Below are 72,089 nucleotides of genomic sequence, written 5' to 3' on the forward strand. Positions count from 1 at the left end.
GTGAAGTATGCGAAAGTATGAGTCTGATGAGGGCAAATCCCAGGCCTAACCCAGACCTAACTTGCGTTATCCTCTAAAATAGTGATCGAAACCAGGGTTAATTGACTGTTTCAGTGTGGTTCTACATTACTACGTGATCCAATCCAGAAAAAGCCCAGGATCTAGCCATCAATTATGAGAAATATGCGAAAGAATGAGCCTGATGAGAGCAAATCCCAGACCTAACCTAGACCTAACATGTGTTATCCTCAAAAATATTCATCGAAACCAGGTTTAATGGACTGTTTCAGTGTGGTACTACATTACTCCGTGATGCAATCCAGAAATAGCCCAGGATCTAGCCATGAATTATGAGAAATATGCGAAAGTATGAGCCTGATGAGGGCAAATCCTAGACCTAACCCAGACCTAACATGCGTTATCCTCAAAAATATTGATCGAAACCAGGTTTAATGGACTGTTTCAGTGTGGTACCACATTACTACGTGATCCAAACCAGAAAAAACCCAGGATCTGTTCAAGAAGTATGTGAAAAACGCGAAAGTATGAGCCTGATGGGGGCGAATCCCAGACCTATCCCAGACCTAACTTGCGTTATCCTCTAAAATATTGATCGAAACCAGGTTTAATGGACTGTTTCAGTGTGGTACCACTTTACTACGTGTTCCAAAACCAGAAAAATCCCAGGATCTGTTAAACATGTATGTGAAAAACGCGAAAGTATGAGCCTGATGAGGGCAAATCCCAGACCTATCCCAGACCTAACATGCGTTATCCTCTAAAATATTGATCGTAACCAGGTTTAATTGACTGTTTCAGTGTGGTACCACGTTACTACGTGATCCAATCCAGAAATAGCCGCGGATCTAGCCATGAAGTATGAGAAATATGCGAAATAATGAGCCTGATGAGGGCGTATCCCAGACTTATCCCAGACCTAACTTGCGTTATCCTCTAAAATATTGATCGAAACCAGGTTTACTTTACTGTTTCAGTGTGGTAACACACTACTACGTGATCCGATCCAGAAATAGCCCAGGATCTAGCCATGAAGTATGAGAAATATGCGAAAGTATGAGCCTGATGGGGGCAAATCCTAGACCTAACCCAGACCTAACATGCGTTATCCACTAAAATATTTATCATGACCAGGTTTAATTGAACGTTTCAGTGTGGTACCACATTACTACGTGATCCAAACCAGAAATAGCCCAGGATCTAGCCATGAAGTATGAAAAATATGCGAAAGTATGAGCCTGATGAGGGCAAATCCTAGACATAACCCAGACCTATCATGCGTTATCCTCTAAAATATTTATCAAGACCAGGTTTAATTGAATGCTTCAGTGTGGTACTACATTACTACGTGATGCAATCCAGAAAAAGCCCAGGATCTAGCCATCAAGTATGAGAAATATGCGAAAGTATGATCCTGACGAGGGCAAATCCTAGACCTAACCTAGACATAACATGCCTTATCCTCTAAAATATTAATCGAAACCAGGTTTAATTGACTGTTTCAGTGTGGTACCACATTACTACGTGATCCAATCCAGAAATAGCCGAGGATCTAGCCATGAAGTATGAGAAATATGCGAAAGAATGTGCCTGATGAGGGCAAATCCTAGACCTTACCCTGACCTAACATGCGTTATCCTCTAAAATATTTATCAGGACCAGGTTTAATTGAATGTTTCAGTGTGGTACCACATTACTACGTGATCCAAACCAGTAAAAACACAGGATCCGTTCAACAAGTATGTGAAGAATGCGAAAGTATGAGTCTGATGAGGGCAAATCCCGGGCCTAACCTAGACCTAACATGCATTATCCTCTAAAATATTGATCGAAACCAGGTTTAATGGACTGTTTCAGTGTGGTACCACATTACTGTGTGATCCAAACCAGAAAAAACCCAGGAGCTGTTCAACAAGTACGTGAAGAATGCGAAAGTATGTGTCTGATGAGGTCAAATCCTAGACCTTACCCTGACCTAACATGCGTTATCCTCTAAAATATTTATCAAGACCAGGTGTAATTGACCGTTTTAGTGTGGTACCACATTACTACGTGATCCAAAGCAGAAATGCCCTTGATCAGGTCAACATGCATGTCAAAACTGCGAAAGTATGACCCTGATGAGGGCAAATCCCAGACCTATCCCAGACCTAACATGCGTTATCCCCAAAAATATTGATCGAAACCAGGTTTAATCGACTGTTTCAGTGTGGTACCACATTACTACGTGATCCAAACCAGAAGAAAACCCTGGAGCTGTTCAACAAGTACGTGAAGAATGCGAAAGTATGTGTCTGATGAGGCCAAATCCTAGACCTTACCCTGACCTAACATGCGTTATCCTCTAAAATATTTATCAAGACCAGGTTTAATTGAATGTTTCAGTGTGGTGCCACATTACTACGTGATCCAAACCAGTAAAAACACAGGATCCGTTCAACAAGTATATGAAGAATGCGAAGGTATGAGTCTGATGAGGGCAAATTCCAGGCCTAACCTAGACCTAACATGTGTTATGCTCATATATATTGATCGAAACCAGGTATAATCGACTGTTTCAGTGTGCTATTGAATTACTACGTTATCCAATCCACAAAAAGCCCAGAATCTGTCCATCAAGTATGAGAAATATGCGAAAGTACGAGCCAGATGAGAGCAAATCCCAGACCTAACCTAGACCTAACATGCGTTATGCTCAAAAATATTGATCGAAACCAGGTTTAATCGACTGTTTCAGTGTGGTACCACATTACTACGTGATCCAAACCGGAAAAAACCCAGGATCTGTTCAACAAGTATGTGAAGTATGCGAAAGTATGAGTCTGATGAGGGCAAATCCCAGGCCTAACCCAGACCTAACTTGCGTTATCCTCTAAAATAGTGATCGAAACCAGGGTTAATTGACTGTTTCAGTGTGGTTCTACATTACTACGTGATCCAATCCAGAAAAAGCCCAGGATCTAGCCATCAATTATGAGAAATATGCGAAAGAATGAGCCTGATGATAGCAAATCCCAGACCTAACCTAGACCTAACATGTGTTATCCTAAAAAATATTCATCGAAACCAGGTTTAATGGACTGTTTCAGTGTGGTACTACATTACTCCGTGATGCATTCCAGAAATAGCCCAGGATCTAGCCATGAATTATGTGAAATATGCGAAAGTATGAGCCTGCTGAGGGCAAATCCTAGACCTAACCCAGACCTAACATGCGTTATCCTCAAAAATATTGATCGAAACCAGGTTTAATGGACTGTTTCAGTGTGGTACCACATTACTACGTGATCCAAACCAGAAAAAACCCAGGATCTGTTCAACAAGTATGTGAAAAATGCGAAAGTATGATCCTGACGAGGGCAAATCCCAGACCTATCCCAGACCTAACTTGCGTTGTCCTCTAAAATATTGATGGAAACCAGGTTTAATTGACTGTTTCAGTGTGGTACTACATTACTACGTGATGCAATCCAGAAATAGCCCAGGATTTAGCCATGAATTATGAGAAATATGCGAAAGTATGACCCCGATGAGGGCAAATCCCAGGCCTAACCTAGACCTAACATGCATTATCCTCTAAAATATTGATCGAAACCAGGTTTAATGGACTGTTTCAGTGTGGTACCACTTTACTACGTGTTCCAAAACCAGAAAAATCCCAGGATCTGTTAAACATGTATGTGAAAAACGCGAAAGTATGAGCCTGATGAGGGCAAATCCCAGACCTATCTCAGACCTAACATGCGTTATCCTCTAAAATATTGATCGAAACCAGGTTTAACTGACTCTTTCAGTGTGGTACCACATTACTACGTGATCCAATCCAGAAATAGCCGCGGATCTAGCCATGAAGTATGAGAAATATGCGAAATAATGAGCCTGATGAGGGCGTATCCCAGACTTATCCCAGACCTAACTTGCGTTATCCTCTAAAATATTGATCGAAACCAGGTTTACTTTACTGTTTCAGTGTGGTAACACACTACTACGTGATCCAATCCAGAAATAGCCCAGGATCTAGCCATGAAGTATGAGAAATATGCGAAAGTATGAGCCTGATGAGGGCAAATCCCAGAACTATCCCATACCTAACATGCGTTATCCTCTAAAATAGTGATCGAAACCAGGGTTAATTGACTGTTTCAGTGTGGTTCTACATTACTACGTGATCCAATCCAGAAAAAGCCCAGGATCTAGCCATCAATTATGAGAAATATGCGAAAGAATGAGCCTGATGAGAGCAAATCCCAGACCTAACCTAGACCTAACATGTGTTATCCTCAAAAATATTCATCGAAACCAGGTTTAATGGACTGTTTCAGTGTGGTACTACATTACTCCGTGATGCAATCCAGAAATAGCCCAGGATCTAGCCATGAATTATGAGAAATATGCGAAAGTATGAGCCTGATGAGGGCAAATCCTAGACCTAACCCAGACCTAACATGCGTTATCCTCAAAAATATTGATCGAAACCAGGTTTAATGGACTGTTTCAGTGTGGTACCACATTACTACGTGATCCAAACCAGAAAAAACCCAGGATCTGTTCAACAAGTATGTGAAAAATGCGAAAGTATGATCCTGACGAGGGCAAATCCCAGACCTATCCCAGACCCAACTTGCGTTGTCCTCTAAAATATTGATGGAAACCAGGTTTAATTGACTGTTTCAGTGTGGTACTACATTACTACGTGATGCAATCCAGAAATAGCCCAGGATTTAGCCATGAATTATGAGAAATATGCGAAAGTATGACCCTGATGAGGTCAAATCCCAGGCCTAAACTAGACCTAACATGCATTATCCTCTAAAATATTGATCGAAACCAGGTTTAATGGACTGTTTCAGTGTGGTACCACATTGCTATGTGATCCAAACCAGAAAAAACCCAGGATCTGTTCAAGAAGTATGTGAAAAACGCGAAAGTATGAGCCTGATGGGGGCGAATCCCAGACCTATCCCAGACCTAACTTGCGTTATCCTCTAAAATATTGATCGAAACCAGGTTTAATGGACTGTTTCAGTGTGGTACCACTTTACTACGTGTTCCAAAACCAGAAAAATCCCAGGATCTGTTAAACATGTATGTGAAAAACGCGAAAGTATGAGCCTGATGAGGGCAAATCCCAGACCTATCCCAGACCTAACATGCGTTATCCTCTAAAATATTGATCGTATCCAGGTTTAATTGACTGTTTCAGTGTGGTACCACGTTACTACGTGATCCAATCCAGAAATAGCCGCGGATCTAGCCATGAAGTATGAGAAATATGCGAAATAATGAGCCTGATGAGGGCGTATCCCAGACTTATCCCAGACCTAACTTGCGTTATCCTCTAAAATATTGATCGAAACCAGGTTTACTTTACTGTTTCAGTGTGGTAACACACTACTACGTGATCCGATCCAGAAATAGCCCAGGATCTAGCCATGAAGTATGAGAAATATGCGAAAGTATGAGCCTGATGGGGGCAAATCCTAGACCTAACCCAGACCTAACATGCGTTATCCACTAAAATATTTATCATGACCAGGTTTAATTGAACGTTTCAGTGTGGTACCACATTACTACGTGATCCAAACCAGAAATAGCCCAGGATCTAGCCATGAAGTATGAAAAATATGCGAAAGTATGAGCCTGATGAGGGCAAATCCTAGACATAACCCAGACCTATCATGCGTTATCCTCTAAAATATTTATCAAGACCAGGTTTAATTGAATGCTTCAGTGTGGTACTACATTACTACGTGATGCAATCCAGAAAAAGCCCAGGATCTAGCCATCAAGTATGAGAAATATGCGAAAGTATGATCCTGACGAGGGCAAATCCTAGACCTAACCTAGACATAACATGCCTTATCCTCTAAAATATTAATCGAAACCAGGTTTAATGGAATGTTTCAGTCTGGTACCACATTACTACGTGATCCAAACCCAGAAAAATCGCAGGATCTGTTAAACATGTATGTGAAAAACGCGAAAGTATGAGTCTGATGAGTGTAAATCCCAGACCTATCCCAGACCTAACATGCGTTATCCTCTAAACTACTGATCGAAACCAGGTTTAATTGACTGTTTCAGTGTGGTACCACATTACTACGTGATCCAATCCAGAAATAGCCGAGGATCTAGCCATGAAGTATGAGAAATATGCGAAAGAATGTGCCTGATGAGGGCAAATCCTAGACCTTACCCTGACCTAACATGCGTTATCCTCTAAAATATTTATCAGGACCAGGTTTAATTGAATGTTTCAGTGTGGTACCACATTACTACGTGATCCAAACCAGTAAAAACACAGGATCCGTTCAACAAGTATGTGAAGAATGCGAAAGTATGAGTCTGATGAGGGCAAATCCCGGGCCTAACCTAGACCTAACATGCATTATCCTCTAAAATATTGATCGAAACCAGGTTTAATGGACTGTTTCAGTGTGGTACCACATTACTGTGTGATCCAAACCAGAAAAAACCCAGGAGCTGTTCAACAAGTACGTGAAGAATGCGAAAGTATGTGTCTGATGAGGTCAAATCCTAGACCTTACCCTGACCTAACATGCGTTATCCTCTAAAATATTTATCAAGACCAGGTGTAATTGACCGTTTTAGTGTGGTACCACATTACTACGTGATCCAAAGCAGAAATGCCCTTGATCAGGTCAACATGCATGTCAAAACTGCGAAAGTATGACCCTGATGAGGGCAAATCCCAGACCTATCCCAGACCTAACATGCGTTATCCCCAAAAATATTGATCGAATCCAGGTTTAATCGACTGTTTCAGTGTGGTACCACATTACTACGTGATCCAAACCAGAAGAAAACCCTGGAGCTGTTCAACAAGTACGTGAAGAATGCGAAAGTATGTGTCTGATGAGGCCAAATCCTAGACCTTACCCTGACCTAACATGCGTTATCCTCTAAAATATTTATCAAGACCAGGTTTAATTGAATGTTTCAGTGTGGTGCCACATTACTACGTGATCCAAACCAGTAAAAACACAGGATCCGTTCAACAAGTATATGAAGAATGCGAAGGTATGAGTCTGATGAGGGCAAATTCCAGGCCTAACCTAGACCTAACATGTGTTATGCTCATATATATTGATCGAAACCAGGTATAATCGACTGTTTCAGTGTGCTATTGAATTACTACGTTATCCAATCCACAAAAAGCCCAGAATCTGTCCATCAAGTATGAGAAATATGCGAAAGTACGAGCCAGATGAGAGCAAATCCCAGACCTAACCTAGACCTAACATGCGTTATGCTCAAAAATATTGATCGAAACCAGGTTTAATCGACTGTTTCAGTGTGGTACCACTTTACTACGTGTTCCAAAACCAGAAAAAGCCCAGGATCTAGCCATCAATTATGAGAAATATGCGAAAGAATGAGCCTGATGAGAGCAAATCCCAGACCTAACCTAGACCTAACATGTGTTATCCTAAAAAATATTCATCGAAACCAGGTTTAATGGACTGTTTCAGTGTGGTACTACATTACTCCGTGATGCATTCCAGAAATAGCCCAGGATCTAGCCATGAATTATGAGAAATATGCGAAAGTATGAGCCTGATGAGGGCAAATCCTAGACCTAACCCAGACCTAACATGCGTTATCCTCAAAAATATTTATCAAGACCAGGTTTAATTGAATGTTTCAGTGTGGTACCACATTACTACGTGATCCAAACCGGAAAAAACCCAGGATCTGTTCAACAAGTATGTGAAGTATGCGAAAGTATGAGTCTGATGAGGGCAAATCCCAGGCCTAACCCAGACCTAACTTGCGTTATCCTCTAAAATATTGATCGAAACCAGGTTTAATGGACTGTTTCAGTGTGGTACCACTTTACTACGTGTTCCAAAACCAGAAAAAGCCCAGGATCTAGCCATCAATTATGAGAAATATGCGAAAGAATGAGCCTGATGAGAGCAAATCCCAGACCTAACCTAGACCTAACATGTGTTATCCTAAAAAATATTCATCGAAACCAGGTTTAATGGACTGTTTCAGTGTGGTACTACATTACTCCGTGATGCATTCCAGAAATAGCCCAGGATCTAGCCATGAATTATGAGAAATATGCGAAAGTATGAGCCTGATGAGGGCAAATCCTAGACCTAACCCAGACCTAACATGCGTTATCCTCAAAAATATTGATCGAAACCAGGTTTAATGGACTGTTTCAGTGTGGTACCACATTACTACGTGATCCAAACCAGAAAAAACCCAGGATCTGTTCAACAAGTATGTGAAAAATGCGAAAGTATGATCCTGACGAGGGCAAATCCCAGACCTATCCCAGACCTAACTTGCGTTGTCCTCTAAAATATTGATGGAAACCAGGTTTAATTGACTGTTTCAGTGTGGTACTACATTACTACGTGATGCAATTCAGAAATAGCCCAGGATTTAGCCATGAATTATGAGAAATATGCGAAAGTATGACCCCGATGAGGGCAAATCCCAGGCCTAACCTAGACCTAACATGTGTTATGCTCATATATATTGATCGAAACCAGGTTTAATGGACTGTTTCAGTGTGGTACCACATTACTGTGTGATCCAAACCAGAAAAAACCCAGGAGCTGTTCAACAAGTACGTGAAGAATGCGAAAGTATGTGTCTGATGAGGTCAAATCCTAGACCTTACCCTGACCTAACATGCGTTATCCTCTAAAATATTTATCAAGACCAGGTTTAATCGACTGTTTCAGTGTGGTACCACATTACTGTGTGATCCAAACCAGAAAAAACCCAGGAGCTGTTCAACAAGTACGTGAAGAATGCGAAAGTATGTGTCTGATGAGGTCAAATCCTAGACCTTACCCTGACCTAACATGCGTTATCCTCTAAAATATTTATCAAGACCAGGTGTAATTGACCGTTTTAGTGTGGTACCACATTACTACGTGATCCAAAGCAGAAATGCCCTTGATCAGGTCAACATGCATGTCAAAACTGCGAAAGTATGACCCTGATGAGGGCAAATCCCAGACCTATCCCAGACCTAACATGCGTTATCCCCAAAAATATTGATCGAAACCAGGTTTAATCGACTGTTTCAGTGTGGTACCACATTACTACGTGATCCAAACCAGAAGAAAACCCTGGAGCTGTTCAACAAGTACGTGAAGAATGCGAAAGTATGTGTCTGATGAGGCCAAATCCTAGACCTTACCCTGACCTAACATGCGTTATCCTCTAAAATATTTATCAAGACCAGGTTTAATTGAATGTTTCAGTGTGGTGCCACATTACTACGTGATCCAAACCAGTAAAAACACAGGATCCGTTCAACAAGTATATGAAGAATGCGAAGGTATGAGTCTGATGAGGGCAAATTCCAGGCCTAACCTAGACCTAACATGTGTTATGCTCATATATATTGATCGAAACCAGGTATAATCGACTGTTTCAGTGTGCTATTGAATTACTACGTTATCCAATCCACAAAAAGCCCAGAATCTGTCCATCAAGTATGAGAAATATGCGAAAGTACGAGCCAGATGAGAGCAAATCCCAGACCTAACCTAGACCTAACATGCGTTATGCTCAAAAATATTGATCGAAACCAGGTTTAATCGACTGTTTCAGTGTGGTACCACTTTACTACGTGTTCCAAAACCAGAAAAAGCCCAGGATCTAGCCATCAATTATGAGAAATATGCGAAAGAATGAGCCTGATGAGAGCAAATCCCAGACCTAACCTAGACCTAACATGTGTTATCCTAAAAAATATTCATCGAAACCAGGTTTAATGGACTGTTTCAGTGTGGTACTACATTACTCCGTGATGCATTCCAGAAATAGCCCAGGATCTAGCCATGAATTATGAGAAATATGCGAAAGTATGAGCCTGATGAGGGCAAATCCTAGACCTAACCCAGACCTAACATGCGTTATCCTCAAAAATATTTATCAAGACCAGGTTTAATTGAATGTTTCAGTGTGGTACCACATTACTACGTGATCCAAACCGGAAAAAACCCAGGATCTGTTCAACAAGTATGTGAAGTATGCGAAAGTATGAGTCTGATGAGGGCAAATCCCAGGCCTAACCCAGACCTAACTTGCGTTATCCTCTAAAATATTGATCGAAACCAGGTTTAATGGACTGTTTCAGTGTGGTACCACTTTACTACGTGTTCCAAAACCAGAAAAAGCCCAGGATCTAGCCATCAATTATGAGAAATATGCGAAAGAATGAGCATGATGAGAGCAAATCCCAGACCTAACCTAGACCTAACATGTGTTATCCTAAAAAATATTCATCGAAACCAGGTTTAATGGACTGTTTCAGTGTGGTACTACATTACTCCGTGATGCATTCCAGAAATAGCCCAGGATCTAGCCATGAATTATGAGAAATATGCGAAAGTATGAGCCTGATGAGGGCAAATCCTAGACCTAACCCAGACCTAACATGCGTTATCCTCAAAAATATTGATCGAAACCAGGTTTAATGGACTGTTTCAGTGTGGTACCACATTACTACGTGATCCAAACCAGAAAAAACCCAGGATCTGTTCAACAAGTATGTGAAAAATGCGAAAGTATGATCCTGACGAGGGCAAATCCCAGACCTATCCCAGACCTAACTTGCGTTGTCCTCTAAAATATTGATGGAAACCAGGTTTAATTGACTGTTTCAGTGTGGTACTACATTACTACGTGATGCAATTCAGAAATAGCCCAGGATTTAGCCATGAATTATGAGAAATATGCGAAAGTATGACCCCGATGAGGGCAAATCCCAGGCCTAACCTAGACCTAACATGTGTTATGCTCATATATATTGATCGAAACCAGGTTTAATGGACTGTTTCAGTGTGGTACCACATTACTGTGTGATCCAAACCAGAAAAAACCCAGGAGCTGTTCAACAAGTACGTGAAGAATGCGAAAGTATGTGTCTGATGAGGTCAAATCCTAGACCTTACCCTGACCTAACATGCGTTATCCTCTAAAATATTTATCAAGACCAGGTTTAATCGACTGTTTCAGTGTGGTACCACATTACTACGTGATCCAAACCAGAAGAAAACCCTGGAGCTGTTCAACAAGTACGTGAAGAATGCGAAAGTATGTGTCTGATGAGGCCAAATCCTAGACCTTACCCTGACCTAACATGCGTTATCCACTAAAATATTTATCATGACCAGGTTTAATTGAACGTTTCAGTGTGGTACCACATTACTACGTGATCCAAACCAGAAATAGCCCCGGATCTAGCCATGAAGTATGAAAAATATGCGAAAGTATGAGCCTGATGAGGGCGTATCCCAGACTTATCCCAGACCTAACTTGCGTTATCCTCTAAAATATTGATCGAAACCAGGTTTACTTTACTGTTTCAGTGTGGTAACACACTACTACGTGATCCGATCCAGAAATAGCCCAGGATCTAGCCATGAAGTATGAGAAATATGCGAAAGTATGAGCCTGATGGGGGCAAATCCTAGACCTAACCTAGACATAACATGCCTTATCCTCTAAAATATTAATCGAAACCAGGTTTAATGGAATGTTTCAGTCTGGTACCACATTACTACGTGATCCAATCCAGAAATAGCCGAGGATCTAGCCATGAAGTATGAGAAATATGCGAAAGAATGTGCCTGATGAGGGCAAATCCTAGACCTTACCCTGACCTAACATGCGTTATCCTCTAAAATATTTATCAGGACCAGGTTTAATTGAATGTTTCAGTGTGGTACCACATTACTACGTGATCCAAACCAGTAAAAACACAGGATCCGTTCAACAAGTATGTGAAGAATGCGAAAGTATGAGTCTGATGAGGGCAAATCCCAGGCCTAACCTAGACCTAACATGCATTATCCTCTAAAATATTGATCGAAACCAGGTTTAATGGACTGTTTCAGTGTGGTACCACATTACTGTGTGATCCAAACCAGAAAAAACCCAGGAGCTGTTCAACAAGTACGTGAAGAATGCGAAAGTATGTGTCTGATGAGGTCAAATCCTAGACCTTACCCTGACCTAACATGCGTTATCCTCTAAAATATTTATCAAGACCAGGTGTAATTGACCGTTTTAGTGTGGTACCACATTACTACGTGATCCAAAGCAGAAATGCCCTTGATCAGGTCAACATGCATGTCAAAACTGCGAAAGTATGACCCTGATGAGGGCAAATCCCAGACCTATCCCAGACCTAACATGCGTTATCCTCTAAAATATTTATCAAGACCAGGTTTAATTGAATGTTTCAGTGTGGTGCCACATTACTACGTGATCCAAACCAGTAAAAACACAGGATCCGTTCAACAAGTATATGAAGAATGCGAAGGTATGAGTCTGATGAGGGCAAATTCCAGGCCTAACCTAGACCTAACAAATGTTATGCTCATATATATTGATCGAAACCAGGTATAATCGACTGTTTCAGTGTGCTATTGAATTACTACGTTATCCAATCCACAAAAAGCCCAGAATCTGTCCATCAAGTATGAGAAATATGCGAAAGTACGAGCCAGATGAGAGCAAATCCCAGACCTAACCTAGACCTAACATGCGTTATGCTCAAAAATATTGATCGAAACCAGGTTTAATCGACTGTTTCAGTGTGGTACCACATTACTACCTGATCCAAACCGGAAAAAACCCAGGATCTGTTCAACAAGTATGTGAAGTATGCGAAAGTATGAGTCTGATGAGGGCAAATCCCAGGCCTAACCCAGACCTAACTTGCGTTATCCTCTAAAATATTGATCGAAACCAGGTTTAATGGACTGTTTCAGTGTGGTACCACTTTACTACGTGTTCCAAAACCAGAAAAAGCCCAGGATCTAGCCATCAATTATGAGAAATATGCGAAAGAATGAGCCTGATGAGAGCAAATCCCAGACCTAACCTAGACCTAACATGTGTTATCCTAAAAAATATTCATCGAAACCAGGTTTAATGGACTGTTTCAGTGTGGTACTACATTACTCCGTGATGCATTCCAGAAATAGCCCAGGATCTAGCCATGAATTATGAGAAATATGCGAAAGTATGAGCCTGATGAGGGCAAATCCTAGAGCTAACCCAGACCTAACATGCGTTATCCTCAAAAATATTGATCGAAACCAGGTTTAATGGACTGTTTCAGTGTGGTACCACATTACTACGTGGTCCAAACCAGAAAAAACCCAGGATCTGTTCAACAAGTATGTGAAAAAGGCGAAAGTATGATCCTGACGAGGGCAAATCCCAGACCTATCCCAGACCTAACTTGCGTTGTCCTCTAAAATATTGATGGAAACCAGGTTTAATTGACTGTTTCAGTGTGGTACTACATTACTACGTGATGCAATTCAGAAATAGCCCAGGATTTAGCCATGAATTATGAGAAATATGCGAAAGTATGACCCCGATGAGGGCAAATCCCAGGCCTAACCTAGACCTAACATGCATTATCCTCTAAAATATTGATCGAAACCAGGTTTAATGGACTGTTTCAGTGTGGTACCACTTTACTACGTGTTCCAAAACCAGAAAAATCCCAGGATCTGTTAAACATGTATGTGAAAAACGCGAAAGTATGAGCCTGATGAGTGCAAATCCCAGACCTATCTCAGACCTAACATGCGTTATCCTCTAAAATATTGATCGAAACCAGGTTTAATTGACTGTTTCAGTGTGGTACCACATTACTACGTGATCCAATCCAGAAATAGCCGCGGATCTAGCCATGAAGTATGAGAAATATGCGAAATAATGAGCCTGATGAGGGCGTATCCCAGACTTATCCCAGACCTAACTTGCGTTATCCTCTAAAATATTGATCGAAACCAGGTTTACTTTACTGTTTCAGTGTGGTAACACACTACTACGTGATCCAATCCAGAAATAGCCCAGGATCTAGCCATGAAGTATGAGAAATATGCGAAAGTATGAGCCTGATGAGGGCAAATCCCAGAACTATCCCATACCTAACATGCGTTATCCTCTAAAATAGTGATCGAAACCAGGGTTAATTGACTGTTTCAGTATGGTTCTACATTACTACGTGATCCAATCCAGAAAAAGCCCAGGATCTAGCCATCAATTATGAGAAATATGCGAAAGAATGAGCCTGATGAGAGCAAATCCCAGACCTAACCTAGACCTAACATGTGTTATCCTCAAAAATATTCATCGAAACCAGGTTTAATGGACTGTTTCAGTGTGGTACTACATTACTCCGTGATGCAATCCAGAAATAGCCCAGGATCTAGCCATGAATTATGAGAAATATGCGAAAGTATGAGCCTGATGAGGGCAAATCCTAGACCTAACCCAGACCTAACATGCGTTATCCTCAAAAATATTGATCGAAACCAGGTTTAATGGACTGTTTCAGTGTGGTACCACATTACTACGTGATCCAAACCAGAAAAAACCCAGGATCTGTTCAACAAGTATGTGAAAAATGCGAAAGTATGATCCTGACGAGGGCAAATCCCAGACCTATCCCAGACCCAACTTGCGTTGTCCACTAAAATATTGATGGAAACCAGGTTTAATTGACTGTTTCAGTGTGGTACTACATTACTACGTGATGCAATCCAGAAATAGCCCAGGATTTAGCCATGAATTATGAGAAATATGCGAAAGTATGACCCTGATGAGGGCAAATCCCAGGCCTAACCTAGACCTAACATGCATTATCCTCTAAAATATTGATCAAAACCAGGTTTAATGGACTGTTTCAGTGTGGTACCACATTGCTATGTGATCCAAACCAGAAAAAAACCCAGGATCTGTTCAAGAAGTATGTGAAAAACGCGAAAGTATGAGTCTGATGAGGGCGAATCCCAGACCTATCCCAGACCTAACTTGCGTTATCCTCTAAAATATTGATCGAAACCAGGTTTAATGGACTGTTTCAGTGTGGTACCACTTTACTACGTGTTCCAAAACCAGAAAAATCCCAGGATCTGTTAAACATGTATGTGAAAAACGCGAAAGTATGAGCCTGATGAGGGCAAATCCCAGACCTATCCCAGACCTAACATGCGTTATCCTCTAAAATATTGATCGAAACCAGGTTTAATTGACTGTTTCAGTGTGGTACCACATTACTACGTGATCCAATCCGGAAATAGCCGCGGATCTAGCCATGAAGTATGAGAAATATGCGAAATAATGAGCCTGATGAGGGCGTATCCCAGACTTATCCCAGAACTAACTTGCGTTATCCTCTAAAATATTGATCGAAACCAGGTTTAATCGACTGTTTCAGTGTGGTACCACATTACTACGTGATCCAAACCAGTAAAAACACAGGATCCGTTCAACAAGTATATGAAGAATGCGAAAGTATGAGTCTGATGAGGGCAAATCCCAGGCCTAACCTAGACCTAACATGCGTTATGCTCATAAATATTGATCGAAACCAGGTTTAATCGACTGTTTCAGTGTGCTACTACATTACTACGTGATCCAATCCACAAAAAGCCCAGAATCTGCCCATCAAGTATAAGAAATATGCGAAAGTACGAGCCTGATGAGAGCAAATCCCAGACCTAACCTAGACCTAACTTGCGTTATGCCCAAAAATATTGATCGAAACCAGGTTTAATCGACTGTTTCAGTGTGGTACCACATTACTACGTGATCCAAACCGGAACAAAACCCAGGATCTGTTCAACAAGTATGTGAAGTATGCGAAAGTATGAGTCTGATGAGGGCAAATCCCAGGCCTAACCCAGACCTAACTTGCGTTGTCCTCTAAAATATTTATCAAGACCAGGTTTAATTGAATGCTTCAGTGTGGTACTACATTACTACGTGATGCAATCCAGAAAAAGCCCAGGATCTAGCCATCAAGTATGAGAAATATGCGAAAGTATGATCCTGACGAGGGCAAATCCTAGACCTAACCTAGACATAACATGCCTTATCCTCTAAAATATTAATCGAAACCAGGTTTAATGGAATGTTTCAGTCTGGTACCACATTTCTACGTGATCCAAACCCAGAAAAATCGCAGGATCTGTTAAACATGTATGTGAAAAACGCGAAAGTATGAGTCTGATGAGTGTAAATCCCAGACCTATCCCAGACCTAACATGCGTTATCCTCTAAAATACTGATCGAAACCAGGTTTAATTGACTGTTTCAGTGTGGTGCCACATTACTACGTGATCCAATCCAGAAATAGCCGTGGATCTAGCCATCAAGTATGAGAAATATGCGAAAGTATGATCCTGACGAGGGCAAATCCTAGACCTAACCTAGACATAACATGCGTTATCCTCTAAAATATTTATCAAGACCAGGTTTAATTGAATGTTTCAGTGTGGTACCACATTACTACGTGATCCAAACCAGTAAAAACACAGGATCCGTTCAACAAGTATGTGAAGAATGCGAAAGTATGTGTCTGATGAGTGAAAGTCCCAGGCCTAAACTAGACCTAACATGCGTTATCCTCAAAAATATAGATCGAAACCAGGTTTAATCGACTGTTTCAGTCTGGTGCCACTTTACTACGTGATCCAAAGCAGAAAAAACCCTCGATGAGGTCAACATGTATGTTAAAACTGCGAAAGTATGACCCTGATGAGGGCATATCCCAGGCTTAACCTAGACCTAACATGCGTTATCCTCTAAAATATTGATCGAAACCAGGGTTAATCGACTGTTTCAGTGTGGTACTACATTACTACGTGATCCAATCCAGAAGAAGCCCAGGATCTAGCCATCAAGTATGAGAAATATGCGAAAGAATGAGCCTGATTAGAGGAAATCCCAGTCCTAACCTAGACCTAACATGCGTTATCCTCTAAAATATTGATCGAAACCAGGTTTAATTGACTGTTTCAGTGTGGTACCACATTACTACGTGATCCAATCCAGAAAGAGGCCAGGATCTAGCCATGAAGTATTAGAAATATGCGAAAGTATGAGCCTGATGAGGGCAAATCCTAGACCTTACCCTGACCTAACATGCGTTATCCTCTAAAATATTGATCGAAACCAGGTTTAATTGAATGTTTCAGTGTGGTACCACATTACTACGTGATCCAAACCAGTAAAAACACAGGATTCGTTCAACAAGTATGTGAAGAATGCGAAAGTATGAGTCTGATGAGTGAAAATCCCAGGTCTAACCTAGACCTAATATGCGTTATCCTCAAAAATATAGATCGAACCCAGGTTTAATCGACTGTTTCAGTGTGGTACCACATTACTACGTGATCCAAACTAGAAAAAACCTAGGATCTGTTCAACAAGTATGTGAAAAACGCGAAAGTATGACCCTGATGAGGGCAAATCCCAGGCCTAACCTAGACCTAACATGCATTATCCTCTAAAATATTAATCGAAACCAGGTTTAATGGACTGTTTCAGTGTGGTACCACATTACTGTGTGATCCAAACCAGAAAAAACCCAGGATCTGTTCAAGAAGTATGTGAAAAACGCGAAAGTATGAGCCTGATGAGGGCGAATCCCAGACCTATCCCAGACCTAACTTGTGTTATCCTCTAAAATATTGATCGAAACCAGGTTTAATGGAATGTTTCAGTGTGGTACCACTTTACTACGTGATCCAAAGCAGAAGAAACCCTCGACCAGGTCAACATGTATGTTAAAACTGCGAAAGTATGACCCTGATGAGGGCAAATCGCAGGCCTAACCTAGACCTAACATGCATTATCCTCTAAAATATTGATCGAAACCAGGTTTAGTGGACTGTTTCAGTGTGGTACCACATTACTGTGTGATCCAAACCAGAAAAAACCCAGGATCTGTTCAAGAAGTATGTGAAAAACGCGAAAGTATGAGCCTGATGAGGGCGAATCCCAGACCTATCCCAGACCTAACTTGTGTTATCCTCTAAAATATTCATCGAAACCAGGTTTAATGGATTGTTTCAGTGTGGTAACACATTACTACGTGATCCAAGCCAGAAAGAGCCCAGGATCTAGCCATCATGTATGAGAAATATGCGAAAGTATGACCCTGATGAGGGCAAATCCCAGGCCTAACCTAGACCTAACATGCATTATCCTCTAAAATATTGATCGAAACCAGGTTTAGTGGACTGTTTCAGTGTGGTACCACATTACTGTGTGATCCAAACCAGAAAAAACCCAGGATCTGTTCAACAAGTATGTGAAAAACGCGAAAGTATGAGCCTGATGAGGGCGTATCCCAGACTTATGCCAGACCTAACTTGCGTTATCCTCTAAAATATTGATCGAAACCAGGTTTACTTTGCTGTTTCAGTGTGGTACCACATTACTACGTGATCCAATCCAGAAATAGCCGAGGATCTAGCCATGAAGTATGAGAAATATGCGAAAGAATGAGCCTGATGAGGGCAAATCCTAGACCTTACCCTGACCTAACATGCGTTATCCTCAAAAATATTTATCAAGACCAGGTTTAATTGAATGTTTCAGCGTGGTACCACATTACTACCTGATCCAAACCAGTAAAAACACAGGATCCGTTCAACAAGTATGTGAAGAATGCGAAAGTATGTGTCTGATGAGTGAAAGTCCCAGGCCTAAACTAGACCTAACATGCGTTATACTCAAAAATATAAATCGAAACCAGGTTTAATCGACTGTTTCAGTGTGGTGCCACTTTACTACCTGATCCAAAGCAGAAAAAACCCTCGATGAGGTCAACATGTATGTTAAAACTGCGAAAGTATGACCCTGATGAGGGCATATCCCAGGCTTAACCTAGACCTAACATGCGTTATCCTCTAAAATATTGATCGAAACCAGGGTTAATCGATTGTTTCAGTGTGGTACTACATTACTACGTGATCCAATCCAGAAAAAGCCCAGGATCTAGCCATCAAGTATGAGAAATATGCGAAAGAATGAGCCTGATGAGAGCAAATCCCAGTCCTAACCTAGACCTAACATGTGTTATCCTCAAAAATATTGATCGAAACCAGGTTTAATGGACTGTTTCAGTGTGGTACCACATTACTACGTGATCCAATCCAGAAAGAGCCCAGGATCTAGCCATGAAGTATTAGAAATATGCGAAAGTATGACCCTGATGAGGGCAAATCCCAGGCCTAACCTAGACCTAACATGCGTTATCCTCTAAAATATTCATCGAAACCAGGTTTAATGGATTGTTTCAGAGTGGTAACACATTACTACGTGATCCAAGCCAGAAAAATCCCAGGATCTGTTAAACATGTATGTGAAAAACGCGAAAGTATGAGCCTGATGAGTGCAAATCCCAGACCTATCCCAGACCTAACATGCGTTATCCTCTAAAATATTGATCGAAACCAGGTTTAATTGACTGTTTCAGTGTGGTACCGCATTACTACGTGATCCAATCCAGAAATAGCCGAGGATCTAGCCATGAAGTATGAGAAATATGCGAAAGAATGAGCCTGATGAGGGCAAATCCTAGACCATACCCTGACCTAACATGCGTTATCCTCTAAAATATTTATCAAGACCAGGTTTAATTGAATGTTTTAGTGTGGTACCACATTACTACGTGATCCAAAGCAGAAAAGCCCTTGATCAGGTCAACATGCATGTCAAAACTGCGAAAGTATGACCCTGATGAGGGCAAATCCCAGACCTATCCCAGACCTAACATGCGTTATCCTCAAAAATATTGATCGAAACCAGGTTTAATCGACTGTTTCAGTGTGGTACCACATTACTACGTGATCCAAACCAGAAAAAAACCCTGGAGCTGTTCAACAAGTACGTGAAGAATGCGAAAGTATGTGTCTGATGAGGCTAAATCCTAGACCTTACCCTGACCTAACATGCGTTATCCTCTAAAATATTTATCAAGACCGGGTTTAATTGAATGTTTCAGTGTGGTACCACATTACTACGTGATCCAATCCAGAAATAGCCGAGGATCTAGCCATGAAGTATGAGAAATATGAGAAAGTATGAGCCTGATGAGGGCAAATCCTAGACCTAACCCAGACATAACTTGCGTTATCCTCTAAAATATTGATCGAAACCAGGTTTAATTGACTGTTTCAGTGTGGTGCCACATTAATACGTGATCCAATCTATAAATAGCCCAGGATCTAGCCATGAAGTATGAGAAATATGCGAAGGTATGGGTCTTATGGGGGCAAATCCCAGGCCTAACCTAGACCTAGCATGCGATATCCTCTAAAATATATATCAAGACCAGGTTTAATTGAATGTGTCAGTGTGGTACCACATTACTACGTGAACCAAACCAGTAAAAACACAGGATCCGTTCAACAAGTATGTGAAGAATGCGAAAGTATGAGTCTGATCAGTGAAAATCCCAGGACTAACCTAGACCTAACATGCGTTATCCTCAATAATATTGATCGAAACCAGGTTTAATCGACTGTGTCAGTGTGGCACCGCATTACTAAGTAATCCAAACCAGAAAAAAAACCAGGATCTGTTCAGCGAGTATGTGAAGTGTGCGAAACTATGAGTCTAATGAGTGAAAATCCCAGGGCTAACCTAGACCGAACATGCGTTATCCTCTAAAATATTGATCCAAACCTGGTTTAATGGACTGTTTCAGTGTGTTACCACTTTACTACGTGATCCAAAGCTGAAAAAACCCTCGATCAGGTCGACATGTATGTTAAAACTGCGAAAGTATGACCCTGATGAGGGCAAATCCCAGGCCTAACCTAGACCTAACATGCGCTGTCCTCTAAAATATTGATGGAAACCAGGTTTAATTGACTGTTTCAGTGTTGTACTTCATTACTACGTGATGCAATCCAGAAAAAGCCCAGGATCTAGCCATGAAGTATGAGAAATATGCGAAAGTATGGGTCTGATGAGGGCAAATCCCAGATCTGTCCCAGACCTAGCATGCGTTATCCTCTAAAATATTGATGGGAACCACGTTTAATTGACTGTTTCAGTGTGGTACTACACTACTACGTGATGCAATCCAGAAAAAGCCCAGGATCTAGCCATCAAGTATGAGAAATATGCGAAAGTATGATCCTGACGAGGGCAAATCCTAAACCTAACCTAGACATAACATGTCTTATCCTCTAAAATATAAATCGAAACCAGGTTTAATGGACTGTTTCAGTGTGGTACCACTTTACTACGTGATCCAAAGCAGAAAAAACCCTCGATCGGGTCAACATGTATGTTAAAACTGCGAAAGTATGACCCTGATGAGGGCAAATCGCAGGCCTAACCTAGACCTAACATGCGTTATCCTCTAAAATATTCATCGAAACCAGGTTTAATGGATTGTTTCAGTGTGGCAACACATTACTACGTGATCCAAACCAGAAAAAAACCCTGGAGCTGTTCAACAAGTACGTGAAGAATGCGAAAGTATGTGTCTGATGAGGCCAAGTCCTAGACCTTACCCTGACCTAACATGCGTTATCCTCTAAAATATTTATCAAGACCAGGTTTAATTGAATGTTTCAGTGTGGTACCACATTACTACGGGATCCAAACCAGTAAAAACACAGGATCCGTTTAACAAGTATATGAAGAATGCGAAAGTATGAGTCTGATGACGGCAAATCCCAGGCCTAACCTAGACCTAACATGCGTTATGCTCATATATATTGATCGAAACCAGGTTTAATCGACTGTTTCAGTGTGCTACTAAATTACTACGTGATCCAATCCACAAAAAGCCCAGAATCTGCCCATCAAGTATGAGAAATAAGCGAAAGTACGAGCCCGATGAGAGCAAATCCTAGACCTAACCCAGGCCAAACATGCGTTATCCTCTAAAATATTTATCAAGACCAGGTTTAATTGAATGTTTCAGTGTGGTACCACATTACTACGTGATCCAAACCAGTAAAAACACAGGATCCGTTTAACAAGTATATGAAGAATGCGAAAGTATGAGTCTGATGACGGCAAATCCCAGGTCTAACCTAGACCTAACATGCGTTATGCTCATATATATTGATCGAAACCAGGTTTAATCGACTGTTTCAGTGTGCTACTAAATTACTACGTGATCCAATCCACAAAAAGCCCAGAATCTGCCCATCAAGTATGAGAAATATGCGAAAGTACGAGCCAGATGAGAGCAAATCCCAGACCTAACCTAGACCTAACATGAATTATTCTCTAAAATATTGGTCGAAACCAGGTTTAATTGACTGATTCAGTGTGGTCCCACATTACTACGTGATCCAAACCAGAAAAAGCCCAGGATCCGTTCAACAAGTATGTGAAGAATGCGAAAGTATGAGTCTGATGAGTGAAAATCCCAGGCCTAACCTAGACCTAACATGCGTTATCCTCAAAAATATTGATCGAAACGTGGTTTAATCGACTGTTTCAGTGTGGTGCCCCATTACTATGTGATCCAAACCAGAAAAAACCCAGGATCAGTTCAACAAGTGTAAGAAGAATGCGAAAGTATGAGTCTGATGAGTGAAAATCCCAGGGCTAACCTAGACCTAACATGCGTTATCCCCTAAAATATTGATGCAAACCAGGTTTAATGGACTGTTTCAGTGTGGTCCCACATTACTACGTGATACAAACCAGAAAAAACCCAGGATCCGTTCAACAAGTATGTGAGGAATGCGAAAGTATGAGTCTGATGAGTGAAAATCCCAGGCCTAACCTAGACCTAACATGCGTTATCCTCAAAAATATTGATCGAAACCTGGTTTAATCGACTGTTTCAGTTTGGTACCATATTACTATGTCATCCAAACCAGAAGATAACCCAGGATCTGTTCAACGAGTATGTGAAGTGTGCGTAGGTATGAGTCTGATGAGGGCAAATCCCAGACCTATCCCAGACCTAACTTGCGTTATCCTCTAAAATATTGATCGAAACCAGGTTTAACCGACTGTTTCAGTGTGGAACCACATTACTACGTGATCCAAACCAGAAAAAACCCAGGATCAGTTCAACAAGTATGTGAAGAATGCGAAAGTATGAGTCTGATGAGGGCAAATCCCAGACCTGTCCCAGACCTAACACGCGTTATCCACTAAAATATTGAGCGAAACCAGGTTTAATGGACTGTTTCAGTGAGGTACCACACTACTTCGTGATCCAAACCAGCAAAAACCCAGAATCTGTTCAACAAGTATGTGAAAAACGCGAAACTGTGAGCCTGATGAGGGCAAATCTTAGACCTAACCCTGACCTAACATGCGTTGTCCTCTAAAATATTTATCCAGACCAGGTTTCATTGAATGTTTCAGTGTGGTACAACTTTACAACGTGATCCAATCCAGAAATAGCCCAGGATCTAGCCATGAAGTATGAGAAATATGCGAAAGAATGAGCCTGATGAGAGCAAATCCCAGACCTAACCTAGACCTAACATGCGTTATCCTCTAAAATATTTATCAAGACCAGGTTTAATTGAATGTTTCAGTGTGGTACCACTTTACTACGTGATCCAAAGCAGAAAACACCCTCGATCAGGTCAACATGTATGTGAAAAACGCGAAAGTATGAGCCTGATGAGGGCAAATCCCGGACTTGTCCCAGACCTAACTTGAGTTATCCTCTAAAATATTGATCGAAACCAGGTTTAATTGAATGTTACAGTGTGGTACCACATTACTACGTGATCCAAACCAGTGAAAACCCAGGATCTGTTCAACAAGTATGTGAAAAACGCGAAAGTATGAGCCTGATGAGGGCAAATCCCGGACCTGTCCCAGACCTAACTTGCGTTATCCTCTAAAATATTGATCGAAACCAGGTTTAATTGAATGTTTCAGTGTGGTACCACATTACTACGTGATCCAAACCAGTAAAAACCCAGGATCCGTTCAACAAGTATGTGAAGAATGCGAAAGTATGAGTCTGATGAGTGAAAGTCCCAGGCCTAACCTAGACCTAACATGCGTTATCTTCTAAAATATTGACCGAAAGCAGGTGTAATGGTCCGTTTCCGTGCGGTATCACATTACTACGTGATCCAAACCAGAAAAAGCCCAGAATCTGCCCATCAAGTATGAGAAATATGCGAATGTACGAGCCTGATGAGAGCAAATCCCAGACCTAACCTAGACCCAACATGAATTATTCTCTAAAATATTGATCCAAACCAGGTTTAATGGACTGTTTCAGTGTCGTACCACTTTACTACGTGATCCAAAGTAGAAAATACCCTCGATCAGGTCAACATGTATGTTAAAACTGCGAAAGTATGACCCTGATCAGGGCAAATCCCAGGCCTAACCTTGACCTAACATGCGCTGTCCTCTAAAATATTGATGGAAACCAGGTATAATTGACTGTTTCAGTGTTGTACTTCATTACTACGTGATCCAATCCAGAAAAAGCCCAGGATCTAGCTATCAAGTATGAGAAATATGCGAAAGAATGAGCCTGATGAGAGAAAATCCCCGACCTAACCTAGACCTAACATGAATTATTCTCTAAAATATTGGTCGAAACCAGGTTTAATTGACTGATTCAGTGTGGTCCCACATTACTACGTGATCCAAACCAGAAAAAACCCAGGATCCGTTCAACAAGTATGTGAAGAATGCGAAAGTATGAGTCTGATGATTGAAAATCCCGGGCCTAACCTAGACCTAACATGCGTTATCCTCAAAAATATTGATCGAAACGTGGTTTAATCGACTGTTTCAGTGTGGTGCCACATTACTATGTGATCCAAACCAGAAAATAACCCAGGATCTGTTCAACGAGTAGTTGAAGTGTGCGAAAGTATGAGTCTGATGAGGTCAAATCCCAGACCAATCCCAGACTTAACTTGCGTTATCCTCTAAAGTATTGATCGAAACCAGGTTTAATCGACTGTTTCAGTGTGGTACCACATTACTACGTGATCCAAACCAGAAAAAACCCAGGATCAGTTCAGCAAGTATGAGAAGAATGCGAAAGTATGAGTCTGATGAGTGAATATCCAAGGGCTAACCTAGACCTAACATGCGTTATCCTCTAAAATATTGATCCAAACCAGGTTTAATGGTCTGTTTCAGTGTGGTACCACACTACTACGTGATACAAACCAGAAAAAACCCAGGATCTGTTCAACAAGTATGTGAAAAACGCGAAAGTATGAGCCTGATGAGGGCGAATCCCAGACCTATGCCAGACCTAACTTGCGTTGTCCTCTAAGATATTGATGGAAACCAGGTTTAATTGACTGTTTCAGTGTTGTACTTCATTACTACGTGATGCAATCCAGAAAAAGCCCAGGATCTAGCCATCAAGTATGAGAAATATGCGAAAGAATGAGCCTGATGAGAGCAAATCCCAGACCTAACCTAGACCTAACATGCGTTATCCTCTAAAATATTTATCAAGACCAGGTTTAATTGAATGTTTGAGTGTGGTACCACTTTACTACGTGATCCAAAGCAGAAAACACCCTCGATCAGGTCAACATGTATGTGAAAAACGCGAAGGTATGAGCCTGATGAGGGCAAATCCCGGACCTGCGCCAGACCTTACTTGCGTTATCCTCTAAAATATTGATCGAAACCAGGTTTAATTGAATGTTTCAGTGTGGAACCACGTTACTACGTGATCCAAACCAGTAAAAACCCAGGATCTGTTCAACAAGTATGTGAAAAACGCGAAAGTATGAGCCTGATGATGGCAAATCCCGGACCTGTCCCAGACCTAACTTGCGTTATCCTCTAAAATATTGATGGAAACCAGGTATAATTGACTGTTTCAGTGTTGTACTTCATTACTACGTGATCCAATCCAGAAAAAGCCCAGGATCTAGCTATCAAGTATGAGAAATATGCGAAAGAATGAGCCTGATGAGAGAAAATCCCCGACCTAACCTAGACCTAACATGAATTATTCTCTAAAATATTGGTCGAAACCAGGTTTAATTGACTGATTCAGTGTGGTCCCACATTACTACGTGATCCAAACCAGAAAAAACCCAGGATCCGTTCAACAAGTATGTGAAGAATGCGAAAGTATGAGTCTGATGATTGAAAATCCCAGGCCTAACCTAGACCTAACATGCGTTATCCTCAAATATATTGATCGAAACGTGGTTTAATCGACTGTTTCAGTGTGGTGCCACATTACTATGTGATCCAAACCAGAAAATAACCCAGGATCTGTTCAACGAGTAGTTGAAGTGTGCGAAAGTATGAGTCTGATGAGGTCAAATCCCAGACCAATCCCAGACTTAACTTGCGTTATCCTCTAAAGTATTGATCGAAACCAGGTTTAATTGACTGTTTCAGTGTGGTACCACACTACTACGTGATCCAAACCAGAAAAAACCCAGGATCAGTTCAACAAGTATAAGAAGAATGCGAAAGTATGAGTCTGATGCGTGAAAATCCCAGGGCTAACCAAGACCTAACATGCGTTATCCTCTAAAATATTGATCCAAACCAGGTTTAATGGACTGTTTCAGTGTGGTACCACATTACTACGTGATACAAACCAGAAAAAACCCAGGATCCGTTCAACAAGTATGTGAGGAATGCGAAAGTATGAGTCTGATGAGTGAAAATCCCAGGCCTAACCTAGACCTAACATGCGTTATTCTCTAAAATATTGATCGAAACCAGGTTTAATTGACTGTTTCAGTGTGGTCCCACATTACTACGTGATCCAAACCAGAAAAAACCCAGGATCTGTTCAACAAGTATGTGAAAAACACGAAAGTATGAGCCTGATGAGGGCAAATCCCAGACCAATCCCAGACTTAGCTTGCGTTATCCTCTAAGATATTGATCGAAACCAGGTTTAATCGACTGTTTCAGTGTGGTACCACATTACTACGTGATCCAAACCAGAAAAAACCCAGGATCAGTTCAGCAAGTATGAGAAGAATGCGAAAGTATGAGTCTGATGAGTGAATATCCAAGGGCTAACCTAGACCTAACATGCGTTATCCTCTAAAATATTGATCCAAACCAGGTTTAATGGACTGTTTCAGTGTGGTACCACACTACTACGTGATACAAACCAGAAAAAACCCAGGATCTGTTCAACAAGTATGTGAAAAACGCGAAAGTATGAGCCTGATGAGGGCGAATCCCAGACCTATGCCAGACCTAACTTGCGTTGTCCTCTAAGATATTGATGGAAACCAGGTTTAATTGACTGTTTCAGTGTTGTACTTCATTACTACGTGATACAAACCAGAAAAAACCCAGGATCTGTTCAACAAGTATGTGAAAAACGCGAAAGTATGAGCCTGATGAGGGCGAATCCCAGACCTATGCCAGACCTAACTTGCGTTGTCCTCTAAGATATTGATGGAAACCAGGTTTAATTGACTGTTTCAGTGTTGTACTTCATTACTACGTGATGCAATCCAGAAAAAGCCCAGGATCTAGCCATCAAGTATGAGAAATATGCGAAAGAATGAGCCTGATGAGAGCAAATCCCAGACCTAACCTAGACCTAACATGCGTTATCCTCTAAAATATTTATCAAGACCAGGTTTAATTGAATGTTTCAGTGTGGTACCACGTTACTACGTGATCCAAACCAGTAAAAACCCAGGATCTGTTCAACAAGTATGTGAAAAACGCGAAAGTATGAGACTGATGAGGGCAAATCCCGGGCCTGTCCTAGACCTAACTTGCGTTATCCTCTAAAATATTGATGGAAACCAGGTATAATTGACTGTTTCAGTGTTGTACTTCATTACTACGTGATCCAATCCAGAAAAAGCCCAGGATCTAGCTATCAAGTATGAGAAATATGCGAAAGAATGAGCCTGATGAGAGAAAATCCCCGACCTAACCTAGACCTAACATGCGTTATCTTCTAAAATATTGATCGAAAGCAGGTTTAATGGTCTGTTTCCGTGTGGTATCATATTACTACGTGATCCAAACCAGAAAAAGCTCAGAATCTGCCCATCAAGTATGAGAAATATGCGAATGTACGAGCCTGATGAGAGCAAATCCCAGACCTAACCTAGACCTAACATGAATTATTCTCTAAAATATTGATCCAAACCAGGTTTAATGGACTGTTTCAGTGTCCTACCACTTTACTACGTGATCCAAAGCAGAAATAACCCTCGATCAGGTCAACATGTATGTTAAAACTGCGAAAGCATGACCCTGATCAGGGCAAATCCCAGGCCTAACCTAGACCTAACATGCGCTGTCCTCTAAAATATTGATGGAAACCAGGTATAATTGACTGTTTCAGTGTTGTACTTCATTACTACGTGATCCAAACCAGAAAAAGCCCAGGATCCGTTCAACAAGTATGTGAAGAATGCGAAAGTATGAGCCTGATGAGGGCAAATCCCAGACCAATCCCAGACTTAGCTTGCGTTATCCTCTAAGATATTGATCGAAACCAGGTTTAATCGACTGTTTCAGTGTGGTACCACATTACTACGTGATCCAAACCAGAAAAAACCCAGGATCAGTTCAGCAAGTATGAGAAGAATGCGAAAGTATGAGTCTGATGAGTGAATATCCAAGGGCTAACCTAGACCTAACATGCGTTATCCTCTAAAATATTGATCCAAACCAGGTTTAATGGACTGTTTCAGTCTGGTACCACACTACTACGTGATACAAACCAGAAAAAACCCAGGATCTGTTCAACAAGTATGTGAAAAACGCGAAAGTATGAGCCTGATGAGGGCGAATCCCAGACCTATGCCAGACCTATCTTGCGTTGTCCTCTAAGATATTGATGGAAACCAGGTTTAATTGACTGTTTCAGTGTTGTACTTCATTACTACGTGATACAAACCAGAAAAAACCCAGGATCTGTTCAACAAGTATGTGAAAAACGCGAAAGTATGAGCCTGATGAGGGCGAATCCCAGACCTATGCCAGACCTAACTTGCGTTGTCCTCTAAGATATTGATGGAAACCAGGTTTAATTGACTGTTTCAGTGTTGTACTTCATTACTACGTGATGCAATCCAGAAAAAGCCCAGGATCTAGCCATCAAGTATGAGAAATATGCGAAAGAATGAGCCTGATGAGAGCAAATCCCAGACCTAACCTAGACCTAACATGCGTTATCCTCTAAAATATTTATCAAGACCAGGTTTAATTGAATGTTTCAGTGTGGTACCACTTTACTACGTGATCCAAAGCAGAAAACACCCTCGATCAGGTCAACATGTATGTGAAAAACGCGAAGGTATGAGCCTGATGAGGGCAAATCCCGGACCTGCGCCAGACCTTACTTGCGTTATCCTCTAAAATATTGATCGAAACCAGGTTTAATTGAATGTTTCAGTGTGGTACCACGTTACTACGTGATCCAAACCAGTAAAAACCCAGGATCTGTTCAACAAGTATGTGAAAAACGCGAAAGTATGAGACTGATGAGGGCAAATCCCGGGCCTGTCCTAGACCTAACTTGCGTTATCCTCTAAAATATTGATGGAAACCAGGTATAATTGACTGTTTCAGTGTTGTACTTCATTACTACGTGATCCAATCCAGAAAAAGCCCAGGATCTAGCTATCAAGTATGAGAAATATGCGAAAGAATGAGCCTGATGAGAGAAAATCCCCGACCTAACCTAGACCTAACATGCGTTATCTTCTAAAATATTGATCGAAAGCAGGTTTAATGGTCTGTTTCCGTGTGGTATCATATTACTACGTGATCCAAACCAGAAAAAGCTCAGAATCTGCCCATCAAGTATGAGAAATATGCGAATGTACGAGCCTGATGAGAGCAAATCCCAGACCTAACCTAGACCTAACATGAATTATTCTCTAAAATATTGATCCAAACCAGGTTTAATGGACTGTTTCAGTGTCCTACCACTTTACTACGTGATCCAAAGCAGAAATAACCCTCGATCAGGTCAACATGTATGTTAAAACTGCGAAAGCATGACCCTGATCAGGGCAAATCCCAGGCCTAACCTAGACCTAACATGCGCTGTCCTCTAAAATATTGATGGAAACCAGGTATAATTGACTGTTTCAGTGTTGTACTTCATTACTACGTGATCCAATCCAGAAAAAGCCCAGGATCTAGCTATCAAGTATGAGAAATATGCGAAAGAATGAGCCTGATGAGAGAAAATCCCCGACCTAACCTAGACCTAACATGAATTATTCTCTAAAATATTGGTCGAAACCAGGTTTAATTGACTGATTCAGTGTGGTCCCACATTACTACGTGATCCAAACCAGAAAAAGCCCAGGATCCGTTCAACAAGTATGTGAAGAATGCGAAAGTATGAGTCTGATGAGTGAAATCCCAGGCCTAACCTAGACCTAACATGCGTTATCCTCAAAAATATTGATCGAAACGTGGTTTAATCGACTGTTTCAGTGTGGTGCCCCATTACTATGTGATCCAAACCAGAAAAAACCCAGGATCAGTTCAACAAGTGTAAGAAGAATGCGAAAGTATGAGTCTGATGAGTGAAAATCCCAGGGCTAACCTAGACCTAACATGCGTTATCCCCTAAAATATTGATGCAAACCAGGTTTAATGGACTGTTTCAGTGTGGTACCACATTACTACGTGATACAAACCAGAAAAAACCCAGGATCCGTTCAACAAGTATGTGAGGAATGCGAAAGTATGAGTCTGATGAGTGAAAATCCCAGGCCTAACCTAGACCTAACATGCGTTATCCTCAAAAATATTGATCGAAACCTGGTTTAATCGACTGTTTCAGTTTGGTACCATATTACTATGTCATCCAAACCAGAAGATAACCCAGGATCTGTTCAACGAGTATGTGAAGTGAGCGTAGGTATGAGTCTGATGAGGGCAAATCCCAGACCTATCCCAGACCTAACTTGCGTTATCCTCTAAAATATTGATCGAAACCGGGTTTAACCGACTGTTTCAGTGTGGAACCACATTACTACGTGATCCAAACCAGAAAAAACCCAGGATCAGTTCAACAAGTATGTGAAGAATGCGAAAGTATGAGTCTGATGAGGGCAAATCCCAGACCTGTCCCAGACCTAACACGCGTTATCCTCTAAAATATTTATCAAGACCAGGTTTAATTGATTGTTTCAGTGTGGACCCACATAACTACGTGATCCAAACCAGAAAAAACCCAGGATCCGTTCAACAAGTATGTGAAGAATGCGAATGTATGAGTCTGATCAGTGAAAATCTCAGGCCTTACCTAGACCTAACTTGCGTTGTCCTCTAAAATATTGATGGAAACCAGATTTCATTGACTGTTTCAGTGTGGTACTACGTTACTACGTGATGCAATCCAGAAAAAGCCCAGGATATAGCCATCAAGTATGAGAAATATGCGTAAGAACGAGCATGACGAGAGCAAATCCCAGACCTAACCTAGACCTAACATGCGTTATCCACTAAAATATTGAGCGAAACCGGGTTTAATGGACTGTTTCAGTGTGGTACCACACTACTTCGTGATCCAAACCAGCAAAAACCCAGAATCTGTTCAACAAGTATGTGAAAAACGCGAAACTGTGAGCCTGATGAGGGCAAATCTTAGACCTAACCCTGACCTAAGATGCGTTGTCCTCTAAAATATTTATCCAGACCAGGTTTCATTGAATGTTTCAGTGTGGTACAACTTTACAACGTGATCCAATCCAGAAATAGCCCAGGATCTAGCCATGAAGTATGAGAAATATGCGAAAGTATGAGCCTGATGAGGGCAAATCCTAGACCTAACCCAGACCTAACATGCGTTATCCTCTAAAATATTTATCAAGACCAGGTTTAATTGAATGTTTCAGTGTGGTACCACATTACTATGTGATCCAAACCAGAAAATAACGCAGGATCTGTTCGACAAGTATGTGAAAAACGCGAAACTGTGAGCCTGATGAGGGCAAATCCCAGGCCTAACCTAGACCTAACATGAATTATCCTCTAAAATATTGAGCGAAACCAGGTTTAATGGACTGTTTCAGTGTGGTACCACACTACTACGTGATCCAAACCAGAAAAAACCCAGGATCCGTTCAAGAAGTATGTGAAGTGTGCGAAAGTATGAGCCTGATGAGAGCAAATCCCAGACCTAACCTAGACCTAGCATGAATTATTCTCTAAAATATTGGTCGAAACCAAGTTTAATCGACTGTTTCTATGTGGAACCACAATATTACGTGATCCAAACCAGAAAAAAACCCAGGATCTCGTCAACGAGTATGTGAAGTGTGCGAAAGTATAAGTCTGATGAGGGCTAATCCCAGACCTATCCCAGACCTAACATGCGTTATCCTCTAAAATATTTATCAAGACCAGGTTTAATTGAATGTTTCAGTGTGGTACCACATTACTACGTGATCCAAACCAGAAAAAACCCAGGATCTGTTCAACAAGTATGTGAAGTGTGCGAAAGTATGAGCCTGATGAGAGCAAATCCCAGACCTAACCTAGACCTAACATGAATTATTCTCTAAAATATTGAGCGAAACCAGGTTTAATGGACTGTTTCAGTGTGGTACCACACTACTACGTGATCCAAACCAGAAAAAACCCAGGATCCGTTCAAGAAGTATGTGAAGTGTGCGAAAGTATGAGCCTGATGAGAGCAAATCCCAGACCTAACCTAGACCTAACATGAATTATTCTCTAAAATATTGAGCGAAACCAGGTTTAACGGACTGTTTCAGTGTGGTACCACTTTACTACGTGATCCAATCCAGAAATAGCACAGGATCTAGCCATGAAGTATGAGAAATATGCGAAAGTATGAGCCTGATGAGGGCAAATCCTAGACCTAACCCAGACCAAACATGCGTTATCCTCTAAAATATTTATCAAGACCAGGTTTAATTGATTGTTTCAGTGTGGACCCACATTACTACGTGTTCCAAACCAGAAAAAACCCAGGATCCGTTCAACAAGTATGTGAAGAATGCGAAAGTATGAGTCTGATGAGTGAAAATCCCAGGCCTGACCTAGACCTAACATGCGTTATCCTCTAAAATATTGATCGAAACCAGGTTTAATGGACTGTTTCAGTGTGGTACCACACTACTACGGGATCCAAACCAGAAAAAACCCAGGATCTGTTCAACAAGTATGTGAAGTGTGCGAAAGTATGAGTCTGATGAGGTCAAATCCCAGACCAATCCCAGGCTTAACTTGCGTTATCCTCTAAAATATTGATCGAAACCAGGTTTAATCGACTGTTTCACTGTGGTACCACATTACTACGTGATCCAAACCAGAAAAAACCCAGTATCCGTTCCACAAGTATGTGAAGAATGCGAAAGTATGAGTCTGATGAGTGAAAATCCCAGGCCTAACCTAGACCTAACATGCGTTATCCTCAAAAATATTGATCGAAACCTGGTTTAATCGACTGTTTCAGTGTGGTACCACATTACTATGTGATCCAAACCAGAAAGTAACCCAGGATCTGTTCAACAAGTATGTGAAGTGTGCGAAAGTATGAGTCTGATGAGGTCAAATCCCAGAACAATCCCAGACTTAACTTGCGTTATCCTCTAAAATATTGATCGAAACCAGGTTTAATCGACTGTTTCAGTGTGGTACCACATTACTACGTGATCCAAACCAGAAAAAACCCAGGATCAGTTCAACAAGTATGAGAAGAATGCGAAAGTATGAGTCTGATGAGTGAAAATCCCAGGGCAAACCTAGACCTAACATGCGTTATCCTCTATAATATTGACCCAAACCAGGTTTAATGGACTGTTTCAGTGTGGTACCACACTACTACGTGATATAAACCAGAAAAAACCCAGGATCTGTTCAACATGTATGTGAAAAACGCGAAAGTATGAGCCTGATGAGGGCGAATCCCAGACCTATGCCAGACCTAACTTGCGTTATTCTCTAAAATATTGATCGAAACCAGGTTTAAGCGACTGTTTCAGTGTGGTACCACATTACTATGTGATCCAAACCAGAAAAAACCCAGAATCTGTTCAACAAGTATGTGAAAAACTCGAAACTGTGAGCCTAATGAGGGCAAATCTTAGACCTAACCTTGACCTAACATGCGTTATCCTCTAAAATATTGAGCGAAACCATGTTTGATGGACTGTTTCAGTGTGGTACCACACTTCTACGGGATCCAAACCAGAAAAAACCCAGGATCCGTTCAACAAGTATGTGAAGTGTGCGAAAGTATGAGTCTGATGAGAGCAAATCCCAGACCTAACCTAGACCTAACATGAATTATTCTCTAAAATATTGGTCGAAACCAAGTTTAATCGACTGTTTCAGTGTGGAACCACATTACTACGTGATCCAAACCAGAAAAAAACCCAGGATCTTGTCAACGAGTATGTGAAGTGTGCGAAAGTATGAGTCTGATGAGGGCTAGTCCCAGACCTATCCCAGACCTAGCTTGCGTGATCCTCTAAGATATTGATCGAAACCAGGTTTAATTGACTGTTTTTGCTGTGGTACCACATTACTACGTGATCCAAACCAGAAAAAACCCAGGATCTGTTTAACAAGTATGTGAAAAACGCGAAACTGTGTGCCTGATGAGGGCAAATCTTAGACCTAACCCAGACCTAAGATGCGTTATCCTCAAAAATATTTATCCATAACATGTTTCATTGAATGTTTCAGTGTGGTACCACTTTACTACATGATGGAATCCAGAAATAGCCCAGGATCTAGCCATGAGGTATGACAAATATGCGATAGTAAGAGCCTGATGAGGGCAAATCCTAGACCTATCCCAGACCTAACTTGCGTTATTTTCTAAAATATTGATCGAAACCAGGTTTAGTTGACTGTTTCAGCGTGGTACCACATTACTACGTGATACAATGCAGAAACAGCCCAGGATCTAGCCATGAAGTATGAGAAATATGCGAAAGTATGAGCCTGATGAGGGCAAATCCCAGACGTAACCCAGACCTAACATGCGTTATCCTCTAAAATATTTATCAAGACCAGGTTTAATTGAATGTTCAGTGTGGTACCACATTACTACGTGATCCAAACCAGAAGAAACCCAGGATCCGTTCAACAAGTATGTGAAGAATGCGAATGTATGAGTCTGATCAGTGAAAATCTCAGGCCTTACCTAGACCTAACTTGCGTTGTCCTCTAAAATATTGATGGAAACCAGGTTTCATTGACTGTTTCAGTGTGGTACTACATTACTACGTGATGCAATCCAGAAAAAGCCCACGATCCGTTCAACAAGTATGTGAAGAAAGCGAAAGTATGAGTCTGATGAGGGCTAATCCCAAAGCTATCCCAGACCTAACATGCGTTATCCTCAAAAATATTGATCGAAACCAGGTTTAATCGACTGTTTCAGTGTGGTACCACATTACTATGTGATCCAAACCAGAAAGTAACCCAGGATCTGTTCAACGAGTATGTGAAGTGTGCGAAAGTATGAGTCTGATGAGGTCAAATCCCAGACCTATCCCAAGCCTAACTATGCGTTATCCTCTAAAATATTGATCATAACCAGGTTTAATCGACTGTTTCAGTGTGGTACCACATTACTACGTGATCCAAACCAGAAAAAACCCAGGGTCTGTTCAACGAGTATGTGAAAAACGCGAAAGTATGAGCCTGATGAGGTCAAATCCCAGACCAGTCCCAGACTTAACTTGCGTCATCCTCTAAGATATTGATCGAAACCAGGTTTAATCGACTGTTTCAGTGTGGTACCACATTACTACTTGATCCAAGCCAGAAAAAACCCAGGATCAGTTCAACAAGTATGAGAAGAATGCGAAAGTATGAGCATGATGAGGGCAAATTCTAGACCTAAGCCAAACCTAACATGCGTTATCCTCTAAAATATTTATCAAGACCAGGTTTAATTGAATGTTTCAGTGTGGCACCACATTACTACATGAACCAAACCAGAGAAAACCCAGGATCCGCTCAACAAGTATGTTAAGAATGCGAAAGTATGAGCCTGATGAGGGCAAATCCCAGACCAATCCCAGACCTAACTTGCGTTGTCCTCTAAGATATTGATGGAAACCAGGTTTAATTGACTGTTTCAGTGTTGTACTTCATTACTACGTGATACAAACCAGAAAAAAGCCAGGATCTGTTCAACAAGTATGTGAAAAACGCGAAAGTATGAGCCTGATGAGGGCAAATCCCAGACCAATCCCAGACCTAACTTGCGTTGTCCTCTAAGATATTGATGGAAACCAGGTTTAATTGACGGTTTCAGTGTTGTACTTCACTACTACGTGATGCAATCCAGAAAAATCCCAGGATCTAGCCATCAAGTATGGGAAATATGCGAATGAACGAGCCTGATGAGAGCAAATCCCAGACCTAACCTAGACCTAACATGAATTATTCTCTGAAATATTCATCGAAACCAGGTTTAATTGACTGTTTCAGTGTGGTCCCACATTACTACGTGATCCAAACCAGAAAAAACCCAGGATCTGTTCAACAAGTATGTGAAAAACGCGAAAGTATGAGCCTGATGAGGGCGAATCCCAGACCTATGCCAGACCTAACTTGCGTTGTCCTCTAAGATATTGATGGAAACCAGGTTTAATTGACTGTTTCAGTGTTGTACTTCATTACTACGTGATGCAATCCCGAAAAAGCCCAGGATCTAGCCATCAAGTATGAGAAATATGCGAAAGAATGAGCCTGATGAGAGCAAATCCCAGACCTAACCTAGACCTAACATGCGTTATCCTCTAAAATATTTATCAAGACCAGGTTTAATTGAATGTTTGAGTGTGGTACCACTTTACTACGTGATCCAAAGCAGAAAACACCCTCGATCAGGTCAACATGTATGTGAAAAACGCGAAGGTATGAGCCTGATGAGGGCAAATCCCGGACCTGCGCCAGACCTTACTTGCGTTATCCTCTAAAATATTGATCGAAACCAGGTTTAATTGAATGTTTCAGTGTGGAACCACGTTACTACGTGATCCAAACCAGTAAAAACCCAGGATCTGTTCAACAAGTATGTGAAAAACGCGAAAGTATGAGCCTGATGATGGCAAATCCCGGACCTGTCCCAGACCTAACTTGCGTTATCCTCTAAAATATTGATGGAAACCAGGTATAATTGACTGTTTCAGTGTTGTACTTCATTACTACGTGATCCAATTCAGAAAAAGCCCAGGATCTAGCTATCAAGTATGACAAATATGCGAAAGAATGAGCCTGATGAGAGAAAATCCCCGACCTAACCTAGACCTAACATGAATTATTCTCTAAAATATTGGTCGAAACCAGGTTTAATTGACTGATTCAGTGTGGTCCCACATTACTACGTGATCCAAACCAGAAAAAACCCAGGATCCGTTCAACAAGTATGTGAAGAATGCGAAAGTATGAGTCTGATGATTGAAAATCCCAGGCCTAACCTAGACCTAACATGCGTTATCCTCAAATATATTGATCGAAACGTGGTTTAATCGACTGTTTCAGTGTGGTGCCACATTACTATGTGATCCAAACCAGAAAATAACCCAGGATCTGTTCAACGAGTAGTTGAAGTGTGCGAAAGTATGAGTCTGATGAGGTCAAATCCCAGACCAATCCCAGACTTAACTTGCGTTATCCTCTAAAGTATTGATCGAAACCAGGTTTAATTGACTGTTTCAGTGTGGTACCACATTACTACGTGATCCAAACCAGAAAAAACCCAGGATCAGTTCAACAAGTATAAGAAGAATGCGAAAGTATGAGTCTGATGCGTGAAAATCCCAGGGCTAACCAAGACCTAACATGCGTTATCCTCTAAAATATTGATCCAAACCAGGTTTAATGGACTGTTTCAGTGTGGTACCACATTACTACGTGATACAAACCAGAAAAAACCCAGGATCCGTTCAACAAGTATGTGAGGAATGCGAAAGTATGAGTCTGATGAGTGAAAATCCCAGGCCTAACCTAGACCTAACATGCGTTATTCTCTAAAATATTGATCGAAACCAGGTTTAATTGACTGTTTCAGTGTGGTCCCACATTACTACGTGATCCAAACCAGAAAAAACCCAGGATCTGTTCAACAAGTATGTGAAAAACACGAAAGTATGAGCCTGATGAGGGCAAATCCCAGACCAATCCCAGACTTAGCTTGCGTTATCCTCTAAGATATTGATCGAAACCAGGTTTAATCGACTGTTTCAGTGTGGTACCACATTACTACGTGATCCAAACCAGAAAAAACCCAGGATCAGTTCAGCAAGTATGAGAAGAATGCGAAAGTATGAGTCTGATGAGTGAATATCCAAGGGCTAACCTAGACCTAACATGCGTTATCCTCTAAAATATTGATCCAAACCAGGTTTAATGGACTGTTTCAGTGTGGTACCACACTACTACGTGATACAAACCAGAAAAAACCCAGGATCTGTTCAACAAGTATGTGAAAAACGCGAAAGTATGAGCCTGATGAGGGCGAATCCCAGACCTATGCCAGACCTAACTTGCGTTGTCCTCTAAGATATTGATGGAAACCAGGTTTAATTGACTGTTTCAGTGTTGTACTTCATTACTACGTGATACAAACCAGAAAAAACCCAGGATCTGTTCAACAAGTATGTGAAAAACGCGAAAGTATGAGCCTGATGAGGGCGAATCCCAGACCTATGCCAGACCTAACTTGCGTTGTCCTCTAAGATATTGATGGAAACCAGGTTTAATTGACTGTTTCAGTGTTGTACTTCATTACTACGTGATGCAATCCAGAAAAAGCCCAGGATCTAGCCATCAAGTATGAGAAATATGCGAAAGAATGAGCCTGATGAGAGCAAATCCCAGACCTAACCTAGACCTAACATGCGTTATCCTCTAAAATATTTATCAAGACCAGGTTTAATTGAATGTTTCAGTGTGGTACCACTTTACTACGTGATCCAAAGCAGAAAACACCCTCGATCAGGTCAACATGTATGTGAAAAACGCGAAGGTATGAGCCTGATGAGGGCAAATCCCGGACCTGCGCCAGACCTTACTTGCGTTATCCTCTAAAATATTGATCGAAACCAGGTTTAATTGAATGTTTCAGTGTGGTACCACGTTACTACGTGATCCAAACCAGTAAAAACCCAGGATCTGTTCAACAAGTATGTGAAAAACGCGAAAGTATGAGCCTGATGAGGGCAAATCCCGGGCCTGTCCTAGACCTAACTTGCGTTATCCTCTAAAATATTGATGGAAACCAGGTATAATTGACTGTTTCAGTGTTGTACTTCATTACTACGTGATCCAATCCAGAAAAAGCCCAGGATCTAGCTATCAAGTATGAGAAATATGCGAAAGAATGAGCCTGATGAGAGAAAATCCCCGACCTAACCTAGACCTAACATGCGTTATCTTCTAAAATATTGATCGAAAGCAGGTTTAATGGTCCGTTTCCGTGTGGTATCATATTACTACGTGATCCAAACCAGAAAAAGCTCAGAATCTGCCCATCAAGTATGAGAAATATGCGAATGTACGAGCCTGATGAGAGCAAATCCCAGACCTAACCTAGACCTAACATGAATTATTCTCTAAAATATTGATCCAAACCAGGTTTAATGGACTGTTTCAGTGTCCTACCACTTTACTACGTGATCCAAAGCAGAAATAACCCTCGATCAGGTCAACATGTATGTTAAAACTGCGAAAGCATGACCCTGATCAGGGCAAATCCCAGGCCTAACCTAGACCTAACATGCGCTGTCCTCTAAAATATTGATGGAAACCAGGTATAATTGACTGTTTCAGTGTTGTACTTCATTACTACGTGATCCAATCCAGAAAAAGCCCAGGATCTAGCTATCAAGTATGAGAAATATGCGAAAGAATGAGCCTGATGAGAGAAAATCCCCGACCTAACCTAGACCTAACATGAATTATTCTCTAAAATATTGGTCGAAACCAGGTTTAATTGACTGATTCAGTGTGGTCCCACATTACTACGTGATCCAAACCAGAAAAAGCCCAGGATCCGTTCAACAAGTATGTGAAGAATGCGAAAGTATGAGTCTGATGAGTGAAATCCCAGGCCTATCCTAGACCTAACATGCGTTATCCTCAAAAATATTGATCGAAACGTGGTTTAATCGACTGTTTCAGTGTGGTGCCCCATTACTATGTGATCCAAACCAGAAAAAACCCAGGATCAGTTCAACAAGTGTAAGAAGAATGCGAAAGTATGAGTCTGATGAGTGAAAATCCCAGGGCTAACCTAGACCTAACATGCGTTATCCCCTAAAATATTGATGCAAACCAGGTTTAATGGACTGTTTCAGTGTGGTACCACATTACTACGTGATACAAACCAGAAAAAACCCAGGATCCGTTCAACAAGTATGTGAGGAATGCGAAAGTATGAGTCTGATGAGTGAAAATCCCAGGCCTAACCTAGACCTAACATGCGTTATCCTCAAAAATATTGATCGAAACCTGGTTTAATCGACTGTTTCAGTTTGGTACCATATTACTATGTCATCCAAACCAGAAGATAACCCAGGATCTGTTCAACGAGTATGTGAAGTGAGCGTAGGTATGAGTCTGATGAGGGCAAATCCCAGACCTATCCCAGACCTAACTTGCGTTATCCTCTAAAATATTGATCGAAACCGGGTTTAACCGACTGTTTCAGTGTGGAACCACATTACTACGTGATCCAAACCAGAAAAAACCCAGGATCAGTTCAACAAGTATGTGAAGAATGCGAAAGTATGAGTCTGATGAGGGCAAATCCCAGACCTGTCCCAGACCTAACACGCGTTATCCTCTAAAATATTTATCAAGACCAGGTTTAATTGATTGTTTCAGTGTGGACCCACATAACTACGTGATCCAAACCAGAAAAAACCCAGGATCCGTTCAACAAGTATGTGAAGAATGCGAATGTATGAGTCTGATCAGTGAAAATCTCAGGCCTTACCTAGACCTAACTTGCGTTGTCCTCTAAAATATTGATGGAAACCAGATTTCATTGACTGTTTCAGTGTGGTACTACGTTACTACGTGATGCAATCCAGAAAAAGCCCAGGATATAGCCATCAAGTATGAGAAATATGCGTAAGAACGAGCATGACGAGAGCAAATCCCAGACCTAACCTAGACCTAACATGCGTTATCCACTAAAATATTGAGCGAAACCGGGTTTAATGGACTGTTTCAGTGTGGTACCACACTACTTCGTGATCCAAACCAGCAAAAACCCGGAATCTGTTCAACAAGTATGTGAAAAACGCGAAACTGTGAGCCTGATGAGGGCAAATCTTAGACCTAACCCTGACCTAAGATGCGTTGTCCTCTAAAATATTTATCCAGACCAGGTTTCATTGAATGTTTCAGTGTGGTACAACTTTACAACGTGATCCAATCCAGAAATAGCCCAGGATCTAGCCATGAAGTATGAGAAATATGCGAAAGTATGAGCCTGATGAGGGCAAATCCTAGACCTAACCCAGACCTAACATGCGTTATCCTCTAAAATATTTATCAAGACCAGGTTTAATTGAATGTTTCAGTGTGGTACCACATTACTATGTGATCCAAACCAGAAAAAACCCAGGATCTGTTCAACAAGTATGTGAAGTGTGCGAAAGTATGAGCCTGATGAGAGCAAATCCCAGACCTAACCTAGACCTAACATGAATTATTCTCTAAAATATTGAGCGAAACCAGGTTTAATGGACTGTTTCAGTGTGGTACCACACTACTACGTGATCCAAACCAGAAAAAACCCAGGATCCGTTCAAGAAGTATGTGAAGTGTGCGAAAGTATGAGCCTGATGAGAGCAAATCCCAGACCTAACCTAGACCTAACATGAATTATTCTCTAAAATATTGAGCGAAACCAGGTTTAATGGACTGTTTCAGTGTGGTACCACTTTACTACGTGATCCAATCCAGAAATAGCACAGGATCTAGCCATGAAGTATGAGAAATATGCGAAAGTATGAGCCTGATGAGGGCAAATCCTAGACCTAACCCAGACCAAACATGCGTTATCCTCTAAAATATTTATCAAGACCAGGTTTAATTGATTGTTTCAGTGTGGACCCACATTACTACGTGTTCCAAACCAGAAAAAACCCAGGATCCGTTCAACAAGTATGTGAAGAATGCGAAAGTATGAGTCTGATGAGTGAAAATCCCAGGCCTGACCTAGACCTAACATGCGTTATCCTCTAAAATATTGATCGAAACCAGGTTTAATGGACTGTTTCAGTGTGGTACCACACTACTACGGGATCCAAACCAGAAAAAACCCAGGATCTGTTCAACAAGTATGTGAAGTGTGCGAAAGTATGGGTCTGATGAGGTCAAATCCCAGAACAATCCCAGACTTAACTTGCGTTATCCTATAAAATATTGATCGAAACCAGGTTTAATCGACTGTTTCAGTGTGGTACCACATTACTACGTGATCCAAACCAGAAAAAACCCAGGATCAGTTCAACAAGTATGAGAAGAATGCGAAAGTATGAGTCTGATGAGTGAAAATCCCAGGGCAAACCTAGACCTAACATGCGTTATCCTCTATAATATTGACCCAAACCAGGTTTAATGGACTGTTTCAGTGTGGTACCACACTACTACGTGATATAAACCAGAAAAAACCCAGGATCTGTTCAACATGTATGTGAAAAACGCGAAAGTATGAGCCTGATGAGGGCGAATCCCAGACCTATGCCAGACCTAACTTGCGTTATTCTCTAAAATATTGATCGAAACCAGGTTTAAGCGACTGTTTCAGTGTGGTACCACATTACTATGTGATCCAAACCAGAAAAAACCCAGAATCTGTTCAACAAGTATGTGAAAAACTCGAAACTGTGAGCCTAATGAGGGCAAATCTTAGACCTAACCTTGACCTAACATGCGTTATCCTCTAAAATATTGAGCGAAACCATGTTTGATGGACTGTTTCAGTGTGGTACCACACTTCTACGGGATCCAAACCAGAAAAAACCCAGGATCCGTTCAACAAGTATGTGAAGTGTGCGAAAGTATGAGTCTGATGAGAGCAAATCCCAGACCTAACCTAGACCTAACATGAATTATTCTCTAAAATATTGGTCGAAACCAAGTTTAATCGACTGTTTCAGTGTGGAACCACATTACTACGTGATCCAAACCAGAAAAAAACCCAGGATCTTGTCAACGAGTATGTGAAGTGTGCGAAAGTATGAGTCTGATGAGGGCTAGTCCCAGACCTATCCCAGACCTAGCTTGCGTGATCCTCTAAGATATTGATCGAAACCAGGTTTAATTGACTGTTTTTGCTGTGGTACCACATTACTACGTGATCCAAACCAGAAAAAACCCAGGATCTGTTTAACAAGTATGTGAAAAACGCGAAACTGTGTGCCTGATGAGGGCAAATCTTAGACCTAACCCAGACCTAAGATGCGTTATCCTCAAAAATATTTATCCATAACATGTTTCATTGAATGTTTCAGTGTGGTACCACTTTACTACATGATGGAATCCAGAAATAGCCCAGGATCTAGCCATGAGGTATGACAAATATGCGATAGTAAGAGCCTGATGAGGGCAAATCCTAGACCTATCCCAGACCTAACTTGCGTTATTTTCTAAAATATTGATAGAAACCAGGTTTCATTGACTGTTTCAGTGTGGTACTACATTACTACGTGATGCAATCCAGAAAAAGCCCACGATCCGTTCAACAAGTATGTGAAGAAAGCGAAAGTATGAGTCTGATGAGGGCTAATCCCAAAGCTATCCCAGACCTAACATGCGTTATCCTCAAAAACATTGATCGAAACCAGGTTTAATCGACTGTTTCAGTGTGGTACCACATTACTATGTGATCCAAACCAGAAAGTAACCCAGGATCTGTTCAACGAGTATGTGAAGTGTGCGAAAGTATGAGTCTGATGAGGTCAAATCCCAGACCTATCCCAAGCCTAACTATGCGTTATCCTCTAAAATATTGATCATAACCAGGTTTAATCGACTGTTTCAGTGTGGTACCACATTACTACGTGATCCAAACCAGAAAAAACCCAGGGTCTGTTCAACGAGTATGTGAAAAACGCGAAAGTATGAGCCTGATGAGGTCAAATCCCAGACCAGTCCCAGACTTAACTTGCGTCATCCTCTAAGATATTGATCGAAACCAGGTTTAATCGACTGTTTCAGTGTGGTACCACATTACTACTTGATCCAAACCAGAAAAAACCCAGGATCAGTTCAACAAGTATGAGAAGAATGCGAAAGTATGAGCATGATGAGGGCAAATTCTAGACCTAAGCCAAACCTAACATGCGTTATCCTCTAAAATATTTATCAAGACCAGGTTTAATTGAATGTTTCAGTGTGGCACCACATTACTACATGAACCAAACCAGAGAAAACCCAGGATCCGCTCAACAAGTATGTTAAGAATGCGAAAGTATGAGCCTGATGAGGGCAAATCCCAGACCAATCCCAGACCTAACTTGCGTTGTCCTCTAAGATATTGATGGAAACCAGGTTTAATTGACTGTTTCAGTGTTGTACTTCATTACTACGTGATACAAACCAGAAAAAAGCCAGGATCTGTTCAACAAGTATGTGAAAAACGCGAAAGTATGAGCCTGATGAGGGCAAATCCCAGACCAATCCCAGACCTAACTTGCGTTGTCCTCTAAGATATTGATGGAAACCAGGTTTAGTTGACGGTTTCAGTGTTGTACTTCACTACTACGTGATGCAATCCAGAAAAATCCCAGGATCTAGCCATCAAGTATGGGAAATATGCGAAAGAACGAGCCTGATGAGAGCAAATCCCAGACCTAACCTAGACCTAACATGAATTATTCTCTGAAATATTCATCGAAACCAGGTTTAATTGACTGTTTCAGTGTGGTCCCACATTACTACGTGATCCAAACCAGAAAAAACCCAGGATCTGTTCAACAAGTATGTGAAAAACGCGAAAGTATGAGCCTGATGAGGGCGAATCCCAGACCTATGCCAGACCTAACTTGCGTTGTCCTCTAAGATATTGATGGAAACCAGGTTTAATTGACTGTTTCAGTGTTGTACTTCATTACTACGTGATGCAATCCAGAAAAAGCCCAGGATCTAGCCATCAAGTATGAGAAATATGCGAAAGAATGAGCCTGATGAGAGCAAATCCCAGACCTAACCTAGACCTAACATGCGTTATCCTCTAAAATATTTATCAAGACCAGGTTTAATTGAATGTTTCAGTGTGGTACCACTTTACTACGTGATCCAAAGCAGAAAACACCCTCGATCAGGTCAACATGTATGTGAAAAACGCGAAAGTATGAGCCTGATGAGGGCAAATCCCGGACTTGTCCCAGACCTAACTTGAGTTATCCTCTAAAATATTGATCGAAACCAGGTTTAATTGAATATTACAGTGTGGTACCACATTACTACGTGATCCAAACCAGTGAAAACCCAGGATCTGTTCAACAAGTATGTGAAAAACGCGAAAGTATGAGCCTGATGAGGGCAAATCCCGGACCTGTCCCAGACCTAACTTGCGTTATCCTCTAAAATATTGATCGAAACCAGGTTTAATTGAATGTTTCAGTGTGGTACCACATTACTACGTGATCCAAACCAGTAAAAACCCAGGATCCGTTCAACAAGTATGTGAAGAATGCGAAAGTATGAGTCTGATGAGTGAAAGTCCCAGGCCTAACCTAGACCTAACATGCGTTATCTTCTAAAATATTGACCGAAAGCAGGTTTAATGGTCCGTTTCCGTGCGGTATCACATTACTACGTGATCCAAACCAGAAAAAGCCCAGAATCTGCCCATCAAGTATGAGAAATATGCGAATGTACGAGCCTGATGAGAGCAAATCCCAGTCCTAACCTAGACCCAACATGAATTATTCTCTAAAATATTGATCCAAACCAGGTTTAATGGACTGTTTCAGTGTCGTACCACTTTACTACGTGATCCAAAGCAGAAAATACCCTCGATCAGGTCAACATGTATGTTAAAACTGCGAAAGTATGACCCTGATCAGGGCAAATCCCAGGCCTAACCTTGACCTAACATGCGCTGTCCTCTAAAATATTGATGGAAACCAGGTATAATTGACTGTTTCAGTGTTGTACTTCATTACTACGTGATCCAATCCAGAAAAAGCCCAGGATCTAGCTATCAAGTATGAGAAATATGCGAAAGAATGAGCCTGATGAGAGAAAATCCCCGACCTAACCTAGACCTAACATGAATTATTCTCTAAAATATTGGTCGAAACCAGGTTTAATTGACTGATTCAGTGTGGTCCCACATTACTACGTGATCCAAACCAGAAAAAACCCAGGATCCGTTCAACAAGTATGTGAAGAATGCGAAAGTATGAGTCTGATGATTGAAAATCCTGGGCCTAACCTAGACCTAACATGCGTTATCCTCAAAAATATTGATCGAAACGTGGTTTAATCGACTGTTTCAGTGTGGTGCCACATTACTATGTGATCCAAACCAGAAAATAACCCAGGATCTGTTCAACGAGTAGTTGAAGTGTGCGAAAGTATGAGTCTGATGAGATCAAATCCCAGACCAATCCCAGACTTAACTTGCGTTATCCTCTAAAGTATTGATCGAAACCAGGTTTAATCGACTGTTTCAGTGTGGTACCACATTACTACGTGATCCAAACCAGAAAAAACCCAGGATCAGTTCAGCAAGTATGAGAAGAATGCGAAAGTATGAGTCTGATGAGTGAATATCCAAGGGCTAACCTAGACCTAACATGCGTTATCCTCTAAAATATTGATCCAAACCAGGTTTAATGGTCTGTTTCAGTGTGGTACCACACTACTACGTGATACAAACCAGAAAAAACCCAGGATCTGTTCAACAAGTATGTGAAAAACGCGAAAGTATGAGCCTGATGAGGGCGAATCCCAGACCTATGCCAGACCTAACTTGCGTTGTCCTCTAAGATATTGATGGAAACCAGGTTTAATTGACTGTTTCAGTGTTGTACTTCATTACTACGTGATGCAATCCAGAAAAAGCCCAGGATCTAGCCATCAAGTATGAGAAATATGCGAAAGAATGAGCCTGATGAGAGCAAATCCCAGACCTAACCTAGACCTAACATGCGTTATCCTCTAAAATATTTATCAAGACCAGGTTTATTTGAATGTTTGAGTGTGGTACCACTTTACTACGTGATCCAAAGCAGAAAACACCCTCGATCAGGTCAACATGTATGTGGAAAACGCGAAGGTATGAGCCTGATGAGGGCAAATCCCGGACCTGCGCCAGACCTTACTTGCGTTATCCTCTAAAATATTGATCGAAACCAGGTTTAATTGAATGTTTCAGTGTGGAACCACGTTACTACGTGATCCAAACCAGTAAAAACCCAGGATCTGTTCAACAAGTATGTGAAAAACGCGAAAGTATGAGCCTGATGATGGCAAATCCCGGGCCTGTCCCAGACCTAACTTGCGTTATCCTCTAAAATATTGATGGAAACCAGGTATAATTGACTGTTTCAGTGTTGTACTTCATTACTACGTGATCCAATCCAGAAAAAGCCCAGGATCTAGCTATCAAGTATGAGAAATATGCGAAAGAATGAGCCTGATGAGAGAAAATCCCCGACCTAACCTAGACCTAACATGAATTATTCTCTAAAATATTGGTCGAAACCAGGTTTAATTGACTGATTCAGTGTGGTCCCACATTACTACGTGATCCAAACCAGAAAAAACCCAGGATCCGTTCAACAAGTATGTGAAGAATGCGAAAGTATGAGTCTGATGAGGTCAAATCCCAGACCAATCCCAGACTTAACTTGCGTTATCCTCTAAAGTATTGATCGAAACCAGGTTTAATTGACTGTTTCAGTGTGGTACCACATTACTACGTGATCCAAACCAGAAAAAACCCAGGATCAGTTCAACAAGTATAAGAAGAATGCGAAAGTATGAGTCTGATGCGTGAAAATCCCAGGGCTAACCAAGACCTAACATGCGTTATCCTCTAAAATATTGATCCAAACCAGGTTTAATGGACTGTTTCAGTGTGGTACCACATTACTACGTGATACAAACCAGAAAAAACCCAGGATCTGTTCAACAAGTATGTGAAAAACGCGAAAGTATGAGCCTGATGAGGGCGAATCCCAGACCTATGCCAGACCTAACTTGCGTTGTCCTCTAAGATATTGATGGAAACCAGGTTTAATTGACTGTTTCAGTGTTGTACTTCATTACTACGTGATACAAACCAGAAAAAACCCAGGATCTGTTCAACAAGTATGTGAAAAACGCGAAAGTATGAGCCTGATGAGGGCGAATCCCAGACCTATGCCAGACCTAACTTGCGTTGTCCTCTAAGATATTGATGGAAACCAGGTTTAATTGACTGTTTCAGTGTTGTACTTCATTACTACGTGATGCAATCCAGAAAAAGCCCAGGATCTAGCCGTCAAGTATGAGAAATATGCGAAAGAATGAGCCTGATGAGAGCAAATCCCAGACCTAACCTAGACCTAACATGCGTTATCCTCTAAAATATTTATCAAGACCAGGTTTAATTGAATGTTTCAGTGTGGTACCACTTTACTACGTGATCCAAAGCAGAAAACACCCTCGATCAGGTCAACATGTATGTGAAAAACGCGAAGGTATGAGCCTGATGAGGGCAAATCCCGGACCTGCGCCAGACCTTACTTGCGTTATCCTCTAAAATATTGATCGAAACCAGGTTTAATTGAATGTTTCAGTGTGGTACCACGTTACTACGTGATCCAAACCAGTAAAAACCCAGGATCTGTTCAACTAGTATGTGAAAAACGCGAAAGTATGAGCCTGATGAGGGCAAATCCCGGGCCTGTCCTAGACCTAACTTGCGTTATCCTCTAAAATATTGATGGATACCAGGTATAATTGACTGTTTCAGTGTTGTACTTCATTACTACGTGATCCAATCCAGAAAAAGCCCAGGATCTAGCTATCAAGTATGAGAAATATGCGAAAGAATGAGCCTAATGAGAGAAAATCCCCGACCTAACCTAGACCTAACATGCGTTATCTTCTAAAATATTGATCGAAAGCAGGTTTAATGGTCTGTTTCCGTGTGGTATCATATTACTACGTGATCCAAACCAGAAAAAGCTCAGAATCTGCCCATCAAGTATGAGAAATATGCGAATGTACGAGCCTGATGAGAGCAAATCCCTGACCTAACCTAGACCTAACATGAATTATTCTCTAAAATATTGGTCGAAACCAGGTTTAATTGACTGATTCAGTGTGGTCCCACATTACTACGTGATCCAAACCAGAAAAAGCCCAGGATCCGTTCAACAAGTATGTGAAGAATGCGAAAGTATGAGTCTGATGAGTGAAAATCCCAGGCCTAACCTAGACCTAACATGCGTTATCCTCAAAAATATTGATCGAAACGTGGTTTAATCGACTGTTTCAGTGTGGTGCCCCATTACTATGTGATCCAAACCAGAAAAATCCCAGGATCAGTTCAACAAGTGTAAGAAGAATGCGAAAGTATGAGTCTGATGAGTGAAAATCCCAGGGCTAACCTAGACCTAACATGCGTTATCCCCTAAAATATTGATGCAAACCAGGTTTAATGGACTGTTTCAGTGTGGTCCCACATTACTACGTGATACAAACCAGAAAAAACCCAGGATCCGTTCAACAAGTATGTGAGGAATGCGAAAGTATGAGTCTGATGAGTGAAAATCCCAGGCCTAACCTAGACCTAACATGAATTATTCTCTAAAATATTGGTCGAAACCAGGTTTAATTGACTGATTCAGTGTGGTCCCACATTACTACGTGATCCAAACCAGAAAAAACCCAGGATCCGTTCAACAAGTATGTGAAGAATGCGAAAGTATGAGTCTGATGATTGAAAATCCCGGGCCTAACCTAGACCTAACATGCGTTATCCTCAAAAATATTGATCGAAACGTGGTTTAATCGACTGTTTCAGTGTGGTGCCACATTACTATGTGATCCAAACCAGAAAATAACCCAGGATCTGTTCAACGAGTAGTTGAAGTGTGCGAAAGTATGAGTCTGATGAGGTCAAATCCCAGAACAATCCGAGACTTAACTTGCGTTATCCTCTAAAGTATTGATCGAAACCAGGTTTAATCGACTGCTTCAGTGTGGTACCACATTACTACGTGATCCAAACCAGAAAAAACCCAGGATCAGTTCAGCAAGTATGAGAAGAATGCGAAAGTATGAGTCTGATGAGTGAATATCCAAGGGCTAACCTAGACCTAACATGCGTTATCCTCTAAAATATTGATCCAAACCAGGTTTAATGGTCTGTTTCAGTGTGGTACCACACTACTACGTGATACAAACCAGAAAAAACCCAGGATCTGTTCAACAAGTATGTGAAAAACGCGAAAGTATGAGCCTGATGAGGGCGAATCCCAGACCTATGCCAGACCTAACTTGCGTTGTCCTCTAAGATATTGATGGAAACCAGGTTTAATTGACTGTTTCAGTGTTGTACTTCATTACTACGTGATGCAATCCAGAAAAAGCCCAGGATCTAGCCGTCAAGTATGAGAAATATGCGAAAGAATGAGCCTGATGAGAGCAAATCCCAGACCTAACCTAGACCTAACATGCGTTATCCTCTAAAATATTTATCAAGACCAGGTTTATTTGAATGTTTGAGTGTGGTACCACTTTACTACGTGATCCAAAGCAGAAAACACCCTCGATCAGGTCAACATGTATGTGGAAAACGCGAAGGTATGAGCCTGATGAGGGCAAATCCCGGACCTGCGCCAGACCTTACTTGCGTTATCCTCTAAAATATTGATCGAAACCCGGTTTAATTGAATGTTTCAGTGTGGAACCACGTTACTACGTGATCCAAACCAGTAAAAACCCAGGATCTGTTCAACAAGTATGTGAAAAACGCGAAAGTATGAGCCTGATGATGGCAAATCCCGGGCCTGTCCCAGACCTAACTTGCGTTATCCTCTAAAATATTGATGGAAACCAGGTATAATTGACTGTTTCAGTGTTGTACTTCATTACTACGTGATCCAATCCAGAAAAAGCCCAGGATCTAGCTATCAAGTATGAGAAATATGCGAAAGAATGAGCCTGATGAGAGAAAATCCCCGACCTAACCTAGACCTAACATGAATTATTCTCTAAAATATTGGTCGAAACCAGGTTTAATTGACTGATTCAGTGTGGTCCCACATTACTACGTGATCCAAACCAGAAAAAACCCAGGATCCGTTCAACAAGTATGTGAAGAATGCGAAAGTATGAGTCTGATGATTGAAAATCCCAGGCCTAACCTAGACCTAACATGCGTTATCCTCAAATATATTGATCGAAACGTGGTTTAATCGACTGTTTCAGTGTGGTGCCACATTACTATGTGATCCAAACCAGAAAATAACCCAGGATCTGTTCAACGAGTAGTTGAAGTGTGCGAAAGTATGAGTCTGATGAGGTCAAATCCCAGACCAATCCCAGACTTAACTTGCGTTATCCTCTAAAGTATTGATCGAAACCAGGTTTAATTGACTGTTTCAGTGTGGTACCACATTACTACGTGATCCAAACCAGAAAAAACCCAGGATCAGTTCAACAAGTATAAGAAGAATGCGAAAGTATGAGTCTGATGCGTGAAAATCCCAGGGCTAACCAAGACCTAACATGCGTTATCCTCTAAAATATTGATCCAAACCAGGTTTAATGGACTGTTTCAGTGTGGTACCACATTACTACGTGATACAAACCAGAAAAAACCCAGGATCTGTTCAACAAGTATGTGAAAAACGCGAAAGTATGAGCCTGATGAGGGCGAATCCCAGACCTATGCCAGACCTAACTTGCGTTGTCCTCTAAGATATTGATGGAAACCAGGTTTAATTGACTGTTTCAGTGTTGTACTTCATTACTACGTGATACAAACCAGAAAAAACCCAGGATCTGTTCAACAAGTATGTGAAAAACGCGAAAGTATGAGCCTGATGAGGGCGAATCCCAGACCTATGCCAGACCTAACTTGCGTTGTCCTCTAAGATATTGATGGAAACCAGGTTTAATTGACTGTTTCAGTGTTGTACTTCATTACTACGTGATGCAATCCAGAAAAAGCCCAGGATCTAGCCGTCAAGTATGAGAAATATGCGAAAGAATGAGCCTGATGAGAGCAAATCCCAGACCTAACCTAGACCTAACATGCGTTATCCTCTAAAATATTTATCAAGACCAGGTTTAATTGAATGTTTCAGTGTGGTACCACTTTACTACGTGATCCAAAGCAGAAAACACCCTCGATCAGGTCAACATGTATGTGAAAAACGCGAAGGTATGAGCCTGATGAGGGCAAATCCCGGACCTGCGCCAGACCTTACTTGCGTTATCCTCTAAAATATTGATCGAAACCAGGTTTAATTGAATGTTTCAGTGTGGTACCACGTTACTACGTGATCCAAACCAGTAAAAACCCAGGATCTGTTCAACTAGTATGTGAAAAACGCGAAAGTATGAGCCTGATGAGGGCAAATCCCGGGCCTGTCCTAGACCTAACTTGCGTTATCCTCTAAAATATTGATGGATACCAGGTATAATTGACTGTTTCAGTGTTGTACTTCATTACTACGTGATCCAATCCAGAAAAAGCCCAGGATCTAGCTATCAAGTATGAGAAATATGCGAAAGAATGAGCCTGATGAGAGAAAATCCCCGACCTAACCTAGACCTAACATGCGTTATCTTCTAAAATATTGATCGAAAGCAGGTTTAATGGTCTGTTTCCGTGTGGTATCATATTACTACGTGATCCAAACCAGAAAAAGCTCAGAATCTGCCCATCAAGTATGAGAAATATGCGAATGTACGAGCCTGATGAGAGCAAATCCCTGACCTAACCTAGACCTAACATGAATTATTCTCTAAAATATTGGTCGAAACCAGGTTTAATTGACTGATTCAGTGTGGTCCCACATTACTACGTGATCCAAACCAGAAAAAGCCCAGGATCCGTTCAACAAGTATGTGAAGAATGCGAAAGTATGAGTCTGATGAGTGAAAATCCCAGGCCTAACCTAGACCTAACATGCGTTATCCTCAAAAATATTGATCGAAACGTGGTTTAATCGACTGTTTCAGTGTGGTGCCCCATTACTATGTGATCCAAACCAGAAAAATCCCAGGATCAGTTCAACAAGTGTAAGAAGAATGCGAAAGTATGAGTCTGATGAGTGAAAATCCCAGGGCTAACCTAGACCTAACATGCGTTATCCCCTAAAATATTGATGCAAACCAGGTTTAATGGACTGTTTCAGTGTGGTCCCACATTACTACGTGATACAAACCAGAAAAAACCCAGGATCCGTTCAACAAGTATGTGAGGAATGCGAAAGTATGAGTCTGATGAGTGAAAATCCCAGGCCTAACCTAGACCTAACATGAATTATTCTCTAAAATATTGGTCGAAACCAGGTTTAATTGACTGATTCAGTGTGGTCCCACATTACTACGTGATCCAAACCAGAAAAAACCCAGGATCCGTTCAACAAGTATGTGAAGAATGCGAAAGTATGAGTCTGATGATTGAAAATCCCGGGCCTAACCTAGACCTAACATGCGTTATCCTCAAAAATATTGATCGAAACGTGGTTTAATCGACTGTTTCAGTGTGGTGCCACATTACTATGTGATCCAAACCAGAAAATAACCCAGGATCTGTTCAACGAGTAGTTGAAGTGTGCGAAAGTATGAGTCTGATGAGGTCAAATCCCAGACCAATCCCAGACTTAACTTGCGTTATCCTCTAAAGTATTGATCGAAACCAGGTTTAATCGACTGTTTCAGTGTGGTACCACATTACTACGTGATCCAAACAAGAAAAAACCCAGGATCAGATCAGCAAGTATGAGAAGAATGCGAAAGTATGAGTCTGATGAGTGAATATCCAAGGGCTAACCCAGACCTAACATGCGTTATCCTCTAAAATATTGATCCAAACCAGGTTTAATGGTCTGTTTCAGTGTGGTACCACACTACTACGTGATACAAACCAGAAAAAACCCAGGATCTGTTCAACAAGTATGTGAAAAACGCGAAAGTATGAGCCTGATGAGGGCGAATCCCAGACCTATGCCAGACCTAACTTGCGTTGTCCTCTAAGATATTAATGGAAACCAGGTTTAATTGACTGTTTCAGTGTTGTACTTCATTACTACGTGATGCAATCCAGAAAAAGCCCAGGATCTAGCCATCAAGTATGAGAAATATGCGAAAGAATGAGCCTGATGAGAGCAAATCCCAGACCTAACCTAGACCTAACATGCGTTATCCTCTAAAATATTTATCAAGACCAGGTTTAATTGAATGTTTGAGTGTGGTACCACTTTACTACGTGATCCAAAGCAGAAAACACCCTCGATCAGGTCAACATGTATGTGAAAAACGCGAAGGTATGAGCCTGATGAGGGCAAATCCCGGACCTGCGCCAGACCTTACTTGCGTTATCCTCTAAAATATTGATCGAAACCAGGTTTAATTGAATGTTTCAGTGTGGAACCACGTTACTACGTGATCCAAACCAGTAAAAACCCAGGATCTGTTCAACAAGTATGTGAAAAACGCGAAAGTATGAGCCTGATGATGGCAAATCCCGGACCTGACCCAGACCTAACTTGCGTTATCCTCTAAAATATTGATGGAAACCAGGTATAATTGACTGTTTCAGTGTTGTACTTCATTACTACGTGATCCAATCCAGAAAAAGCCCAGGATCTAGCTATCAAGTATGAGAAATATGCGAAAGAATGAGCCTGATGAGAGAAAATCCCCGACCTAACCTAGACCTAACATGAATTATTCTCTAAAATATTGGTCGAAACCAGGTTTATTTGACTGATTCAGTGTGGTCCCACATTACTACGTGATCCAAACCAGAAAAAACCCAGGATCCGTTCAACAAGTATGTGAAGAATGCGAAAGTATGAGTCTGATGATTGAAAATCCCAGGCCTAACCTAGACCTAACATGCGTTATCCTCAAATATATTGATCGAAACGTGGTTTAATCGACAGTTTCAGTGTGGTGCCACGTTACTATGTGATCCAAACCAGAAAATAACCCAGGATCTGTTCAACGAGTAGTTGAAGTGTGCGAAAGTATGAGTCTGATGAGGTCAAATCCCAGACCAATCCCAGACTTAACTTGCGTTATCCTCTAAAGTATTGATCGAAACCAGGTTTAATTGACTGTTTCAGTGTGGTACCACATTACTACGTGATCCAAACCAGAAAAACCCAGGATCAGTTCAACAAGTATAAGAAGAATGCGAAAGTATGAGTCTGATGCGTGAAAATCCCAGGGCTAACCAAGACCTAACATGCGTTATCCTCTAAAATATTGATCCAAACCAGGTTTAATGGACTGTTTCAGTGTGGTCCCACATTACTACGTGATCCAAACCAGAAAAAACCCAGGATCTGTTCAACAAGTATGTGAAAAACACGAAAGTATGAGCCTGATGAGGGCAAATCCCAGACCAATCCCAGACTTAGCTTGCGTTATCCTCTAAGATATTGATCGAAACCAGGTTTAATCGACTGTTTCAGTGTGGTACCACATTACTACGTGATCGAAACCAGAAAAAACCCAGGATCAGTTCAGGAAGTATGAGAAGAATGCGAAAGTATGAGTCTGATGAGTGAATATCCAAGGGCTAACCTAGACCTAACATGCGTTATCCTCTAAAATATTGATCCAAACCAGGTTTAATTGACTGTTTCAGTGTGGTACCACACTACTACGTGATACAAGCCAGAAAAAACCCAGGATCTGTTCAACAAGTATGTGAAAAACGCGAAAGTATGAGCCTGATGAGGGCGAATCCCAGACCTATGCCAGACCTAACTTGCGTTGTCCTCTAAGATATTGATGGAAACCAGGTTTAATTGACTGTTTCAGTGTTGTACTTCATTACTACGTGATACAAACCAGAAAAAACCCAGGATCTGTTCAACAAGTATGTGAAAAACGCGAAAGTATGAGCCTGATGAGGGCGAATCCCAGACCTATGCCAGACCTAACTTGCGTTGTCCTCTAAGATATTGATGGAAACCAGGTTTAATTGACTGTTTCAGTGTTGTACTTCATTACTACGTGATGCAATCCAGAAAAAGCCCAGGATCTAGCCATCGAGTATGAGAAATATGCGAAAGAATGAGCCTGATCAGAGCAAATCCCAGACCTAACCTAGACCTAACATGCGTTATCCTCTAAAATATTGATCGAAACCAGGTTTAATTGAATGTTTCAGTGTGGTACCACGTTACTACGTGATCCAAACCAGTAAAAACCCAGGATCTGTTCAACAAGTATGTGAAAAACGCGAAAGTATGAGCCTGATGAGGGCAAATCCCGGGCCTGTCCTAGACCTAACTTGCGTTATCCTCTAAAATATTGATGGAACCCAGGTATAATTGACTGTTTCAGTGTTGTACTTCATTACTACGTGATCCAATCCAGAAAAAGCCCAGGATCTAGCTATCAAGTATGAGAAATATGCGAAAGAATGAGCCTGATGAGAGAAAATCCCCGACCTAACCTAGACCTAACATGCGTTATCTTCTAAAATATTGATCGAAAGCAGGTTTAATGGTCTGTTTCCGTGTGGTATCATATTACTACGTGATCCAAACCAGAAAAAGCTCAGAATCTGCCCATCAAGTATGAGAAATATGCGAATGTACGAGCCTGATGAGAGCAAATCCCAGACCTAACCTAGACCTAACATGAATTATTCTCTAAAATATTGATCCAAACCAGGTTTAGTGGACTGTTTCAGTGTCCTACCACTTTACTACGTGATCCAAAGCAGAAATAACCCTCGATCAGGTCAACATGTATGTTAAAACTGCGAAAGCATGACCCTGATCAGGGCAAATCCCAGGCCTAACCTAGACCTAACATGCGCTGTCCTCTAAAATATTGATGGAAACCAGGTATAATTGACTGTTTCAGTGTTGTACTTCATTACTACGTGATCGAATCCAGAAAAAGCCCAGGATCTAGCTATCAAGTATGAGAAATATGCGAAAGAATGAGCCTGATGAGAGAAAATCCCCGACCTAACCTAGACCTAACATGAATTATTCTCTAAAATATTGGTCGAAACCAGGTTTAATTGACTGATTCAGTGTGGTCCCACATTACTACGTGATCCAAACCAGAAAAAGCCCAGGATCCGTTCAACAAGTATGTGAAGAATGCGAAAGTATGAGTCTGATGAGTGAAAATCCCAGGCCTAACCTAGACCTAACATGCGTTATCCTCAAAAATATTGATCGAAACGTGGTTTAATCGACTGTTTCAGTGTGGTGCCCCATTACTATGTGATCCAAACCAGAAAAAACCCAGGATCAGTTCAACAAGTGTAAGAAGAATGCGAAAGTATGAGTCTGATGAGTGAAAATCCCAGGGCTAACCTAGACCTAACATGCGTTATCCCCTAAAATATTGATGCAAACCAGGTTTAATGGACTGTTTCAGTGTGGTACCACATTACTACGTGATACAAACCAGAAAAAACCCAGGATCCGTTCAACAAGTATGTGAGGAATGCGAAAGTATGAGTCTGATGAGTGAAAATCCCAGGCCTAACCTAGACCTAACATGCGTTATCCTCAAAAATATTGATCGAAACCTGGTTTAATCGACTGTTTCAGTTTGGTACCATATTACTATGTCATCCAAACCAGAAGATAACCCAGGATCTGTTCAACGAGTATGTGAAGTGAGCGTAGGTATGAGTCTGATGAGGGCAAATCCCAGACCTATCCCAGACCTAACTTGCGTTATCCTCTAAAATATTGATCGAAACCGGGTTTAACCGACTGTTTCAGTGTGGAACCACATTACTACGTGATCCAAACCAGAAAAAACCCAGGATCAGTTCAACAAGTATGTGAAGAATGCGAAAGTATGAGTCTGATGAGGGCAAATCCCAGACCTGTCCCAGACCTAACACGCGTTATCCTCTAAAATATTTATCAAGACCAGGTTTAATTGATTGTTTCAGTGTGGACCCACATAGCTACGTGATCCAAACCAGAAAAAACCCAGGATCCGTTCAACAAGTATGTGAAGAATGCGAATGTATGAGTCTGATCAGTGAAAATCTCAGGCCTTACCTAGACCTAACTTGCGTTGTCCTCTAAAATATTGATGGAAACCAGATTTCATTGACTGTTTCAGTGTGGTACTACGTTACTACGTGATGCAATCCAGAAAAAGCCCAGGATATAGCCATCAAGTATGAGAAATATGCGTAAGAACGAGCATGACGAGAGCAAATCCCAGACCTAACCTAGACCTAACATGCGTTATCCACTAAAATATTGAGCGAAACCAGGTTTAATGGACTGTTTCAGTGTGGTACCACACTACTTCGTGATCCAAACCAGCAAAAACCCAGAATCTGTTCAACAAGTATGTGAAAAACGCGAAACTGTGAGCCTGATGAGGGCAAATCTTAGACCTAACCCTGACCTAAGATGCGTTGTCCTCTAAAATATTTATCCAGACCAGGTTTCATTGAATGTTTCAGTGTGGTACAACTTTACAACGTGATCCAATCCAGAAATAGCCCAGGATCTAGCCATGAAGTATGAGAAATATGCGAAAGTATGAGCCTGATGAGGGCAAATCCTAGACCTAACCCAGACCTAACATGCGTTATCCTCTAAAATATTTATCAAGACCAGGTTTAATTGAATGTTTCAGTGTGGTACCACATTACTATGTGATCCAAACCAGAAAATAACGCAGGATCTGTTCAACGAGTATGTGAAGTGTGCGAAAGTATGAGTCTGATAAGGGCAAATCCCAGACCAATCCCAGACCTAACATGCGTTATCCTCTAAAATATTCATCAAGACCAGGTTTAATTGATTGTTTCAGTGTGGACCCACATTACTACGTGATCCAAACCAGAAAAAACCCAGGATCCGTTCAACAAGTATGTGAAGAATGCGAAAGTATGAGTCTGATGAGTGAAAATCCCAGGACTGACCTAGACCTAACATGCGTTATCCTCTAAAATATTGAGCGAAACCAGGTTTAATGGACTGTTTCAGTGTGGTACCACACTACTACGTGATCCAAACCAGAAAAAACCCAGGATCCGTTCAACAAGTATGTGAAGTGTGCGAAAGTATGAGCCTGATGAGAGCACATCCCAGACCTAACCTAGACCTAACATGAATTATTCTCTAAAATATTGGTCGAAACCAGGTTTAATTGACTGTTTCAGTGTGGTCCCACATTACTACGTGACCCAAACCAGAAAAAACCCAGGATCCGTTCAACAAGTATGTGAAAAACGCGAAAGTATGAGCCTGATGAGGTCAAATCCCAGACCAATCCCAGACTTAACTTTCGTTATCCACTAAGATATTGATCGAAACCAGGTTTAATCGTCTGTTTCAGTGTGGTACCACATTACTACGTGATCCAAACCAGAAAAAACCCAGGATCAGTTCAACAAGTATGAGAAGAATGCGAAAGTATGAGTCTGATGAGGGCAAATCCCAGACCTATCCCAGACCAAACTTGCGTTATCCTCTAAAATATTGATCGAAACCAAGTTTAATCGACTGTTTCAGTGTGGAACCACATTTCTACGTGATCAAAACCAGAAAAAAACCCAGGATCTTGTCAACGAGTATGTGAAGTGTGGGAAAGTATGAGTCTGATGAGGGCTAATCCCAGACCGATCCCAGACCTAGCTTGCGTGATCCTCTAAAATATTGATCGAAACCAGGTTTTATTGACTGTTTTAGTGTGGTACCACATTACTACGTGATACAATGCAGAAACAGCCCAGGATCTAGCAATGAAGTATGAGAAATATGCGAAAGTATGAGCCTGATGAGGGCAAATCCTAGACGTAACCCAGACCTAACATGCGTTATCCTCTAAAATATTTATCAAGACCAGGTTTAATTGAATGTTCAGTGTGGTACCACATTACTACGTGATCCAAACCGGAAGAAACCCAGGATCCGTTCGACAAGTATGTGAAAAACGCGAAACTGTGAGCCTGATGAGGGCAAATCCCAGGCCTAACCTAGACCTAACATGAATTATTCTCTAAAATATTGAGCGAAACCAGGTTTAATGGACTGTTTCAGTGTGGTACCACACTACTACGTGATCCAAACCAGAAAAAACCCAGGATCCGTTCAAGAAGTATGTGAAGTGTGCGAAAGTATGAGCCTGATGAGAGCAAATCCCAGACCTAACCTAGACCTAGCATGAATTATTCTCTAAAATATTGGTCGAAACCAAGTTTAATCGACTGTTTCTATGTGGAACCACAATATTACGTGATCCAAACCAGAAAAAAACCCAGGATCTCGTCAACGAGTATGTGAAGTGTGCGAAAGTATAAGTCTGATGAGGGCTAATCCCAGACCTATCCCAGACCTAACATGCGTTATCCTCTAAAATATTTATCAAGACCAGGTTTAATTGAATGTTTCAGTGTGGTACCACATTACTACGTGATCCAAACCAGAAAAAACCCAGGATCTGTTCAACAAGTATGTGAAGTGTGCGAAAGTATGAGCCTGATGAGAGCAAATCCCAGACCTAACCTAGACCTAACATGAATTATTCTCTAAAATATTGAGCGAAACCAGGTTTAATGGACTGTTTCAGTGTGGTACCACACTACTACGTGATCCAAACCAGAAAAAACCCAGGATCCGTTCAAGAAGTATGTGAAGAATGCGAAAGTATGAGTCTGATGAGTGAAAATCCCAGGCCTAACCTAGACCTAACATGCGTTATCCTCAAAAATATTGATCGAAACCTGGCTTAATCGACTGTTTCAGTGTGGTACCACATTACTATGTGATCCAAACCAGAAAGTAACCCAGGATTTGTTCAACAAGTATGTGAAGTGTGCGAAAGTATGAGTCTGATGAGGTCAAATCCCAGAACAATCCCAGACTTAACTTGCGTTATCCTCTAAAATATTGATCGAAACCAGGTTTAATCGACTGTTTCAGTGTGGTACCACATTACTACGTGATCCAAACCAGAAAAAACCCAGGAGCAGTTCAACAAGTATGAGAAGAATGCGAAAGTATGAGTCTGATGAGTGAAAATCCCAGGGCAAACCTAGACCTAACATGCGTTATCCTCTATAATATTGACCCAAACCAGGTTTAATGGACTGTTTCAGTGTGGTACCACACTACTACGTGATATAAACCAGAAAAAACCCAGGATCTGTTCAACAAGTATGTGAAAAACGCGAAAGTATGAGCCTGATGAGGGCGAATCCCAGACCTATGCCAGACCTAACTTGCGTTATTCTCTAAAATATTGATCGAAACCAGGTTTAAGCGACTGTTTCAGTGTGGTACCACATTACCATGTGATCCAAACCAGAAAAAACCCAGAATCTGTTCAACAAGTATGTGAAAAACTCGAAACTGTGAGCCTAATGAGGGCAAATCTTAGACCTAACCTTGACCTAACATGCGTTATCCTCTAAAATATTGTGCGAAACCATGTTTGATGGACTGTTTCAGTGTGGTACCACACTTCTACGGGATCCAAACCAGAAAAAACCCAGGATCCGTTCAACAAGTATGTGAAGTGTGCGAAAGTATGAGTCTGATGAGAGCAAATCCCAGACCTAACCTAGACCTAACATGAATTATTCTCTAAAATATTGGTCGAAACCAAGTTTAATCGACTGTTTCAGTGTGGAACCACATTACTACGTGATCCAAACCAGAAAAAAACCCAGGATCTTGTCAACGAGTATGTGAAGTGTGCGAAAGTATGAGTCTGATGAGGGCTAGTCCCAGACCTATCCCAGACCTAGCTTGCGTGATCCTCTAAAATATTGATCGAAACCAGGTTTAATTGACTGTTTTTGCTGTGGTACCACATTACTACGTGATCCAAACCAGAAAAAACCCAGGATCTGTTTAACAAGTATGTGAAAAACGCGAAACTGTGTGCCTGATGAGGGCAAATCTTAGACCTAACCCAGACCTAAGATGCGTTATCCTCAAAAATATTTATCCATAACATGTTTCATTGAATGTTTCAGTGTGGTACCACTTTACTACATGATGGAATCCAGAAATAGCCCAGGATCTAGCCATGAGGTATGACAAATATGCGATAGTAAGAGCCTGATGAGGGCAAATCCTAGACCTATCCCAGACCTAACTTGCGTTATTTTCTAAAATATTGATCGAAACCAGGTTTAGTTGACTGTTTCAGCGTGGTACCACATTACTACGTGATACAATGCAGAAACAGCCCAGGATCTAGCCATGAAGTATGAGAAATATGCGAAAGTATGAGCCTGATGAGGGCAAATCCCAGACGTAACCCAGACCTAACATGCGTTATCCTCTAAAATATTTATCAAGACCAGGTTTAATTGAATGTTCAGTGTGGTACCACATTACTACGTGATCCAAACCAGAAGAAACCCAGGATCCGTACAACAAGTATGTGAAGAATGCGAATGTATGAGTCTGATCAGTGAAAATCTCAGGCCTTACCTAGACCTAACTTGCGTTGTCCTCTAAAATATTGATGGAAACCAGGTTTCATTGACTGTTTCAGTGGGGTACTACATTACTACGTGATGCAATCCAGAAAAAGCCCACGATCCGTTCAACAAGTATGTGAAGAAAGCGAAAGTATGAGTCTGATGAGGGCTAATCCCAAAGCTATCCCAGACCTAACATGCGTTATCCTCAAAAATATTGATCGAAACCAGGTTTAATCGACTGTTTGAGTGTGGTACCACATTACTACGTGATCCAAACTAGAAAAAAACCCAGGATCTCATCAACGAGTATGTGAAGTGTGCGAAAGTATGAGTCTGATGAGGGCTAATCCCAGACCTATCCCAGACCTAACATGCGTTATCCTCTAAAATATTGATCGAAACCAGGTTTAACCGACTGTTTCAGTGTGGAACCACATTACTACGTGATCCAAACCAGAAAAAACCCAGGATTAGTTCAACAAGTATGTGAAGAATGCGAAAGTATGAGTCTGATGAGTGAATATCCCAGGCCTAACCTAGACCTAACATGCGTTGTCCTCGAAAATATTGATCGAAACCTGGATTAATCGACTGTTTCAGTGTGGTACCACATTACTATGTGATCCAAACCAGAAAATAACCCAGGATCTGTTCAACGCGTATGTGAAGTGTGCGAAAGTATTAGTCTGATGAGGGCAAATCCCAGACCTATCCCAGACCTAACATGCGTTATCCTCTAAAATATTTTTCAAGACCAGGTTTGATTGATTGTTTCAGTGTGGACCCACATTACTACGTGATCCAAACCAGAAAAAACCCAGGATCCGTTCAACAAGTATGTGAAGAATGCGAAAGTATGAGTCTGATGAATGAAAATCCCAGGCCTAACCTAGACCTAACATGCGTTATCCTCAAAAATATTGATCGAAACCTGGTTTAATCGACTGTTTCAGTGTGGTACCACATTACTATGTGATCCAAACCAGAAAATAACCCAGGATCTGTTCAACGAGTATGTGAAGTGTGCGAAAGTATGAGTCTGATGAGGGCAAATCCCAGACCTATCCCAGACCTAACACGCGTTATCCTCTAAAATATTGATGGAAACCAGGTTTAATTGACTGTTTTAGTGTGGTGCCACATTACTACGTGATCCACACCAGAAAAAACCCAGGATCTGTTCAACATGTATGTGAAAAACGCGAAACTGTGAGCCTGATGAGGGCAAATCTTAGACCTAACCCAGACCTAAGATGCGTTATCCTATAAAATATTTATCCAGACCAGGTTTCATTGAGTGTTTCAGTATGGTACCACTTTACTACGTGATCCAATCCAGAAATAGCCCAGGATCTAGCCATGAAGTACGAGAAATATGCGATAGTAAGAGCCTGATGAGGGCAAATCCTAGACCTATCCCAGACCTAACTTGCGTTATCCTCTAAAATATTGATCGAAACCAGGTTTAATTGACTGTTTCAGCGTGGTACCACATTACTACGTGATACAATGCAGAAACAGCCCAGGATGTAGCCATGAAGTATGAGAAATATGCGAAAGTATGAGCCTGATGAGGGCAAATCCTAGACGTAACCCAGACCTAACATACGTTATCCTCTAAAATATTTATCAAGACCAGGTTTAATTGAATGTTTCAGTGTCGTACCACATTACTACGTGATCCAAACCAGAAAAAACCCAGGATCCGTTCAACAAGTATGTGAAGAATGCGAATGTATGAGTCTGATCAGTGAAAATCTCAGGCCTTACCTACACCTAACTTGCGTTGTCCTCCAAAATATTGATGGAAACCAGGTTTCATTGACTGTTTCAGTGTGGTACTACGTTACTACGTGATGCAATCCAGAAAAAGCCCAGGATATAGCCATCAAGTATGAGAAATATGCGAAAGAATGAGCCTGACGAGAGCAAATCCCGGACCTAACCTAGACCTAACATGCGTTATCCTCTAAAATATTGAGCGAAACCAGGTTTAATGGACTGTTTCAGTGTGGTACCACACTACTACGGGATCCAAACCAGAAAAAACCCAGGATCTGTTCAACAAGTATGTGAAGTGTGCGAAAGTATGAGCCTGATGAGAGCAAATCCCAGACCTAACCTAGACCTAACATGAATTATTCTCTAAAATATTGAGCGAAACCAGGTTTAATGGACTGTTTCAGTGTGGTACCACACTACTACGTGATCCAAATCAGAAAAAACCCAGGATCCGTTCAACAAGTATGTGAAGTGTGCGAAAGTATGAGCCTGATGAGAGCAAATCCCAGACCTAACCTAGACCTAACATGAATTATTCTCTAAAATATTGAGCGAAACCAGGTTTAATTGACTGTTTCAGTGTGGCCCCACATTACTACGTGACCCAAACCAGAAAAAACCCAGGATCCGTTCAACAAGTATGTGAAGTGTGCGAAAGTATGAGCCTGATGAGGGCAAATCCCAGACCTATCCCAGACCTAACTTGCGTTATCCTCTAAAATATTGATCGAAACCAAGTTTAATCGACTGTTTCAGTGTGGAACCACATTACTACGTGATCCAAACCAGAAAAAAACCCAGGATCTTGTCAACGAGTATGTGAAGTGTGCGAAAGTATGAGTCTGATGAGGGCTAATCCCAGACCTATCCCAGACCTAGCTTGCGTGATCCTCTAAAATATTGATCGAAACCAGGTTTAATTGACTGTTTTAGTGTGGTACCACATTACTACGTGATCCAAACCAGAAAAAACCCAGGATCCGTTTAACAAGTATGTGAAAAACGCGAAACTGTGAGCCTGATGAGGGCAAATCTTAGACCTAACCCAGACCTAAGATGCGTTATCCTCTAAAATATTTATCCAGAACAGGTTTCATTGAATGTTTCTGTGTGGTACCACTTTACTACGTGATCGAATCCAGAAATAGCCCAGGATCTAGCCATGAGGCATGAGAAATATGCGAAAGTAAGAGCCTGATGAGGGCAAATCCTAGATCTATCCCAGACCTAACTTGCGTTATTTTCTAAAATATTGATCGAAACTAGGTTTAATTGACTGTTTCAGCGTGGTACCACATTACTACGAGATACAATGCAGAAACAGCCCAGGATCTAGCCATGAAGTATGAGAAATATGCGAAAGTATGAGTCTGATGAGGGCAAATCCTAGACGTAACCCAGACCTAACATTCGTTATCCTCTAAAATATTTATCAAGACCAGGTTTAATTGAATGTTCAGTGTGGTACCTCATTACTACGTGATCCAAACCAGAAGAAACCCAGGATCCGTTCAACAAGTATGTGAAGAATGCGAATGTATGAGTCTGATCAGTGAAAATCTCAGGCATTACCTAGACCTAACTTGCGTTGTCCTCTAAAATATTGATGGAAACCAGGTTTCATTGACTGTTTCAGTGTGGTACTACATTACTACGTGATGCAATCCAGAAAAAGCCCTGGATCCGTTCAACAAGTATGTGAAGAAAGCGAAAGTATGAGTCTGGTGAGGGCTAATCCCAGACCTATCCCAGACCTAACATGCGTTATCCTCAAAAATATTGATCGAAACCAGGTTTAATCGACTGCTTCAGTGTGGTACCACATTACTACGTGATCCAAACTAGAAAAAAACCCAGGATCTCGTCAACGAGTATGTGAAGTGTGCGAAAGTATGAGTCTGATGAGGGCTAATCCCAGACCTATTCCAGACCTAACATGCGTTATCCTCTAAAATATTTATCAAGACCAGGTTTAATTGAATGTTTCAGTGTGGTACCACATTACTACGTGATCCAAATCAGAAAAAACCCAGGATCTGTTCGACAAGTATGTGAAAAACGCGAAACTGCGAGCCTGATGAGGGCAAATCCTAGACCTAACCTTGACCTAACATGCGTTATCCTCTAAAATTTCTATCCAGACCAGGTTTCATTGAATGTTTCAGTGTGGTACCACTTTACTACATGATCCAATCCAGAAATAGCCCAGGATCTAGCCATGAAGTATGAGAAATATGCGAATGTATGAGCCTGATGAGGGCAAATCCTAGACCTAACCCAGACCTAACATGCGTTATTCTCTAAAATATTTATCAAGACCAGGTTTAATTGAATGTTTCAGTGTGGTACCACATTACTACGTGTTCCAAACCAGAAAAAAACCCAGGATCCGTTCAACAAGTATGTGAAAAACGCGAAAGTATGAGCCTGATAAGGGCGAATCCCAGACCTATGCCAGACCTAACTTGCGTTATCCTCTAAAATATTGATCGAAACCAGGTTTAATCGACTGTTTCAGTGTGGTACCACATTACTACGTGATCCAAACCAGAAAAAACCCAGGATCCGTTCCACAAGTATGAGAAGAATGGGAAAGTATGAGTCTGATGAGTGAAAATCCCAGGGCTAACCTAGACCTAACATGCGTTATCCTCTAATATATTGATCCAAACCAGGTTTAATGGACTGTTTCAGTGTGGTACCACACTACTACGCGATACAAACCAGAAAAAAACCCAGGATCTGTTCAACAAGTATGTTAGAAACGCGAAAGTATGAGCCTGCTGAGGGCAAATCCTAGACCTAACCCAAACCTAACATGCGTTATCCTCTAAAATATTTATCAAGACCAGGTTTAATTGATTGTTTCAGTGTGGTCCCACACTACAACGTGATCCAAACCAGAAAAAAACCCAGGATCCGTTCAACAAGTATGTGAAGAATGCGAAAGTATGAGTCTGATGAGGGCAAATCCCATACCTATCCCAGACCTAACATGCGTTATCCTCTAAAATATTTATCAAGACCAGGTTTAATTGAATGTTTCAGTGTGGTACCACATTACTACGTGTTCCAAACCAGAAAAAACCCAGGATCAGTTCAACAAGTATGAGAAGAATGCGAAAGTATGAGTCTGATGAGTGAAAATCCCAGGGCTAACCTAGACCTTACATGCGTTATCCTCTAAAATATTCATCCAAACCAGGTTTAATGGACTGTTTCAGTGTGGTACCACACTACTACGCGATACAAACCAGAAAAAAACCCAGGATCTGTTCAACAAGTATGTTAGAAACGCGAAAGTATGAGCCTGATGAGGGCGAATCCCAGACCTATGCCAGACCTAACTTGCGTTATTCTCTAAAATATTGATCGAAACCAGGGTTAATCGGCTGTTTCAGTGTGGTACTACATTACTACGTGATCCAAACTAGAAAAAAACCCAGGATCTCGTCAACGAGTATGTGAAGTGTGCGGAAGTATGAGTCTGATGAGGGCTAATCCCAGACCTATCCCAGACCTAACATGCGTTATCCTCTAAAATATTTATCAAGACCAGGTTTAATTGAATGTTTCAGTGTGGTACCACATTACTACGTGATCCAAATCAGAAAAAACCCAGGATCTGTTCGACAAGTATGTGAAAAACTCGAAACTGTGAGCCTGATGAGGGCAAATCTTAGACCTAACCTTGACCTAACATGCGTTATCCTCTAAAATATTGAGCGAAACCAGGTTTGATGGACTGTTTCAGTGTGGTACCACACTACTGCGGGATCCAAACCAGAAAAAACCCAGGATCTGTTCAACAAGTATGTGAAAAACGCGAAAGTATGAGCCTGATGAGGTCAAATCCCAGACCAATCCCAGACTTAGCTTTCGTTATCCTCTAAGATATTGATCGAAACCAGGTTTAATCGTCTGTTTCAGTGTCGTTCCACATTACTACGTGATCCAAACCAGAAAAAACCCAGGATCAGTTCAACAAGTATGAGAAGAATGCGAAAGTATGAGTCTGATGAGTGAAAATCCCAGGGCTAACCTAGACCTTACATGCGTTATCCTCTAAAATATTCATCCAAACCAGGTTTAATGGACTGTTTCAGTGTGGTACCACACTACTGCGTGATACAAACCAGAAAAAACCCAGGATCTGTTCAACAAGTATGTGAAAAACGCGAAAGTATGAGCCTGATGAGGGCGAATCCCAGACCTATGCCAGACCTAACTTGTGTTATCCTCTAAAATATTGATCGAAACCAGGTTTAATTGACTGTTTCAGCGTGGTACCACATTACTACGTGATACAATCCAGAAACAGCCCAGGATCTAGCCATGAAGTATGAGAGATATGCGAAAGTATGAGCCTGCTGAGGGCAAATCCTAGACCTAACCCAAACCTAACATGCGTTATCCTCTAAAATATTTATCAAGACCAGGTTTAATTGATTGTTTCAGTGTGGTCCCACACTACAACGTGATCCAAACCAGAAAAAAACCCAGGATCCGTTCAACAAGTATGTGAAGAATGCGAAAGTATGAGTCTGATGAGGGCAAATCCCATACCTATCCCAGACCTAACATGCGTTATCCTCTAAAATATTTATCAAGACCAGGTTTAATTGAATGTTTCAGTGTGGTACCACATTACTACGTGTTCCAAACCAGAAAAAACCCAGGATCAGTTCAACAAGTATGAGAAGAATGCGAAAGTATGAGTCTGATGAGTGAAAATCCCAGGGCTAACCTAGACCTTACATGCGTTATCCTCTAAAATATTCATCCAAACCAGGTTTAATGGACTGTTTCAATGTGGTACCACACTACTGCGTGATACAAACCAGAAAAAACCCAGGATCTGTTCAACAAGTATGTGAAAAACGCGAAAGTATGAGCCTGATGAGGGCGAATCCCAGACCTATGCCAGACCTAACTTGTGTTATCCTCTAAAATATTGATCGAAACCAGGTTTAATTGACTGTTTCAGCGTGGTACCACATTACTACGTGATACAATCCAGAAACAGCCCAGGATCTAGCCATGAAGTATGAGAGATATGCGAAAGTATGAGCCTGCTGAGGGCAAATCCTAGACCTAACCCAAACCTAACATGCGTTATCCTCTAAAATATTTATCAAGACCAGGTTTAATTGATTGTTTCAGTGTGGTCCCACACTACAACGTGATCCAAACCAGAAAAAAACCCAGGATCCGTTCAACAAGTATGTGAAGAATGCGAAAGTATGAGTCTGATGAGTGAAAATCCCAGGCCTAACCTAGACCTAACATGCGTTATCCTCAAAAATATTGACCGAAACCTGGTTTAATCGACTGTTTCAGTGTGGTACCACATTACTATGTGATCCAAACCAGAAAATAACCCAGGATCTGTTCAACGAGTATGTGAAGTGTGCGAAAGTATGAGTCTGATGAGGGCAAATCCCATACCTATCCCAGACCTAACATGCGTTATCCTCTAAAATATTTATCAAGACCAGGTTTAATTGAATGTTACAGTGTGGTACCACATTACTACGTGTTCCAAACCAGAAAAACCCCAGGATCCGTTCAACAAGTACGTGAAGAAGGCGAAAGTATGAGTCTGATGAGGGCAAATCCCAGACCTATCCCAGACCTAACTTGCGTTGTCCTCTAAGATATTGATGGAAACCAGGTTTAATTAACTGTTTCAGTGTTGTACTTCATTACTACGTGATGCAATCCAGAAAAAGCCCAGGATCTAGCCATCAAGTATGAGAGATATGCGAAAGAACGAGCCTGATGAGAGCAAATCCCAGACCTAACCTAGACCTAACATGAATTATTCTCTAAAATATTGATCGAAACCAGGTTTAATCGACTGTCCCAGTGTGGTACCACATTACTATGTGATCCAAACCATGAAATAACCCAGGATCTGTTCAACGAGTATGTGAAGTGTGCGAAAGTATGAGTCTGATGAGGTCAAATCCCAGACCTATCCCAAACCTAACTATGCGTTATCCTCTAAAATATTGATCAAAACCAGGTTTAATCGACTGTTTCAGTGTGGTACCACATTACTACGTGATCCAAACCAGACAAAACCCAGGATCCGTTCAACAAGTATGTGAAGAATGCGAAAGTATGAGGCTGATGTGTGAAAATCCCAGGCCTAACCTAGACCTAACATGCGTTATCCTCAAAAATATTGATCGAAACCTGATTTAATTGACTGTTTAAGTGTGGTACCACATTACTATGTGATCCAAACCAGAAAATAACCTAGGATCTGTTCAAGGAGTATGTGAAGTGTGCGAAAGTATGAGTCTGATGAGGTCAAATCCCGGACCAATCACAGACTTAACTTGCGTTATCCCCTAAGATATTGACCGAAACCAGGTTTAATCGACTGTTTCAGTGTGGTACCACATTACTACGTGATCCAAACCAGAAAAAACCCAGGATCAGTTCAACAAGTATGAGAAGAATGCGATAGTATGTGTCTGATGAGTGAAAATCCCAGGGCTAACCTAGACCTAACATGCGTTATCCTCTAAACAATTGATCCAAACCAGGTTTAATGGACTGTTTCAGTGTGGTACCACACTACTACGTGATACAAACCAGAAAAAACCCAGGATCTGTTCAACAAGTATGTGAAAAACGCGAAAGTATGAGCCTGATGAGGGCGAATCCCAGACCTATGCCAGACCTAACTTGCGTTATCCTCTAAAATATTGATCGAAACCAGGTTTAATTGACTGTTTCAGCGTGGTACCACATTACTACGTGATACAAACCAGAAACAGCCCAGGATCTAGCCATAAAGTATGAGAAATATACGAAAGTATGAGCCTGCTGAGGGCAAATCCTAGACCTAACCCAAACCTAACATGCGTTATCCTCTAAAATATTTATCAAGACCAGGTTTAATTGAATGTTTCAGTGTGGTACCACATTACTACCTGAACCAAACCAGAAAAAACCCAGGATCCGTTCAACAAGTATGTGAAGTATGCGAAAGTATGAGTCTCATGAGCGAAAATCCCAGACCTAACCTAGACCTAACATGCGTTATCCTCTAAAATATTGATCCAAACCAGGTTTAATGGACTGTTTCAGTGTGGTACCACATTACTATGTGATCCAAACCAGAAAATAACCCAGCCTCTGTTCAACGAGTATGTGAAGTGTGCGAAAGTATGAGTCTGATGAGGTCAAATCCCAGACCAATCCCAGACTTAACTTGCGTTATCCTCTAAGATATTGATCGAAACCAGGTTTAATCGACTGTTTCAGTGTGGTACCGCATTAGTACGTGATCCAAACCAGAAAAAACACAGGATCAGTACAGCAAGTATGAGAAGAATGCGAAAGTATGAGTCTGATGAGTGAAAATCCCAGGGCTAACCTAGACCTAACATGCGTTATCCTCTAAAATATTGATCGAAACCAGGTTTAATTGAATGTTTCAGTGTGGTACCACATTACTACGTGATGCAAACCAGTAAAAACCCAGGATCCGTTCTACAAGTATGTGAAGAATGCGAAAGTATGAGTCTGATGAGTGAAAATCCCAGGCCTAACCTAGACCTAACATGCGTTATCCTCTAAAATATTGATCCAAACCAGGTTTAATGGACTGTTTCAGTGTGGTACCACACTACTACGTGATACAAACCAGAAAAAACCCAGGATCTGTTCAACAAGTATGTGAAAAACGCGAAAGTATGAGCCTGATGAGGGCGAATCCCAGACCTATGCCAGACCTAACTTGCGTTATCCTCTAAAATATTGATCGAAACCAGGTTTAATTGACTGTTTCAGCGTGATAACACATTACTACGTGATACAGTCCAGAAACTGCCCAGGATCTAGCCATGAAGTATGAGAAATATGCGAAAGTATGAGCCTGATGAGGGCAAATCCTAGACCTAAC

The sequence above is a fragment of the Colletes latitarsis genome, unplaced genomic scaffold, assembly GCF_051014445.1.
Source record: "Colletes latitarsis isolate SP2378_abdomen unplaced genomic scaffold, iyColLati1 scaffold0013, whole genome shotgun sequence".
Taxonomy (NCBI): domain Eukaryota; kingdom Metazoa; phylum Arthropoda; class Insecta; order Hymenoptera; family Colletidae; genus Colletes; species Colletes latitarsis.